At 34.5% G+C, this 72,089-nt stretch overlaps 1 protein-coding gene and 1 long non-coding RNA gene across 2 annotated transcripts; both read left to right on the forward strand.

The window, feature by feature from the left end:
• The first annotated feature begins 4,395 nt into the window (after positions 1-4,395).
• LOC118491688 lies at positions 4,396-15,909 on the forward strand. Its single transcript, XR_004891939.1, has 3 exons — positions 4,396-4,693; positions 7,279-7,332; positions 15,781-15,909. It is a non-coding gene; the product is annotated as an uncharacterized LOC118491688 (long non-coding RNA).
• A 45,582-nt stretch (positions 15,910-61,491) lies between these two features.
• Positions 61,492-63,014, forward strand: LOC110934279. The gene is made up of 3 exons (XM_022177446.2): positions 61,492-62,025; positions 62,159-62,235; positions 62,725-63,014. Exons 1-3 carry the CDS (start codon positions 61,911-61,913, stop codon positions 62,923-62,925), a joined length of 393 nt encoding a protein of 130 aa, XP_022033138.1. The 5' UTR covers positions 61,492-61,910; the 3' UTR covers positions 62,926-63,014.
• The last annotated feature ends 9,075 nt before the right edge of the window (positions 63,015-72,089 follow it).

Raw genomic sequence — 72,089 nt, forward strand, 5'->3', positions numbered from 1 at the left:
GATGTTGATCCATTCGAGAATTGTTTAAGTCAATAAGCTTTATTAGAGTAACATTCTTAAACTCATGACATAATTTGAGTATCCCAAATTGACTCATTGTATAATTTAAGTTGATTTAAATAAACTAATATACAATACAATTATTATTAACCAAAATCAACTTAAATATGATTGCCAACATAGCTTTAATGAAAATCAAGTCCAATGTTCATATTTCATGAGAACTTATAGACGGAATTCAAATTTCTTCCTATAAATACATGCCTATATATAGAAAGTAATTCATTATTCCTTGATAAAGGATGATACTTTTATGGAAAGAAATAAAATTGTTTGAATTATTGAAAACTAGGATAACCTATTAACATCAATAGGGGAAAAAATCAATGAAGATGAATGTACAACTTCTACTTCATTGGATACAAGTTTTTTTGAAAAATCATGCTTTAAATAGTGATAGTGATGTATTTGATAACATAATATAAACTTAATTATTCTTGTTATTGCTATCAATGGGCAAACAGTTTTTTTTTACAAACGTAAAATTACTACAACACTTAAAAAAATCACGAATTAGCCTTACGAAAAAAAAAAAATTGTTAAAAAAGATACATGATAAAAAAAATTAATTATGAAAGTTAACAATTTGCTTAAAAGGAACAAAAATAGCATATTATTATTAGTATTATAATCTTGAAAACTTATTATTAAATTCTTTTAAGGCCTTCAAATCTTAGTCACAACTTTGATTAAGCGTTCTTAGTTGGAGCTAATCTTGTCAATATTCAAAAGTTGGATGATGTAAATAGTTTAGTTTATTTTAATTGAAAGATTTAGGATTTATATTTTATTTGGTTTTCTTGGAGGAGTATGTTATTTGTTCTCCAATGAGACTTTTTAGTATAAGTATGGATCATATGTTTAGGGGGTGTTTGGGAATGCTTTTGAAAAACTCCTTATTTGCTTTTCCACCTCTTTGTCTCCTTTTTTTTAAAGTCACTCTCTCTTAACTTTTCCATTTCTTCTTTTCAAAGCCTTAAAACATCATTTTCAACGCATTACCCAAACATCATTATCTAAAAAAACTCCTTTTTTCAAAAAGTTATAGGTCAATAAGTTGTTTTATAAGCAATCTCAAACACCCCATTAGAGTTTATGAACCTTCAGTTTTAATAAAAGAGTTTTTTTCTTGTTAAATCCATTTTTTGATTAAGTTGAAGAAGGCCTAGTTTCAAACAATTGGTATCAGAGTGGTTTATCAATTGGGAGGTTTGCAAGTGCAAGAGGGTTTGTTGATCAAACAGCAGCAGCAGGTTGTAGTGATTGAGGTTGTGATGAACAACGACATAACGTACCAATCGAGGAACAATGATTGCAGGCTTGATCAAAGGAGAAAACCAAGGTGTAGTGTAGTGTTAGTTCGGATTAAAAGCAGACTTTAAAGGTGGTGAAGTAGCAGGTTTGATCAAGGTGGAAGAGAAAGGATGTTGCCTTGTTTATGGTTGATGGTTCAAGTGTTTGGACAAGTTATGGGTGTGATCCCAAAGGAGTAAGAAAACAGGGGGTGTGGTGTCGTGTTGGCTGCAGCAAAGGTGTTAATGCAAAGCTAACACAAGAGACCGAGTATTAAGGTGGAAGAACTTCAGGTCTTTCTTGGTATTCAAGACCTTTGAGAAACTTGACAAGATTAGGGGGTGATTGTTGGAGTTAATCTTGTCAATACTCAAAAGTTGGAGGATGTAAATAGTTTAGTTTATTTTAATGGGAATATTTAGGATTTATATTTTAATTGGTTTCCTTATAGGAGTAGGTTACCTGTTCCTCAAGGAGATTTTTTAGTATAAATATGGATCATATGTTTAGAGTTTATGAATCTTCAATTTTAATCAAAGAGTTTTTTCTTGTTAAATCCATTGTTTAATTAAGTTGAAGAAGGCCCGATTCCCAACACTAAAACGGACGGTTTGAATTGGGTAACGGGTTAAAATAGGATTTAAAGCAATTTGGTTAAGCTCAAAACAAGATCATGATAGAAACGAGCTTGAGTTGAATAAGATGCTTTAGAATTATTATTATTATTATTATTATTATTATTATTATTATTATTATTATTATTTGTTAATCAAAATGGATTCAAGGTGGCTAGTGATAATTGATATAGGTGGCGACAAAGATATCCACGACAAGCCAACATCGTGGTTGTATTGGTTCTTGGGGAGGCAACTATGAGGTGGTGTTGGTTGTTGCGTCAGTGAAGGTGGTGGATACATTGTGGAAGTGCTTTCGGCGACGACAAGTAAGCGGCAGTGACAAACAATTGTCATGGATGGTGTTGATCCATTCTAGAATTGTTTAAGACAATAAGCTTTATAAAAGTAACATGCTTGAGCTCATGACATAATTTGAGTATCCCAAATTGACTCATTGTATAATTTAAGTTGATCTAAATAAACTAATATACAATTATTATTATTAACCAAAATCAAGTTAACTATGATTGCCAAAATAGCTATAAACCAAAATCAAGTTAACTATGATTGCCAACATAGCTTTAATGAAAATCAAGTCCAATATTCAGATTTCAATTTCATGAGAACTCATAGACGGAATTCAAATTTCGTCCGATTCATATTTCATGAGAACTCATAGACGGAATTCAAATTTCATCCTATAAAAATATGCCTATATATAGAAAGTAATTCATTATTCCTTGATAAAGGATGATACTTATATGGAAAGACAAATAAGATTGTTTGAATTATTGACAACTAGGATAACCTATTAACATCAATAGGGGAAAAAAATAAATGACGATGAATGTACAACTTCTATTTCATTGGGTACAAGTTATTATTGCAACAAACACCAAAGTTCTTTGGTAATGTGTCTTTCTCAATCAAACTTGTTAAGAACTCTTCACTTGTCACATTTAATGGATAGGTGAAAATTCCGTGTTTTAACTTTGAAGCTTAAAGCTAGACACATCATATGGTTATACATTTGTTATCGCTATAATTGAAACTTAAATCCGATTGTAAAACATTTGTACTACTCGAATGGTCTTTTCGAATGTTATGATTTGATGTGTCTATTATCTTATTGTTGATTATCATTAATGAAACAAAAAACACGTTAACACAAGAGTTATGTCGCTTTAATATACAAGAGTTATGTCGTTTTAATAAGCTTCTAAATATTTTTGTAAATACATTTCTTCAGTTCACCAGACCCATCTTTTTTGTATTTTTGTTAATCATTTATAGGCATGTGAATTTCTAATACGACACAAACATTTAGCCACATAAATCGATCTCGATGTCTGGTTGACCATGCTAAAAAGCCGTTTATGTTTAGAATCTTTTTGAATGGGTATGCTATGTTAGAACTTAAAGATTAACTTTTAAATATGTGTTAGAGTTCTATAGTTTGTGTATTTGTTTTAGAGATACTAATCTATAAACTTGTCATTTTAGAGTAGTAATATGAAAAAGAACAAAAAAACTTATTCGTTACAGGAAGATTTTGCCTTTGCCAATGAACCATTTAGTTTTCTTATTTATCAAGTTGTAAACCCCAATTTGTTCTCTCTCTCTCTCTCACTATATATATATATATATATATATATATATCCTTTCAACGTAATTGTAAAGCTTGTTAGAGCTAATCAAGTATTCCTAGTTGCAGCCTGTGGACATAGTTTCCTCACTGGAACCAAACAACGTAAAATACTCGTGTTCGTATATTGTGCTTTATATTTTCTCGTTTACTATTGCGTGTTCGTTGTGAATCGTTACTCCGCTGCGCCACCAAAATCTAACATACGTATCTCAACGGATTTTAAGGTTCATGACGTGTAGTGGTTCATATTTTTTTAACGCAACCGGAGACACCTTTACTCCACACGAAAAAGGGCACTTACAAACTTTCTAGGTTTGTGTCGGATTTCAGCTTGACAATCGATAACCCTCTTTAACACCACCCTTAATTACTTTGTTGATTTTGTGAAAAGAAAACTGTCTAATTATTGTAGCTCAAAAATCATAAATGCGTTCGTCTGCATGTTATGTCATATTCATTTACTACAATTTTATTAAATTACTCTAATTATAGTTAACTGCCCGGATAGTTTCTGCGGTTTGCTATTTTTTCATCTTTAGTCCCAATTTTTCAATGTAGCATGTATAGTCTATGTGGTTTAACAAACAGTTACTCGGGCAGTCCATGTAATGGATGAGCGTTAAATAATTTAGATAAGTGGGTGTAAAATTACAAAAATACTCTTGGTCTATGTTTAGCTGGACTGTCGTTGGCCTTTTACTCACGCGCACGTTAGCATCACCCACCATCTCATAAAAGTCAAGTCTTTGTTTCAGTCAATACGTTATCATACATATATACACACCCGCCATATCTCCCTCTCATCTCTCTCTCTCTAACACAATGTCCGGTCGCCGGAGAAACAGCTCTAACATGATAAGTACACCTGACCGTTTTAGTTATCCTCTGTCACCGTCGCCGAGCTCCTATTCTACCTACTCGTCGGAAAAGTCAACTTCTGGCCGGAGCCGATTCAAAGGTGTTGCAAGATCCGTTGCCGGAGTTTTTGTTGCTTGTTTTTCTCCGCCGGATGAGGACTCGCATCACCATATCTCCTCCGCATACGGTGGATCTGATGCATTTAGTTCAACATCAGGTGGTTATTGTAACAACTCGTACTTTCGTTGTCAAGAGAAGGGTATTTTAGTAACACGTGTATTTATTATTATTATTATTATTATTATTGTTGTTGTTGTTGTTGTTGTTGTTGTTGTTGTTATTATTATTATTATTATTATCGTCATTACTTTATAAAATAATAATAATAATCCACAACGAGAGGTTTATTCGTTTATTTATTTAATTACCTTAATATTTAATAAAATCGGGCCTATTTGTTTAAGCAAGACACACAATTATTTAACGGGTCACACACACTTGGGCTAGGAATAACCCGACTCTCTAAACCTAAACCCTACCTATTTAAGCATCCTTATACCCCTCACACCTCTTTTAAAAAAGGGGGAGACTATTTGCACACTTGGTGTGTAGATAGTCGGTCCAAAAAGGGTTTTTTTGTCCTATATGCACACCCTGCAATGTCGAGCTGTGGCTAAAGCGCAGCGTTTTGGTACGGTCAACCAGACAAAGACTGACGGGTGTCTGACGGGTCTGTTGACCGGACCAAAACGCCGAGCTTTGGCCGTGTTTTGGTCCTGTCAACCAGACATCCGGTCAATCTTTTGTCTGGTAGACAGGACCAAAACGCAGCCAAAGCTCACTGTTTTGATCCGGTCAACAGACACGTCAGACACTCGTCAGACTTTTATCTGGTTGACCGGACCAAAACGTCGCGCTTTGACCATAGCTCGACACTACAGGGTGTGCATATTGGACAAAAAAGCCGTTTTTGGTGTGTCCGGCAGCCGCACCCACACCCCTCCGAACCTCCTTCTTCTCCGGTCACACACTCAGCCCCAACCTCCTGTTTCTCCTTAAACACCCCCCCCCCCCCCAACAAAACACCCACTTGCCTTTTTAAAACACCTGCCGACCACCACCATTGCTTGGTGGCGGTGCACGGCGGCAACACGAGAGGAGAGAGAGAGCGAGGAGAGATAACGGGAGCGAAACACGGGCAGAGACGGCCGGAGCGCCGCCTCTGCGACGACGGCGGTGATGAGTCTTCTCCGACGAGATGACGATGCTGATGCTGATGATGAAGATTGACGACATTGATGCTGGTGGAGACGTGATTGACAGCAGCTGTAGCCACCGGAGGTGATGGCAGCGACGGCGGTCCTTGGTTCCTCTCCGACAAACCTTCAGACGGCTCGGGTATATGGTTCAGCCCGGGTCGCGCACCGATCAGATTCGGGTCAGGTGTACGTTAGGATCATTCGGGTTACGGTTTTGGCGCGAGAGCTTTGGTTCAGACTTGATTCAGCAGGTTCGGGTCACAGGCCGCGCACAAAATCGCTCGTTCTTATAACTATGTATGTGTGTCTATTATGGATTTGGTTGAATATTTGTGTGTTAACTATTTGGGTGTATATATGAGACATGAAAGTATGATTTCTTTTATGGGATTAGTGAACTAGGATGTAAAATGTTAACATGAGACTTTGATTTATTGTTTGGTGCATGATGGTTGATTAATATTTAGGTGTGATTAATTGTTTCGGATATATGTATACCCAAGCCTTGTATACGTTGCATTCTTGTGGTTTTTGGTTAAATATTTAGGTGTGATTAATTGTTTCGGATATATCTATACGCCTAACTGTTTCGAGTGGCTTATTTGACTTAGGAACTTGAATATAAAAGTTGATTGATGATTTACCATTTGGTGCTTAATGTATAATGAATTATTGTTTAACCGTTATGAAGGGTTGGTTGATGTGATCTCTTTACATGTCTGATGTTGTAAGAATGATAGGGTTAAATGAAATGTGAGCATAAGCTGAATTGGGTTGTTATTTGCATCAGTTGTGTTATAGGATATATGTGCACAGATTGTTATGTTTGATTATGGCAAAATGTTCAACTTGACTTGTTAAATTAGGATGTTCAAAGGGTATTTGACAGTATGCTATGATGAATGATTTAAATAAGTATAGGTATAAGTTGAATTACTTATGTTTTATGATGAAGCTAGGTCGCACACTCTTGTGGACCGCACATTCACGGGGTACAAGCATGTTAAACACAGAGTACATCCATTTAAAGCATGACCGCACACTACCCAGCGGCCGCACACTTTCGTGTGGATCGCACACTGGGTAGTGGGCCGCACCGCCCTGTTGGGCTTAGCTTAACGGGCCGCACAGTCCCTTTGCGCCTTATCTATTAGTAGGATCGCACATTCATTTAATTTAGTCACACATTACACTCGCACATTCCATATGTCGCACAATGTATGACCGCACACTTGTCAAGGTGGTCGCACACTATCGGATGGACCGCACAACGGACAAGTGGGCCGCATACTATTATTGGGCCGCACGGACCGAACACTCCTAAGTCTGGATTGTATGTTATATTGTTTGGACCGCACACTTGGAACATGTGATTAGATTGTAATATATACGGTCCATGTGTGATGTTACGAGTTGTATGCCATGTGTTAAATGCGTGTACATATGTGATGTGTGGTACCTTGTATGCTGCTTGATTTGTAATGTGTGCCAATACGTGAAATACTTGTATACGAATCTGATTAAAACTTGGTAACCATAATAGGACGTGGTTGGCCAAAACTGTTAAACAAGTAAACTATCTGCCGAGCAAACCGAGGTGAGTTCACACTTTTTATAAAACATGTATTCTCGGTGGACTGGGAACGAAATAAACAACAACTATCTCCTTGTGTGGGATACCATTACGTATTCTCCTTGGGTAGGATACGGGAAACCTTGTCCCTCTTGCGTGGGACAACATGTTAATTTACTATTATACTACATGTCATAAGCTGTCACACCCCAACCAATGGCGGAAACATCGGGATGAGACGAAGTGTGAAGATTGCTCGAGACATCATAACGCTAATAATTGTGACAAGTATTTAAATAATCATTTCATTTCATTTCTAAAGAATCAAGTACAAGGTTTTGAAACAAAGTACAACAACATGAATAATAAAATGATACAATACGAATACAATTCTTTCTAAGTGGGTATCTAAGCATCCTACTAGATTCCATGCATCGTCAACATCCACCTGTAACATGTTAAAATAAAGTTCAATGCAAAAGCAAAGGCGAGTACACAAGTTTGATACGTACATAGCAAAAGATAAGTTTTGAACTATTCCTCATAGCAAGCATGTGATTCAAGATAAGCCTTTAAATATGGTATGTGTCTAACATATCAAACCAAGGAAACGCAATATGCTCATGACATAACCGAGATAAAGGGGCGGGTCGTTAATCCTATAGCGCTACATATGTCACGGTTTGGCTCGTACGAAGTTAATGATAAATTCAACACATAAGATAAGTCCAAGTTTAAAGCATCAAGCCATCACGTATACAAGCATGTTGTAGGAATGTCCATGTGTTTAAGCAAAATGTTCATGTGTAAGTTTGTTGATAGATAAACATGTTACACCCCAAAAGTGGTAAAAGTAAAAAGGGGGAAATACGAGTATACTCACAAAGTTTGCATATGCTTTCCAATTATCCAATTATTGACGAGTTGATGAGGTTGGAAGATTGAATGTGTAGGGTTAAAGTTCAAGTATGCTTAGATTCGAGATTCGGTATTCAAAACAACATAAAAAGTAAGATATGTGAATAGCATGTGAAAATAATCATCTTCAACACCTAACACTTGTATGACACTTGGTAACCACAAGGGTTATGATAATGTTTTCATGAGTTGAACACCCATAAGAATCACAACAAGGTTTAGGTCTTAGGTGATGTTCTACTACTTTAACATATAAACATGAGTTCAACATCAAAGGTTCGAATGAGTATATATATATATCTAGGTTAAGTACTACATATTATTTAGTCCAATAATTCAAGTAGGAGGTACAAGATTAGATTCTTCATTTAGGCACCTCGTGTTATCATAGATGTCATGTATGGGGTAGGAAGGACATGCTTCCATTTAGGAACCCCTTGAATGTTCACCACATCACTTAGTGTAACAACAACCAAGGAGGGTCATGAACTAGGATTTGCACGATAACATAAACAACCTAACTATAGAGAAATCATCAAATCACGTGAGGATTGTATGTAGGACAACCCAAGTTGTTCCCTAATCACTCATGTATCAAAGGCTATGTTTGACATGATTTGTGGGTTGAAACCCTAGACAAAACACCAAGTTTATGAGGTTTAATCATCTGATTTTGAATGTCTCAACCTTGTTTTTAAGCTTAACCAACCATGGGATAAGTTGTAAGCATTAGGACATAGGTATGAGATGTGTTGAACACAAGTTACATAGGTATAAACAAGTTTTTGATGAACATAAAAACAAACAGAAAGTTTATGGATGATTTCGGGGAAATTCTAGGTCTGATTTCTCCAAGGAGAAGTCTTGGAATCGAACCCCATGATTATCCAAGTAAGTAGGAAAAAGAATCAAGTGATTTCGTTAAGAAATGAGTGAGTTATGCTCATTTTCGTGAAGGGGTGTCAATCTGCTCGAACCTTTGCTTTCAGCTACAGTTTGGAGGATGTTTTGAGAGTTTTTAGTGTTGCAAAAGTGGTAGAGAGGCTGGTTATAAGTGGTATTTATAGGGGGAAGGATTAGGGTTTCAATGGGTTGGGCTTTGGAAGTGTTTAGAAGGGGTTACACCTTGAAACTAGCCCACAAAACCCAACTATATGGGGCTGAATTTTGCTGAATTGGGGCTGCCATATTTCTTTATTTTTTTATTTTTTTAAAACATTATAATGAGTAATTTTGTTAGTTAAGTTGTGTAATAATATGCAACAATGTTTCCCCTAACTTGTAACAAGGTGAAATATGAAATAAAACATGATTTAACTAGGTAAAAAGTGTAATGTACAAGTATGTAACATGTTTGTAAGTGACAAGTATATGTCACATATTAGATGATTAACCGTTGTATAAATAAGCATATTATTAGGGGTTTTTAGGTATCAACAATTTAAGGACAAGCATGGACATGCATCGTGAATAAGTATCGTATAAGTATGAATTACAAATAAGGATTCGATGTACAATGAATTCGAACGTATGAACATGTATGAATATGTAGATGGTGAATTTAAAGAAATACGAATTTTATTTATGATCCAAGTCTCGGATTTTACAACGAGAAGACGACTATAATAATACAAGATTTCCAAAAATAGCATTACAAGGCGAGCTTTCTAATTATGGAAAGTATGTAGAAGCAGGGCGTTACAGTCTCCCCTCCTTTAGGAAATTTCGTCCCCAAATTTATTCAAGAGGAAGACTTGAAAGAGTTTTGGCAAAAGGTGACTATTAAGAATTGAGACTTGAAAATTTTGAAAAGTAAAAAGTATGAAATTTTGAAGGATGACAAGATAGGTTTGCAAAGGAGTTCGTTTGTCTAAAATGATTTGAGGTACCAAACATAATTGGAAAAGTATAGTTGCGTATATGGAATTGAACGATTGACTCTTAGTAAACGAATGTAAGTATAAGAATGGCATATGTATTGGATAGACAAAAGTAGCGTGCTAAGAATGAAGTCTCGTCATGGATAATTGGATATAGCGCGTTTGTGAGTTGTTTAAAGTTTGAATTAGGTCTAAAAGGTCTGCAAAACACTGATTTTCTCATGGCACGTCTTACGAAAGTTTGGTAACATGATGAAAACACTTATGTATAGGAAGTACCAGCGGCGTATCCACCATGTTTTGACCACATTACGTCCGTTTCGTGTTCGGTGTCATGTTACGTTTCGTGTCTTACCATACACAGTAGTACACTCTATGGTTTTTCATGAGCCAATCACTATAATCTCGTGTGCACCCGCGATTATCTTGATCGTCGCATGATCCGCATAGCTTGTACTAGTTGTGTATGAATCGGGGTATACATAAAAGTTTAGAATGTGTACGTACAAGAATATGGTATATAAGCAAGTCCATGTTTAAGTATGTGTGGGACCCATGCAAGCGAATCCCTCAGGTTACGCTCGCGTATAGGTACGAATGTATGAATCATGAGTATAAGCAAAATTATGAGCATAAGTATAAGTTTAAGTATGAATATACACGTAAGTATGGGTATCAAACGTACGCGTAGTATGAGTATACGTGTAAGCATGAAACGTATAAATATAATTAAAATCATAAAACGCATGAGTACAAGTATGAATACGATTACAAGTATAAGCATAAAATGTGTTGTTATGAATATGAGTGAGAGGGTGAGTACAAATACTATTGATTATGTATATAGTATTAATTGAAACATAACAAAGTTACGTATGTAAGAGTGCTCAAAAGGTTGAGTATGTAGATACGAACGATATAAGTGAAATTGTTGCGATGAAGCGACAAAACGTGTATGATGACATGCATGTATAGTTGTTTAAACGAAACGTTGAGTTTATTGAATCAAATTTAAATTGGGCTTGGTTTAAAAAGGTAGAATATAGTTTGCATATGTAAGAGGATATAAAGTACTTGTTGGTCATGCATATCGTATTTTGTAATGAATGGAAATGCTACCTTTGTTTTAAAAGAGTTTACGAAATCCGAAGATGGTCGGTCCCCATGGAGTCTTCTTGCCCACGTGTTTTGAAAAATAGGTGTAGGAAAAGGTAAGTTCGTTTCATCAAAACAAGAAATTTTGGAGTTTTTGTGAATACGTTGATCCTTGGAAAAGGGATTTATCAAAGGTCTTAGTGTTCATTTTAAAGGGTTTTGACAAATGGTTCGTTGATGTTGGAAATATTCTTTGGTAAAACGATCTCATAATATCTATAAGATCCTATCGTAATTGAGAAAGGTTGGTTTGGTTTCAATTAAGAATGGAAGTCTCTAGTATGACGATATAATGTGAGCAAGTTTTAGTGATTAAGTCGAATACGAAGTTCATGGGCAAGAGTTTCATTGGGCCGATTAAATTGATAGGTAGCATTTCGTAAGGTTTTGAAGTTTGCGTAATTAATTGTTTTAAGACATGATTAAGAATCTCGTGTATATGAGTTGAGTACGTTTTGACAAATCAATGTATTTTGAAATCGGTATGAGTGGGTATTTTGAATAATGATAAACAATTTGGGTATAAAATATGATCGAGTTTGCATAATAAGATATTTTGAAGAGACGTTTTGATAACGATCACCTAGGTAAGGGAATCACCCCTAACTCGTTGGTGAGGTCGTTTTTAAGAAAAGGGGAGTGGAGTTAATCGTCAAGGTAAGGAAATCACTCCAATCTCGATGATACCTCTCCACTAGTTGTTACAAGGAATATGAATTTAAATTATATGAAAATCATGCATATATAAATGTATCGAAAAGGTTTGATATGTTGTGCGTGTGAAAAGAGAAATCAAGGTAAACTCGAGGTTGAAAGATTGCATCGTATAAAATGAACAATAGAAACACATGTTTGACCAAAGTTTGGAGTGTTCCAAACGGAACTTTGACTAACCAAAGTGGTCGAAAAGTCTTTTGAATTTGAGGAGCATGCTTTGGCCTAATAGGTAAAATACTCTCGCCGACAAGTCGGTTAACGGTATTTACCCTTCCGGTTACTACATGTCCCAAATCAATCGAAATTTCGAGACTTGGCGGAATTTAACAAAAATATCAAGGAGTGGAACTAGTCGCCAAGGTGCGGGTTTCACCCCTAACTTGAAGATTTCGTATCCTAAGTGTGGTTGGTACTCGTCGGGTCAAAATTTAATTTCAACACTTTGACGAGGGTCCACTAGAGTTTGAAATTCGAATTTCTCCATCAAGGTGAGGATTTCACTCCTAACTTGGTGGTGAATTCCGTGTAAAAAGAAAAGTAGAAGGATTGAGAGTCATTCACCAAATTGTGGGTTTCACGCCTATTTTGGGTGAACTCGTCTCGTTTGTGTAATATGTGTGTTGTCGGATTTAGAATAGTCGAGTAAAACGCGTGAGGAAAAGTGTATATTAAAGATTAAACAAACAAGTATAACATGTCAAGAATATCACAATAAAAGTGAAATGATGAAACGAATATTAATGCATAAAAAGTATGTCAAGAACACACATAAAGGATAAGACGATGAAACAGGTATTAACACATAATAAAAATAAGTATAGCATGTTAATTGTTAAAGCATAAGTGACACATATGCTTACAAGATCAAGAGAATAAATAAAAGCAAATAAGATAGCATGCAAGTAGTTTTAAGTAAAAGGTACGAATAAGGCTCTAGAACTATAGACTAGGTTAAATCATTCCTACTTTTCCTAATTCCATATAGTTATGGCTCTGATACCAATCTGTCACACCCCAACCAATGGCGGAAACATCGGGATGAGACGAAGTGTGAAGATTGCTCGAGACATCATAACGCTAATAATTGTGACAAGTATTTAAATAATCATTTCATTTCATTTCTAAAGAATCAAGTACAAGGTTTTGAAACAAAGTACAACAACATGAATAATAAAATGATACAATACGAATACAATTCTTTCTAAGTGGGTATCTAAGCATCCTACTAGATTCCATGCATCGTCAACATCCACCTGTAACATGTTAAAATAAAGTTCAATGCAAAAGCAAAGGCGAGTATACAAGTTTGATACGTACATAGCAAAAGATAAGTTTTGAACTATTCCTCATAGCAAGCATGTGATTCAAGATAAGCCTTTAAATATGGTATGTGTCTAACATATCAAACCAAGGAAACACAATATGCCCATGACATAACCGAGATAAAGGGGCGGGTCGTTAATCCTATAGCGCTACATATGTCACGGTTTGGCTCGTACGAAGTTAATGATAAATTCAACACATAAGATAAGTCCAAGTTTAAAGCATCAAGCCATCACGTATACAAGCATGTTGTAGGAATGTTCATGTGTTTAAGCAAAATGTTCATGTGTAAGTTTGTTGATAGATAAACATGTTACACCCCAAAAGTGGTAAAAGTAAAAAGGGGGAAATACGAGTATACTCACAAAGTTTGCATATGCTTTCCAATTATCCAATTATTGACGAGTTGATGAGGTTGGAAGATTGAATGTGTAGGGTTAAAGTTCAAGTATGCTTAGATTCGAGATTCGGTATTCAAAACAACATAAAAAGTAAGATATGTGAATAGCATGTGAAAATAATCATCTTCAACACTTAACACTTGTATGACACTTGGTAACCACAAGGGTTATGATAATGTTTTCATGAGTTGAACACCCATAAGAATCACAACAAGGTTTAGGTCTTAGGTGATGTTCTACTACTTTAACATATAAACATGAGTTCAACATCAAAGGTTCGAATGAGTGTATATATATATCTAGGTTAAGTACTACATATTATTTAGTCCAATAATTCAAGTAGGAGGTAGAAGATTAGATTCTTCATTTAGGCACCTCGTGTTATCATAGATGTCATGTATGGGGTAGGAAGGACATGCTTCCATTTAGGAACCCCTTGAATGTTCACCACTTCACTTGGTGTAACAACAACCAAGGAGGGTCATGAACTAGGATTTGCACGATAACATAAACAACCTAACTATAGATAAATCGTCAAATCACGTGAGGATTGTATGTAGGACAACCCAAGTTGTTCCCTAATCACTCATGTATCAAAGGCTATGTTTGACATGATTTCTGGGTTGAAACCCTAGACAAAACACCAAGTTTATGAGGTTTAATCCTCTGATTTTGAATGTCTCAACCTTGTTTTTAAGCTTAACCAACCATGGGATAAGTTGTAAGCATTAGGACATAGGTATGAGATGTGTTGAACACAAGTTACATAGGTATAAACAAGTTTTTGATGAACATAAAAACAAACAGAAAGTTTATGGATGATTTCGGGGAATTTGTAGGTCTGATTTCTCCAAGGAGAAGTCTTGGAATCGAACCCCATGATTATCCAAGTAAGTAGGAAAAATAATCAAGTGATTTCGTTAAGAAATGAGTGAGTTATGCTCATTTTCGTGAAGGGGTGTCAATCTGCTCGAACATTCTCTTTCAGCTACGGTTTGGAGGATGTTTTGAGAGTTTTAATGTTGCAAAAGTGGTAGAGAGGCTGGTTATAAGTGGTATTTATAGGGGGAAGGATTAGGGTTTCAATGGGTTGGGCTTTGGAAGTGTTTAGAAGGGGTTACACCTTGAAACTAGCCCACAAAACCCAACTATATGGGGCTGAATTTTGCTGAATTGGGGCTGCCATATTTCTTTATTTTTTTATTTTTTTAAAACATTATAATGAGTAATTTTGTTAGTTAAGTTGTGTAATAATATGCAACAATGTTTCCCCTAACTTGTAACAAGTGAAATATGAAATAAAACATGATTTAACTAGGTAAAAAGTGTAATGTACAAGTATGTAACATGTTTGTAAGTGACAAGTATATGTCACATATTAGATGATTAACCGTTGTATAAATAAGCATATTATTAGGGGTTTTTAGGTATCAACAATTTAAGGACAAGCATGGACATGCATCGTGAATAAGTATCGTATAAGTATGAATTACAAATAAGGATTCGATGTACAATGAATTCGAACGTATGAACATGTATGAATATGTAGATGGTGAATTTAAAGAAATACGAATTTTATTTATGATCCAAGTCTCGGATTTTACAACGAGAAGACGACTATAATAATACAAGATTTTCAAAAATAGCATTACAAGGCGAGCTTTCTAATTATGGAAAGTATGTAGAAGCAGGGCGTTACATAAGCATACTAGATGGAAACTCTATCGGAAAGTCCCTACACATTTTATACCGATTAATCATCGGGTCAAGGGCGAACGGGGTGTTAGTTGAATAGCGTTATTAGGTCTAACAAACCTAACACCGTGCCGTAGAGGACGGGCATGAACTAATATGCTTGGACGCTAGTCAATGACGATAGACATTGACGCGGGGCACTAAACATAACCTCAGTTAGTAGTCGGTATGGTACGGGTTTAGTAGTTTAAAACAATGGGGTAGCTCCCCATGACATGTTCTATAAAGAACGGAGTAATTTAACAAACTTATGTTTTTGGTACAAAACTAAACAACTGTGAACTCGCCAACTTTATGTTGACATCCTACTACATGCTTTGCAGATCTACAGGTACAGCTGCGGACGGACGTTGCAAACGGATGGAGTGTGTGTGGTTTGGAAGGTGGTACGTTTTGTACATTTGTTTAAATTGTGGTTTCCAACCGTGATAAGTTTATTTTACATTTCCGCTGCAAACATAAAGTACATTTTTAAAACTTTTAAACTAAATCACCAATCGTATCATTTGGAATAATTTACACATTTCGTAAACGGTTCAAAATAATTAGTGGTTGGATCCTGGGCAGTCGCACGCCTCGCGATAATACTCCGCATGTGGAAATTTTGAGAGTGTGATAGTTATCATTACCACCACTACCACTATTATTATTATGTTGTTATAATGGTGTGTTTTTAATTGATCATGAAATAGTCGTTTGAATAAATAATTTAGGTTAACTGTTGAGCACGGCAATGATGAGATCTAGTGTAGCTATGTGAAGGAAGAAACAGTTGTTGGTGGTGTTGGTGGAAATCGACAGTGGTGATGATAGCGGCGGTGGTTGTTGTGGCGGAGGGTGGTTGTGGCAGTTGGGACAGTGGTGGTGGCTGAGTGGTGATGGCAGGGGTGGAGGTAGTTGTGGTGGTGGCCTTTTAAAGGACAGAGAGAGAGTAGAGAGAGTGAGATGTCTGATATATATAGAGAGAGGGAGAGAGTAAAGAGAGAGAGATGGACTAAGGATATTTTTGTAATTATACACCCACTTAACTGAATTATTTAACGCCCATCCATTATAGGCACTATCCGAGTAACAGTTTGTTAAACCACAGGGACTATACGTGCTATTTTGAAAATGTGGGGACTAAAGGTGAAAAATGGCAAACCATAGAGACTATCCGGGCAATTAACTCTCCTCTAATTATTAATCATTTCCATAACGTACTTAAGATTACTTAGAAAATTGTATGTGTCCTAAAAAGTTATCATATAAAATGTAACTAGTGGTTTTCCCCACACTACGCGGCGGGAACTCAGTTGGTATCGATTGAGTTTGTTCCAGTAATGACACTTGTTATAATGACACTTGTTATAACAGCTGAAAGAGGAAACTAAAAGAATAAAGTCGTGATATGCCGAAAATGATATTGACCCATGTTTTATATCAATCGAAAACAATAAAAGATATCCATTTTGATACTACCAATATTAGTACCGATGTTCGTTTGAAATCGGTTCGGCTCGTGAAGTATCGATACTTCTTTACAATTAAAAATGCGAACTTTTAATAATGTTATTGGCACTCGTATAGTTTGTGATAAAATAAAGTAATAATGGATTTTAATAATCCTAACTATTAGCCGTTGGCGGCAATGGTCCCAACTTAAAAAATAATCAGTGGTGGTCCCACCTTTTCGTATATTGTAAACCAATGGATCTTTATTAAACCGAAAAGGATAAGGGAACAAAAAGAAATTAAGGTTTTTTTTTAGTAAAAGTCCATTAGTTTATAATATGTGAAAAGGTGAGACCACCACTGGTTATTTTTTAAGTTGAGACCGTTACCGGCCAACGGCCAATAGTTTGGATTATTAAATCTATTATTTCTAAAATAAATAAATTACTATTCACTGTCAAAATAAATATAATATTAAAACTTTAGATTTCTATTCATCGAGACTTTACAACGATAGCGGCACGATATCCATTTTCAGTAAAAGTCAAAATAAATATAAATACTAAAACTTTAGATTTATATTCATCGAGACTTTCTTTTATATATAATAAATAAATGAAACAACTTTACATTCTTAAGAAGTTAAGCTATCAATTTAATATCTATAATCTCTTAAAAATACAAATAACCAAATATCTCTATTCTCATTCCCGGTAACCCTCGGTGTACTGAATATGTGAATTCAGTTCACATGTGGCATACAAAAGTTTTCGTCTCTGGATTTTAGAGGTCAAAGTTAATAGGCAAAAAAGACAAAAAAACACAAAAAAAAAAATCATGTTTTACTGTAGCGGTGTACTGAATATGTGAATTCAATTCACATGTGACATATAAAAATTTTCGTCTCTGGATTTTAGAGTTCAAAGTTAATAGGCAAAAAAGACAAAAACACAAAAAAATCATGTTTTACTGTACCTAGTAAGTTGATTAAATTATATAATATAATATAATATAATATAATATAATATAATATAATATAATATAATATAATATAATATAATATAATATAATATAATATAATATAATATAATAGGGTGGGTTTCGGCTAAAAGTCCATATTTTCTACAAAGTGTACAAAGTTATAAAAAACCACAATTTCAACTATAAAACACACTCGAAACCCACAAATAACAATGTGAAGATCACTAAAACACAATATCCAAACCCTAACATTCCATAAAAACTTCAAACACAGCATCGTAGAACTATGAATATAAAACACAACATGATGATCATCATAAAACACACTGATGTTAGTCATTCGAAAATCAAAGCCTTATCATCTAAAACACAACACAAAACCCACAAATATGGCATTCTAGTAATCTTTACTTTGTTGTTTGTGGGGTTTAAGTGTGTTTTTTGGCTGAAATTATAGTGTTTTATGACTTTGTACGCTTTGTAGCCAACTCTCACCCTAATATAATATAATATAATATAATATAATATAATATAATATAATATAATATAATATAATATAATAATAACATATTTTATGAAACAAAAACTAGAATAAATATGAAATTGTATGTGTCCTAAAAAGTTCATATATAAATAATAACATATTCTATGAACCAAAAAGTAAAAGAATTCTTAGTTGGTGATGTTTAGAAGTGTGTAGACAAAACAAAAGGTAAATGAGTCCCTGATACAAACGTAACAAAATCATACAAAACCGACAAGTTGGCTCTTTAGACACTAATTTTGGGTGCCTCTTTTGTTTTATCTAGGGGTGCAAACGAGCCGTTTGAGCTACTCGAGATCGGCTCAATAAAAAGCTCGAAACGAGCCGAGCCTTATTGAGCTTAAGCCGAGGTTGAGCCTAAAATAAAAGCTCGTTTGTTTATCGAGCCCGAGCTCGAGCCTGGAATGTGAAGCTCGTTAGGTTCGTCGAGCCTTAATGTATACGAGCCGAGCTTATTTAAACTTGCTTACGAGCCGACCAAGAAATTAAAAATAAGCTTATTTAGTAAACGAGCACGAGCCCGATCCCATGCTCCACTTATCGAGCTCCCGAGTCTAAAAAGTCTATTATTTATATTTCTATTTAATATATTAATTAATAAATAATAAACGAGCCGAGCTCAAGGTTGAGAAAATACTAACGAGCCGAGCTCCAGCTTTGAGAACAAAGCTCGAATCGAGCTGAGCTCGAGCTCTCAATAGTTAATCGAGCTCGAGCTCGGGCTCGGCTCGTTTACGCCCCTAGTTTTATCATACAAACTAGTCTCTCTGCTATCGGCGTTGCGGAGAGGGAGGTGTAAAACCATATGCTAAGTAGCAACCAAACGACGACCAAAGCCGGGGAAAAACGTAAACAAAATCACAAATTTAACTTGAGAGACCAAATGGTCGCCAGACACCGTGCTAAGCAATGTTTTAAAAACCGGTTTTTAAACCAATCCGGATTAGGCTAAAAAATGGTTCAACCGGTTGAAACAGATTGTACCGTGCGGTTCAACCGGCTTAACTAGCTAACTCTATAATTTCATAAATTACAACATCAACTCAAAAGTTAATTAAAAAATGCATGATTACATATTAAAAATTGATCCAAAAGTAAATCCATAATAAAAAAATAATCCAAAAGATAAAAAAAAATCATTCAATTTTTCAACAAGCTCTTTTAAATGAAAGTGTACGATATGTTTAAGACATTTGAATGTTGAATACATCAAGTTCACGATCGCATAAAAGATGAAATATTATTATCACCATCCTCATCAAGTAGAGGATAACTATTTTCGTTTCATAAAATATTAAATAAGAACTTTTAGTTACGAATAATCATAATATATAAAAATTACGTAAGATAAGTAACATATATAATAAAAATAAGTAACAACCCAAACTAAAATAACCCTGGGCCGGTACCGGTATTACGTTTCAAACCGGTATACCGGATTTTACCGCCGGTACAAACCTTATGTCGTTTCGCTTATTTACCGGGGTGTTTCGTACCGGATTTACATCTGGAAACGATAATACCGGTATAACCGGCCGGTATTTACCGGTTTTTAAAACATTGGTGCTAAGTAAACAATCAAAAAACGATCATACCCGAAAAAAACGTAAAACAAATACCAAACTCATTCAACTTTTGTCCCGAAATTATAACAAAACCAAAATTTCTTCCTATACTAATAAACGGAAATCTTTTTTGGACACATGTCACTCTCTGGTGCTTTCTCACCTTATTTTCCTATTTATCTCTCATATTAAATAATAATAATAATAATTTCAAACAAAATATTAGATAAGAATAAGTATTTAGATAAGGATAAACATTTGTTTTTATTATGATCATATTAAATAATAAAATTATTAATTAAAAATTAGATAAGAATATAAACGTTTGTTTTTATAAATCATAGTAAATAATAATAATTTTTTAAACGATTGAAATTAAGGTAAATTAGGAATTAAAGGTTCTCGTTTGATATATATACTTAATAATTGTATTATTGTTTTCCTTTTCACTAGAATTAAATAATTATTATAGGTTGGACATATGCTTCTATCAAATTGTAAGTGTTTTTTACGCATCGCTATAACGGTAGGCGTATTGTTATAATTGGTTTAAACCAATCATTTATTGCACATTGCATCAACATGTAGAAAAAAAAACGTTTTTAAATATAAAAATTATATACTCCATTCAAAGAGAATTTAATTCTCGATTTTACGGTATAATTGTTAGGTTTTTCACATGTTTATCAAAGTAATTTTATCCAAATAAAATTAAAACGCAGCGGAATAAGGATTTAAAACATGTTACTTTGCAAGATTTAAAACCATTTTTAATGCAAAAACCCAAAATCGGATCCATATATGAAATGCATGCTATCAAAATACAACCATAGGGTGTTTTAGAATACTACCTTTCAAGAGCAAGGTGATATGAAGAAGATGATATTCTTGAATGGAAATCTTCAAATGAGAAGACCTCAAGCTTGCATACCCCAAGCTTCCAACGAACACCTTATGTTGCTAGGATTTCTACACTTGAAACTCAAATGAAACACCCTCTTGATCAACCCACCTTGGCCGAAATTTTTGAGGAGTTTTTAAGAGTTCTTACAACTTGAAAAAAAAAATAGTAACCATGAGAGAAGATGTTGCAAAATATTTAAAAGGAAAATCAAGTGCCTTATTCTTTGAAAGATTGCATGCAATTTTATTGGTGGAAGATCACCTTGGGAAGACCCAAAGTGGGCGGCCCAAGCCACCTCCCAACTCACCCAATCAAAATTTTTTCTTATTTATTTTTATGTCTCTTGTTTAGTTTTATAACTTTTATAAAACATTACATGACATCTTTATAAGATTTTATGCAACAAATTATAGCTTTTATAATGTTATTTAACCCATTAAATAACAAAATAAATATTCTCTCAAAATAAATTATCCATATAATTTATTGCTTTCTCAAGTGCAATTATTTAGAAAACCGATTTCTAAATATTGTAAGTGTTAATATTCATTTGTTCGATCATATCATAAACAAATATTATAGGTGTTTGTCTAGCTTGTTATTGGGTATGACCCGACCTGGATCATAACGTACTAGCCACATCAATTTAATATGTGTCTTGGGCATACAGAGTCCAACAATCTCCCACTTGCACAAGATACAAAGAAGATTGATGCAAGTAGTAAATAACGCCTAACAACGGTTCACTACCCCTAATACGTATGACGAAGTGCCATTCAATAACATCATCCCCTTCAAGTCCCTTACTTGAAAATGATTTAGGTGAATCTATCCTTTCGTTACAGATGTCATGTCAAATCCAGAGACACAGTGTGATCATTCTCTGTTGATTTAACTTTAACAGGCCTTAGACATCTTACTCTCAACGAATAAGAGGAACAAATCCCTTCTTGACTACATACGTCTCTCACAATCACCTCGTACCACACCTGAGCTTAGCCTTATGTACTGTCTTATTACAGACAGCGAAGAACTAAGTCAAGGTATAATATTTGGTGAATATCAAGACCCAATATGTATCTCAGGTCAGAGGATACTATGATATTCGCCTTTGATCAAATTTACTTATGATCAATCACAAATGATTCCATGCAGTAACATTTGAGAGCGGGTCAGTCCAATATTTGTATCCCACAAATATCTATGAACTTTGGCAGCAACACTTTGCTCTATATTCATACCTAATGAATATCCACCAATCCAAGTTCATAATAGTCTTACATTCATATTTGTTCCCACAAGTATGATCGACTACGGACATTTAGAATAATTAATTTATTCACGGATTTAAACATGCTAAAATGGAACATAACTCAAAATACCATAAAAGAGTTAAAATAACAATTGTTCCAATATCCAAATACAAAATAGATCAAATCCAATCACTAGAATATCGAAGTCCTAAGGCACAAGTATGACCCTCATGTTTTGGCCGTTCAAGGAGCTTCGTGAGTGGATCCGCAATGTTTTGATCGGTGTGAACTTTGCGAATACATATCTTTCCTTTTTCAACTTCATCCCTTATGTAGTTGAATCTCCGCTCAATGTGCCTAGTCTTTTGGTGTGCACGAGGTTCCTTGATTTGAGCAATCGCACCCTCGTTATCACAAAAGATCTCTAGGGGGTCTTGAATGGTAGGGACTACCCCTAGGTCGGCAATGAACTTCTTTAACCACGCAACTTCTTGTGCTGCCAATGAGGCAGCGATGTATTCTGATTCTGTAGTGGACAATGCTACAACATCCTGCTTCGAGCTCTTCCAAGAGACTGCAGCTCCATTCAAAATGAAGACATACCTAGATTGTGATCGAGAACCATCTCGATCAGTTTGGAAACTCGCATCTGTGTAACCTTTTACAACGAGTTCCTCTTCACCAGATCCATATATTAGAAACATATCCTTAGTCCTCCTAAGGTATTTCAATATGCTCTTAACAGCCATCCAATGACTGTTACCTGGATTTTGTTGGTATCTGCTTGTCATGCTTAAAGCGCATGACACGTCCGGTCTAGTACATATCATTACATACATTATGGATCCTATAGCAGACGCATATGGGATTCCCTTCATTCTTTCTTGCTCGTCCTTTGAGCTTAGACATTGAGTTACATTCAATAATGTCCCCTTTTGAATAGGTACCAAACCTTTCTTTGAGTTCTCCATCTTGAACCTTTTCAAGACTTTGTCAATGTATGCACTTTGGTTTAAACCTATCAATCGCCTTGATCTATCCCTATAGATCTTTATTCCCAAAATATAGGCAGCTTCTCCAAGATCTTTAATGGAAAAACATCTTCCAAGCCAGGCTTTTACACCTTCCATGGTTGGAATGTCATTTCCAAATAGTAGAATGTCATCGACATACAATACTAAGAAAGTGACGGTGCTCCCACTAGCTTTCTTATACACACAAGCTTCATCCCCGTTCTTGATGAACCCAAAATTCATGATCTCTTCATCAAAACGGTGATTCCAACTTCTCGATGCTTGTTTCAATCCATAGATTGATTTCTTTAACTTGCATACTTTGTTAGGATGTTTTGGATCGACAAAACCTTCAGGCTGGACCATATAGACATCTTCATCAAGATATCCATTGAGGAAAGCCGTTTTGACATCCATTTGCCAAATTTCATAGTCATAATATGCAGCTATGGCAAATAATATCCTAATCGACTTTAGCATCGCCACTGGCGAGAAGGTCTCATCATAATCAACCCCTTGAGTTTGAGTGAAACCTTTTGCTACAAGTCTCGCTTTATAAGTATCCAAGTTACCATGCATATCAGTTTTCTTCTTGAAAACCCACTTACTTCCAACTACTTTGGAGTTAAGCGGTGGCACAACCAATTCCCAAACTTGGTTGTCATACATGGATTGCATCTCTACGTTCATGGCTTCAAGCCATTTGTCGCAATTAGATTTTGACATTGCATCATGGTATGTGGTTGGTTCATCTGAATCTACCACATAGCATCCATCCATGAAAAATCCATATCTTTCAGGTGGATTACTAGTTCTACCAGATCTGCGAACGTTTTGTGTATGTTGATCAACCATTTGATCATTTTCAACAACCTCTTGTTGAGTGCTAGTATCAACCAAGCGTGTATCGGGTTGTGGTTCTTGAGCCTCATCAAGTTCCACTGTTCTATTAGTTCCTTCCATAAGGAACTTATCCTCCAAGAATTTACCCTTTCGAGCAACAAATACCTTTTGCTCTGTTGGATTGTAGAAATAATATCCTATATCATCTTTAGGATATCCTACGAAGATACACTTAATGGATCGTACTTCTAACTTATTTGGGGTGTATTGCTTCACATAAGCATCACAACCCCATACCTTCAGATATGATAATGATGGAACTGTTCCATGCCATATTTTCTTATCCACTTTCTTGGTTGGGGCCATATTTAATATACGAGCCGCAGAGAGCAAAGCGTAACCCCAAAATGATAGAGGCAATGTGCTTCTAGCCATCATAGATCGAACCATATCCAATAAAGTTCGATTCCTCCTCTCAGACACACCATTATGTTGTGGTGTTCCAGGTGGAGTAAGTTGTGAGATGATCCCACAACTCCTAAGATGATCTTGAAAAGCATCACTAAGGTATTCACCTCCTCTATCGGAACGAAGAACTTTGATTGTCTTGGTGAGTTGATTCTCTACTTCGTTTTGGAAGATTTTGAACGTTTCAAAAACTTCATCTTTGTGACTTAGCAAGTACACATAACCATAACGACTAAAGTCGTCGGTAAAAGTTACGAAGTATTTTTCACCATTCCTAGTCATTGGCTTAAAAGGACCACATACATCTGAATGTATGATGCCTAATAAATCTTTTGCCCTTTGGTTCGTGCCACTAAAGGGTTTCTTGGTCATTTTACTTTGTAAACAAGATTCGCATGTATCAAATGAACCAATTTCATTTGTTTCTAAAAGACCATTCTTTTGAAGTGTTTGCATGCGATTTTTATTTATATGACCAAGACGACAATGCCAAAGATAGGTCTCACTCAAATCCATTTTGAGTTTCTTGGTGTTTGCTTGGTACATCGAATTATCAAATGATGTATTATCATGAACCAATTCATAAATACCATTTGAAGGCGTAGCTTTAAAGTAGAACATGTCATTCATCAAAGCATAAATTTCATTGTTCACAAACTTAAAATCAAATCCATATTGTCTTAAAAGGGAAACAGAAATAATGTTCCTAGTCAAACTAGGAGCATACAAAACATTTTTCAAACATATTTCCAAACCACTTGGAAGTTTCAAAATATAGTCTCCTTGGGCTTCAACTTGAACCTTCGCTCCATTGCCCATGAAGAGACTAGTGTCTCCCTTCTTGTAATGCTTATTTCTTTTGAACCCCTGCAACGAATTGCAAATATGAGTTCCACATCCGGTATCTAATACCCATGTGTTAGAAGAAATAACATTTAGATCAATATGTATCATAAATATTGTACCTGAGGTTTGCCCTGCATCCCTCTTGTTTTTCAACTCTTTGAGATAGGTTGGACAATTCCTTTTCCAATGTCCTATCTCTCCACACTCAAAGCATGGATCGGTTGTGGCAACTTTTGCCTTCTTCTCTTTTGGTTTTGGTGGTTCTGCTTTTGCCTTTCTTTTTCCCTTCCCTTTGACGTGTCCCTTTCCCTTGGCAACATTTGCTTTGGTGTCGGGGTGATGCCCTTTCTTGCCTCCCTCATTGATCATTAGAACGGGTAAAGCCTTTTTACCCATTCCCGCTTCGGCCGTTTTGAGCATTGCATGAAGCTCACCAATGCTCTTGTCCCATCCGTTCATGTTATAGTTCATAACAAAGCTTTCAAATTTCTTTGTTAAAGAGTTGAGGATCAAATCCATAGCCAACTCTTTAGAGACGGGACAATTGAGCCTCTCGAGGCGATCAATGTGGCTTTTCATCTTAAGGACGTAAGATGAGACTGATTGGGTTTCCTCCATTCGACATGCATGAAGCGCTCGAACCGTTTCGAAGCGTTCTACCCTTGCTTGTTGTAGGAACATTTCCTTCAATTGGGTAATCATGTCATATGCCCCATGATGTTCAAATTCCTTTTGAATCTCGGGAATCATAGTTCCCAACATGAGGCAAGAGGCTTGCATGGAGTCCTCGGTATACTTAACCCAATCATTGTAGGCTTCTACATCTTCCTCGTCAGGTTGGTCGGGAATAGGATCGTCCAACACATAGGATATCTTTTCTTGCTTGAGAACAATTCTCAAGTTTCGAAACCAATCCATGAAGTTGTTATGGTTGAGACGATCCTTTTCAAGGATGGTTCTTAGTGATAGGTTACGGACGGTTTGGGTAATCGGGTTTGCATTGTTAGCGGCCATCTACAAAATTTAACAAAGTTCAATTTTAGAATTTTCGATATTATTAAAATTTTAATCATTAATACCCTTTTATTGTCTCAAAGACAATTAATAATTAAAATCTAGAATCCAACGTTGCATTTAAATATTGGTTAGGTGACCTTTATCCCATTATTTAAATTAACAAGGTAGTCAACGTTTGACAATTGCAACCCTTTGCAACTTCTAGCTATATGGGATCGGTTAAACATCTTTATGTTTAGTTGGCATGTTTAATCCCATCAATACCTTTGTTCCCCATGCTTCGGTGACCCTAAGTTCATGGTTTCCAAATCAAGTCGTCCAACTTACACACACATGTGAGTTTACACACATAAGTGGTTAGGTGACCTTTATCCCACAAACATGGTGAACCCACCTCAAATATACAAGTTTCCTCAAATGTGGTTAGGTGACCTTTATCCCACAAAGAGTTCCCAAGTAATTCGAGTGTTGTATAAACGGATGGTGTTTGACTTGTTTTATAAAAGGGATTTTTCTTTTTCAAAATTCTAGTTTAAAAAAAATTTTATGTACCATATATTTGCATGCATTCAAATCAATGGTACTTTAGTGAAAACCAATTTTCAAGGTTCTTTTAATAAAACCCATTTTATTATAAAATCATTCATTTTTAGTAAAACCTTTTATTAATCGTTTTAATGATTTTGTAAGAACCAATTTTAAGCTTGTTACGGGTTAGTTGTTAAGCATGCATATCCAAATATCATCCAAACAACCATAAAAAAAATATAACCATACAAGCACAACATACATATCAATAGGTGCATAACCATAGCCAACTATTTTGACCACACTTGTTAGCCGAAATAAGTGTGCCAAAAGGTCCTTCCTAAAGGGTGAATATTGACACAAAAATGTGTCGTTGAACTCCCACTTGATCCCGCATCCAAATGCTTCAAGTCTTCATCTTGTGTTGTGATTTCTTCATATTCTTTGAGCTTCCAAATGTCTTTAATATTCAGCTCCAAACTCCTTTGGACTTCAAAAATGTGTTTTGGTTATCGGGCTAAAATCCCGTTAAGAACTATGAAGTCCTTTATGCCCGAAAATGGCAAAACCCAAAACCGCATTTTTGTGTGCATCTTCTTTTACATAAAAGTATCCTAATACATTTTCTAGTAAAATAAAATGCATCTAATCTATTTACTTACATACCAAATGAAAATAAATAAATTACATATTTTTACAAATGGAAGACAAAAATAATAATTATTACAACCCATTGAAAAATAAAATCACAAACACAAATATATTCACACAAGGTCATGGCTAGGTTATGAACACCAAAATATATATCCAAATATATATTAATTTCAAGAGCAAAAAGGTTTCCTTTTATAACCTATATTTTTCGGCCAAGAATGAAAAACCGAAAAATGTAAGGTTTTGTCTAAACAAAACAAATCATCCATATGACATAATTTTTCCAAGATTCCTTTATGCATGTAGGAAATAAATCTTGAAAAAACAAAAGGAAAACCATGGATAAAATTTCGGCTATTGGGTTTCTCCAAACCCGAAAATTTTTAAATCCGATGAAGCAAGCACTCATATAAGCGGCTCTAGATGCCATTGTTGGGTTTTTCACATGTTTATCAAAGTAATTTTATCCAAATAAAATTAAAACGCAGCGGAATAAGGATTTAAAACATGTTACTTTGCAAGATTTAAAACCATTTTTAATGCAAAAACCCAAAATCGGATCCATATATGAAATGCATGCTATCAAAATACAACCATAGGGTGTTTTAGAATACTACCTTTCAAGAGCAAGGTGATATGAAGAAGATGATATTCTTGAATGGAAATCTTCAAAGGAGAAGACCTCAAGCTTGCATACCCCAAGCTTCCAACGAACACCTTATGTTGCTAGGATTTCTACACTTGAAACTCAAATGAAACACCCTCTTGATCAACCCACCTTGGCCGAAATTTTTGAGGAGTTTTTAAGAGTTCTTACAACTTGAAAAAAAAAAAATAGTAACCATGAGAGAAGATGTTGCAAAATATTTAAAAGGAAAATCAAGTGCCTTGTTCTTTGAAAGATTGCATGCAATTTTATTGGTGGAAGATCACCTTGGGAAGACCCAAAGTGGGCGGCCCAAGCCACCTCCCAACTCACCCAATCAAAATTTTTTCGTATTTATTTTTATGTCTCTTGTTTAGTTTTATAACTTTTATAAAACATTACATGACATCTTTATAAGATTTTATGCAACAAATTATAGCTTTTATAATGTTATTTAACCCATTAAATAACAAAATAAATATTCTCTCAAAATAAATTATCCATATAATTTATTGCTTTCTCAAGTGCAATTATTTAGAAAACCGATTTCTAAATATTGTAAGTGTTAATATTCATTTGTTCGATCATATCATAAACAAATATTATAGGTGTTTGTCTAGCTTGTTATTGGGTATGACCCGACCTGGATCATAACGTACTAGCCACATCAATTTAATATGTGTCTTGGGCATACAGAGTCCAACAATAATTCATAAAAATGAATAAATGTATAAAAACTTGGGGATCCATCTCCACCTTTTTGTACCGTAAACTTTCTTGAATACAAATATAAGACGAGTAATTTATGAATGAAATAAACAAATAAGCATGAAGGTTTATACAACTAACTAAAATAATTTTATCTCATAATTTTAATGTATTATAAAAACGGGATTCAGCCCTATATAATACATATGTTTTTAATCTAATAATAAATAATAAACAAAAATAAAGTAAAATGTTATAATAAGTAAACAGTACATCAAAGTTCATTTTTAGAAGATAAATATTGACGATTGTATGTGTTAACATATGACATTATATTTTATTCAACACGTGCAATATACGAGTTTTTTAAAGATCTATCTTTTTTATTATTTATTATATAGAATTACATTTATACAAAATAAAAAAACAATGTAAAATGTTATAATAAGTAAATAGTACATCAATGTTCATTTTTAAAAGATAAATCTTGATGACTATTTATCTTAACGTGTAATATACGAGTTTTTTTAAAGATACATCTTTTTTATTATTTATTATATAAAATTACATTTATGCAACTCGTGTAATACGCGGAGTTCTAACATAGTTATTAAAAGAAAGAAAAATCGAAAAAGTTTGTTATGGAAAAAAACAATAAAATACAAAACCACTAGAAAACAAAAAAGTTATTGTTCATCCTTTTGTTATGAACGTCGACTTTGAGTGAACGTCGACCTTGCATTATACAGGAGAAATGATGATGATGACATGCATTCTCTCTTATGGTTATTTGTTGTATGCTACGACATAATAATAGGATAATGAAGCAACATTGATACTCCAACTGACTAGAATACCTTCAAGGTTACTTAGAGGCCTCTAGTTTGTTTGTCAACTCATGAGAATTAAATCAATATTTTAAAAGGTTAACTTATTATACAAATAAATCTTAATATACATAAATAATATTCTTAACGTAAGATGTTAAAAAGGATTTTTTTGAATTTTTTTCCTACTTATTAACCACGTATTTTAGTCTCAGAACAAAAAAAAAACATGATTTTACACTAATAGAGTAATTATGTTATTTTGTTGAGTAATTATAATTACTCTACTACTGTAAAATCATGAGTTCATGACTTTTTTTAACATTTTGCAATTAAAAGTCATTCTTAAGTAGTAGAGAAATTTTTTTTCAAAAAAACTAAGATATGAAAATTCCTCCTTCACTTCATACGTTAAGAGTATTTTGAACTTCATACCCATTTGTATTTTACATTTACACATGTTTTAAAATCCGGTTTTTATATCGTACCGGATTTGGTTTAAAAATGGTTTAACCGAGTGTATCGGATTCAACCGGTACAATCGATCAGTTTGAACCGCTTTTTAAAACATTGGATTTAGTATCATACATATATGGAATGATTTAAGTTTAATTAAACCGGTGACTTAAATTTATAGGTGTTATAATATGGTAAAACGAGGTTCAATCCGCTTCTATAAAATGGTATAGAGGTGAAAATTATTGGCATATTCACTTGTTAATATGCTCGATTTAGATTATGTTAGATCTTGAATAGAATATTATGTATATAGACTTGTTAATTAATCCGAGATAAAATAGGCATTATATGAATTGACACATTGAGTCATTAAATTTAGGTCTGTAAACGAATCGAACGAACACGAATAAGGTCTGGTTCCTATTCGTTCGTTAAGGAAACAAATGTGTTCACGAACGGTTCATGAACACTTACCGAACGAGATTTTATGTTCATGTTCGTTCATTAAGGAAATGAGCGTGTTCGCGAACGGTTCACGAACACAAACGAACGTAAATAAATTTGGAGAACGCGACGAATGATAAAGGTAGATGGCGCAGAGAGTAGCACGAAGTAGCACTGGAACTTGAATCCCTTATTGTGGAACGGAGGTCGATTATATTCGCCATTGTAAATAATGAGAAAGGAAAGTGAAATGGTGCATAACAAGGTGAAAGAGGGTTTCCTAGTTTAATTGTTAGGGTAATAAAATAAATAAAAGTGTAATAATATAAAAAGTATAGATAAATATATTAAAGTATAAAAATCTTTAATTAAAACACAAACGAACATAAACGTACGCAAATGAACAAATGTTCACGAATACGTTCACGAACACCTTACCGAACGTTCACGAAAACAATCGAACGAACGAGACCACTGTTCATGTTCGTTCATTTAACTAATCGAACGAAATTTCTTGTTCATGTTCGTTCGTTTATTAAACGAACGAACATAAACGAACTTCCCACCGAACGGTTCACGAACTGTTCACTGAACGTTCGGTTCATTTACAGCCTTAATTAAATTCATAGGAATTCAAGGGGTCAAAATGATATTTCATAAAGTTTTTAGAAAGTTAAGGAGGTCTAAGTGTAAAAATTGAAAGTTAAGGGATTTAAGTAAAAAAAACGTTAAAAAAGTTATTGTAGCGCAATGTGATAGACGCTATAGTAACTTAACTTGTGGTTTAATAATATTTATAATTTATTGAACATCACGTAAACCGTCGATCCAAAACTTTCTCTCCAGGTGAACATGTAAAGTTGAATGGATTTGGGTTCAGATTCCATCTTAATCGGGTTCGGGTTTCATCTTAATCTAGTTCAGGTTGATTAGGGTTCTAGTAAAAATGCCACCCCTACTCATAAGTTGTGTTGTTGTAACATGCTTTATACAAAATGAAATCTCTTATTATTTATGTATTAAAAATTTGAGTTTTATAATTATTTATTAAAAAATAAACAAATAATAAAATAAATTGTAAATTATTTATAACCACCAACCATGAGTAATTATAAACGCTAAGATTAGCCACATTGAGAGCAATTTGGCTCTCATAAGGGAAAATCATCAAAGTAGCCACTTTAACTAAAAAAATTATCAAAATAGCCATGAATTTTGTAAACTACCACTTAACCGGATGCGACACGTGGCTAAATGGCACATGAGGAAATGGTGGCATAGGAACGTGTGGCACAGGAGAAAGCTTTTGTAGCTTCATAATGGCGCATGAGAGAATGGCGCAACGCATGGGGTGTTTGGTGCAGCGCAATGTGGCGCAGGGTTGAGAAAAACGTAGAGTCAATGACGCAGGAGAAGTGTACGTGTTGCCACATATGGCGTAGGAGTGTGGTCAATGGCCATTTTGGTAATCTAGAAAAGTCAAGTTTTAATTGTTAACTAAGGCGGTTAACAAGGCAATATGGCGATTTTCTTGCAAGTCAAACCATGAGAAGTATTATTGTATATTTGTTGTGCTCCTAATATGGTTGTATGTCTCTATTATATACCCGTATATATTACACATTAATATCCTCTAGACTAAGGAAATGATACCCTAAGTACATAACTAGTCTAGCATATGATCGTGTATTTATATGTTTAAATTTAATCATTGTTTTTGTCACAAAGTGATCCTAATCATAATCAAGTAAATCATGATGAATAATCAACATGAAGATCTCACGGTACGACATCAAACAAGTGAATATCTGGCTGACTATCAATAATCGAATCCATACCGTTCATCTCACTTGGCTCGAATTGCATCATAAGCTGACTCGTATCCCAGTTTTGATCAAGACTCGAGTCAAAATTATCCGATAGATGGTGATTAAGAACTTGACATGAATCACCCATAAACGATGGTGGAAGTGGAGGAAGATCAACATCAAGACCAGTTTCAATATTTTGGCCATGATTGAACAATGGACATGGTGCATTGACCTGAAGATCATGACCGTTGACTATTTGCGAGTGATCATAGCCAAGAGTAACACCAATCTCTTTATTATTAGGGTTAGTAGCAAGAAGCTTTTTCTTCATGTTGGAATTCCAAAAGTTTTTTACTGCACTATCAGTTCTTCCTGGTAAATGTTTTGCAATTTCTGCCCATCTGGTAAATGGTTTGCATATATAAAAAAAATCACTATGTATATAAAAGTATAATACAATAATGAAAACTACTAAAAAATAGGATGTTATACTTATTTCCCAGGTTATGGTGTAGATTGATTATCAGCATGGCTTCTTGTAAAGAAAAGCTTCCTTTTTTTAAACCTGGTTGTAGATAATTAAGCCATCTTAATCTGCAACTCTTGCCACTTCTAGATAACCCTGCTTTCAAAGCAATTTTTACTACTTTTACAAATTATATAATACTAGAATTAAGCATGCTACACCACCGTCAGCGACCACCAACACTGAGTCGATCTAGAACCCGCATGTTGCGTCGAATCCGTCAAACAGAAAAAAATAGACGTAAAAACAATGAACCACACATGCATATTGCGTTGTGTTAACTCGCAAAGTTTTGAATGAAACGTTAAAACGTTGAACCTCACACATGTGATGTGCCGTGTTAACTCGCAAAATTCAGAATATGAAATGTGAAACGTAAATTTGCGACAGATAAAAAAGTTGCAAGGTAAAATTGCAAGTAATGAACAGTTTTGGGTTAAAAAAAACAAACTTTGTAGGGTTAAAGTTACAAAAGAAGAAAAGCTTTTAGGTTAAAACTAAAAAAAAAGTCATTTTTTTCTTAAAAAACCTCCAAATTAGCATGAGGTATTACATCTCATGCATAAAAATGTTGCTAATTAATCGTTTGTATATAATGCTATATTCTTTATGATGGTCAATAAAGTAAATAATTTTTAAAACTGTAAACACTTGCTTTTTTTACTTTATCTACGATACAAAAGGTGGTCGTGTAACCGTTTATCCTACCCCCAAACTTTTTTTTTTGAACTGCTAAACTTGCACACTACAAGGATTGAATCCCCGAACTTTTATTGTATTTTCTAAACAATATGTACAAATGTATTATCAATTTCAAAATTCTCTACTTAAAATTGGTTATATATAATATATCGAACTCATGCTTATCATCCCGTCCTAAAACAATAAAAGACAGTTTGGACACATTATGTTTAATTAGGCATCCCTCATTAAAGCAATAAAAGATAGTTTGGACACATTATGTTGTGTTAAAGAAGATGATCATTTAACCCACTTTCTTCAGGTGAGTTATGATTTTTTTTAAAGAAGATCATGACTCTAACTTTATCAGTGAACTGCGGGCATTAAAGATTGCTCATCAAGTGTTTATAATTTGATTATTTATAAACAAACAAACCGTTCGAAATTACTTATTCTAAACTGTTTTGAAAAACGACTTTAATAAGCAATCTCTAACACTTGTTATACTAATATATATACGCGTAACCAAATATTAAATACTCAAATACATATCATAAGAGTGAGAGAGAGAGAGAGAGAGAGACCGGCGAGTTTAGAAATAGAGCTCCAACGACAATCGCGACCATGAGTAGACATGTAATTCACCAGCTTCTCATCCTCTTCAGGTGACCACAATCCTCTTTTCAACATGTTTTCTGTCTTTCTAATGAAGGAGATGATTGACAAAAAAATGTTATATATGTCGTCTTTAAATAATGATACATTTTTATATCGTTATCATATGTGTAATGATGATGATATTGAAATGTAGGGAATCAAATACAATTTTGTAGGTCACAATTGTAACATAAAAGTACGTACAATGCATGTACAGGAGTTTTGTAGTCCTTATTTATCGGTCCTACTTTAGCCAAAGTATTAAAATTCTAACCTCAAGTATGTTCTTGATTTTAAAAACATATAGCTTGATATTATCATATGATTTTAATGTTTTAATTTTTTTTTTAAACAAACACAATACGATTACAAACTAATGACAGGTAGACGAGCAACAAGCTGTGCCGCTACCCCTTTCTAAATAGCAAACCCTACCCTGCTAAACACAAAATTCTGCCCCTTAACATGTGCGGTGTTACTGCTTACCACATGTTGAACCCGCTTTAGGAACCGCACCGCGTCAGGGGCGAGAGCGCCAAATGTATCGAAAGCGAACGGGACGAACACGTGCTGATTCTCGATGCAAGCTTTTTCGTGTTTAGCTACTTTGCCCCCCTCTGCCTTGGTTATCGCCTGTCCCGCCACAAACCCGTGGTCCCTTAGCCCAACGAGGGGGGACACACCTGTCAAATCGACACACGCGTGTTTCCCTCCTTCCCATCCAAAAACAAGAATGTCAGCGGGCCGTAGCGTAGATCTCCATTCTAATGGATCAGTCAAGAAGTTCACCGGAGCTTCCTTTTTTGCCGAGATCCCTGCTCGCTTAAGGACATCATACAGCACATCTCGAACTAAATCATGTCGATATTTAAAGCCCGGTAATTCTTTGCAATGTACTGCACGCTCCCCAAAAGAATCCAAGCAACACTTCCGACATACAGGACACGGGTCATCAACCGGGAAAAGGGGTATCATTAAACGATACTTGAGGATAGCCCGGTATTCCACAGCCGACATACATTGCCCTAAACCTTCGATGGGAACAACAGACAGGAAATCCTGAGCATGGGGGGCTCGCAAACACTCAAACACGGCTCGCTGGCGAGGGGAAAAGGCATACTTCTCTTCAACTGTCTTAATGATTTCGCCATATAAGGCATTCGTTATATATGTCATAAACAACTTGTCTAAAAAAAATTAATCAAATGAAAAAAAAGGTTTTACTGGTTATGGTATTTTGTTATAATATGTATAACTTGTTTAAATAGTTACTATCATTAAAACTTTCAACGTGTCCAATAAAACCAAATCTGAAAATGAGGTATAGTGGTCAATTAACAGAACCATAAACAAAGTGTTTTACGTGATTAACAAATAGCCAAAAATGACTGAATTGTTTTGTATGATTAACTGCTACGGAAAATAATCGAGTCTAAATGAGCATATGAACCCCTATGTTCGAGTACTGCAAAAGTTGAATCAGTCGCCGTCCAATAGTTACTCAAAAACATGAGATTTTTACTAAAAATTACTATATAAATAAGGATGTTATCACAAATTGACTTACTTAAACCATCCGCAAAGGGGTGTTACGGATTCAAAAGAATACCATCTAGCTAGGAGCGATGGATGTCGTGAGCCATTGATTACATTTACGTGTTGTGTTGCCTCGTTTGGATGTTTTTGAAGGACAAGTCTATACCGACGAACGGATATAGACGGCCTGGGAGGGGAAATTTAATTATTTCTTTTCCTTTTTGATATAGTTTGTCAATTTCAACTATATAAATGAGCTAAGTTTTGTAAATTAATCTGCGTACTGTAATAATTAGAGGATTCATTTAAATTAGAAGAATATCAAACTAACTCAAAATCTATCCAATGCTCGCACATGTCAATTAGGTATTAGATTTATAACTGTTTGTATCTCTTTGTACATTAATTCTATAAAATAAATCGATTTAAACGTAAAAGTTAGTGATAGTGTGAAAAAGTAAAGAATATCTGTGTGATGGATGCATAGAGACAGGGGCGGACCCACGTTAAGCGGAACGTGGTCCCCGGACCCCAATCTTTTTTTAAAAATTAGTAGAAGCGTTATATAAAATTTCTTATGGACCCCATAAAATAATTTAATTGGACCCCATAACAGTGAGAGTGAGCCTGATGCAGTGGTAAAACCTTTTGTTTACACATAAAAGGTCTTGGGTTCGATACCTGTTTGTTTCATTTTTTTTGTGTTTTTTTTAAACCTGCTTTTAAATTAATTACTCTATTTTTTTTTATTTCAATTTTTTCTCACCTATATTTAGCTGAAAGTGTAGTAAATGAAACTTGTAATTTAGTTATGATATTGTTTTCTATTATGTTTCTCGACCTGACCCGAACAACGACCGATCCAAAAAATTTGAACACCGGAAAAATGGGACTCCATTGTCTAAAAATCCTGGGTCCGTCACTGCATAGAGAAAGATTTATGGAAGATTTATGGGGATGTTATGTCATGTGACTAGACATGCTAAAACGTTTGTAGGTTTCAACAGTCTGTATGTTTTGTATTTACAGTTAGTTCATTTCTGAAAGTTTAAAAAAAATATATATTTCGAAATAATTTCCTTAGAAATTGTCTAGTAACCAAGCTTGCCAAACATAAATTAAGTGACACATGTTTATGTGCCAATCATATAACAAGTAAAGTCATTTGCTTCAAGTGGTTAAGATACAAGTTCTCAAATTCATACATATTAAACTATTCTCAAATTCATGCATATTAAACTATTTTTTTTTATAAATACAACTATTGTTTTTTAGAAGAAAAAAAAATCACAAAAATATATCAACCAATAAATAAATTAATATCCAGGATTTTCTACTTTTTTTCGTAATATTCTAAAGCTTTTAGAGTACATTGTATTATTACATAGTATATCAAACCTTTTCCATCAAACATATTTGATATGAACAATTACTTTTAGCTTTTTAGTAAAACTAGACTCACATGCGTTACGGTGCAGGTACGTCACAAACATCAAATGGATTAGTCAAAGTATTGTGTGATACATTAACCATATGAAAACCCGAAAAACTCAATGTAACCTATATAAGCATTGCAATTAGATCAATACGTAAAGTAAAGTAAATTGCATTTATATTATACAATCATAACTTATTATATATGACCCGACTTATACAATCTAAAGAAAATTTTGTGGTTTTTTATCAACGCTGAATTCACATCATACAATCATAACATATTATATACGACTCGAATTTATATTGTAGAATTATAACCCTGAAATTTTGTGTGTCAAAGAGCGGGAAAAGTTTGGCATCTAGGCCTGTGAGGATGAAGTCAACTTCATCTAATGGTTTTTTATTAACATTGGCACCGGTATTGTTTATATAGTCAAGTCAAAATGTATTATATATGACCCGACTCATACGTAGGAAACATACAAAATAAAGCACGAAAGCGTACACCAAATTTATGTCGAAACATGGACAAACTCGAATTTATACGAAAAAAATATTCCAAATCTATGTCGAAATGCAGACAAACTCGAATTTGTACCGACTAAGCGGCGTGATTATGTATTGATTATTATCGACCCTATACGTTAAAACGTAGATCTACTCGAATTTAATCGACGAATCAAAATGTAATATATTTGACTCGTCTCGTTTTCAAACAAATTAACGTTGAAACGTAGAAATACTCGAATTTATACGAAAAAGTATACAAAGTTTAAGTCGAAATGTAGACAAACTCGAATCTGAACCGACTATATGGCGTGATTATCTATAGATTATTATCGACCCTTTAACTTAAAACGTAGATCAACTCGAATTTAATTGACGAATCAACATGTATTATATTTGACCCGACTCATTTTCAAACAATAATTACCTCTAAACGTACATAAAAAGTAAGCATGAAAAATATTATAAATGAAAACAAAATTTAGGTCCAAATGTACATCAAAAGTAGTCACGAAAACGTATTATGCTTGACCCGATTCGTTTTCAAATAAAATTACGTCGAAACATAGAACAACTCATATTTATACCATCGAATCAAGGCATGTTATATTTTATCTGATTCGCTTCTAAACAACATTTTCATCAAAACATAGACCAACTCGAATTTAAACCAACATGTACATAAAAATAAGCACGCAACAAATTAATTTTCTTAAGTTAACGAACAATGGTATTAAAGAAAAATCATATTATATATGCTCTCGAGGGGCTCAAAGTGTCTTTTTCCAAAGTTCACAAAAAGTTAAGGGGTTGAAAATTACATTTCCTAAACTTAAGGGGGTAAAAATGAGACTTGAGAAAGTTTAGAGTAAAAATGAAAATTGCACCGACATTACCTTTTAAGATAGTATAGATGCCATCCATTTTCTTTCTTGAGAACTGTGAGAAGACACATGAATTGATATGTATGCATCATTTTTTGGACTTAAACATTACATTTTGGGTTGTTTTGGCAAAAAAAAAAAATACCAAACATATCAATTTAAACCACAATGCAATGTATTATAGGCATGAAATTTAAAACACAACTATAAACATTGCTTAACACTTAAAACACAATACTTAACGTTCTTGGCATGGTGTTTTAAGTTTTAAGCCTAAAATTCATTGCATTGTGTCTTAAATTGTTACGTTTGGTGTTTTTCTTGCCAAAACAACCCAAAACATCATGCTTAAGTCCAAAACATGATGCCTACATGTAAATTTCTATGTCTTCTCACACTTCTCACAAAAAATGTCATTTTTACAGGAAACTAAACCTATACGCACACACACACACACACACACACACACATATATATATATATATATATATATATATATATATGTGGGGTGGGAGTTGGCTACAAAATTCGTTTTTCCTACAAAGTGTAAAAAGTCATAAAACACTATAATGTCAACCATAAAACATATTCAAAACCCACAAATAACAAAGTGAAGATTACCAAAACGTCATATGTGTGGGTTTTGTGTTGTGTTTTGTATGATAAGGCTTTGATTATCGAATGACTAACAATAATGTATTTTATGTTGATTATCATGTTGTGTTTTATATTCATAGTTCTACGATGGTGTGTTTAAAGTTTTTATGGACTGTTAGGGTTTGGATATTGTGTTTTAGTGATCTTCACTCTGTTATTTGTGGGTTTTGAGTGTGTTTTATGGCTGAAATTATGGTGTTTTTATGATTTTGTATACTTTGTAGGAAAAATAGACTTTGTAGCCGAACTCCATCCTATATGTATGTGTGTATGTGAAGTATATAGAGAAATCTCACTCTAGTTAAAGAAACTTAAGAAACCCATTTATGTAGACACAAAAATGTAACGTGTTACACTTTTTGGCAGTCAACTTTTTCTAACATTGTGTACATTTTTCGTGTCAGATGAGAGAGATTAGAGGAGAGAGAATGTGTGATTGTGTTAGATTTTTTCAGCATCACAATTATTTGAACTTCACCTGTTAAACATTTTATGGGGTTTCAAAGCAGCTTTTTCAGATTTTTGAACTTAAACTGTTACAATTTTCAGCTAAACTTTTTGTTGCAAAACTTTTTGTTTTTTGAAAAAAAAAATGCATGATACATGATTTCAAGCATTTCGAGCCAAGAAAATGAAAAAAAAATGTCGTGTAAATATATTTTTAAATAAAAACCACAATGCTATGTTACAAAACTTTTTTATATGACAAAAAATGTAACATGGCAAAATACACTGGAAAAAATGTAAGGAGTTACATTTTTAGTTTGTGGGTTTTATTTAAAAATAAAATTTACTCGCCGTTTTTTATATTTTCTTGGTTCGAAATGCTTGAAATTATTTATACTACATGCTCTACTTTTTTCAAAAACGAAAAAGTTTTATAACATGGAGTTTGCGGGGTTTACTCAAGTAAAGTGGGCTTCCTTTTTGTAATTAGCCTATATATGTATAGATAGGGTATACCGAGAACACCTTGATTTGAGAGAATCGAGTTAACTAGGCTAAAAAAGGTTTTTCAGAAATTTTTTTCCCAAATTCTGTTTTTGAAAAAAATCAGCGGTTCTAGAAAAAAAATCAGTTGCGTGAATTACATCACCGTAAAACGAATTTATAGGTGACGTCATGCGGTTTGTAAAATAAATTTACATTAGTGTAAGGCCCATTTACATGTCAAATAAAACAAATTTACATATATCTTAGTTAGATCTTCATCTACGTTTGTGCAAAATCTGGTTCAAAAACTCGCACACGAAATAGGATTTTCACCGATGGTTCGTGAGTTCTCACAACTTGGGGTGGTTCTTTGGTGAACTGAATCCTATAGTGTGTGTGTGTATATATGTATGTATCTATGTATGTGTGTGTATATGATTAGGATCATTTAAGAACCGTTTTGCGAGAATCTCGTATATATTACTAACTTACAGATTAAAGAAATGGCAAAGAAAACTCATGAAACTTGTTAACATTCATGAGTTTTTTGATGAACCTTACCTTATAAATATCATCAAAGTTTAGCTAGGATTCATCTAATCTAAGTGTATCACGAGTTTTCGCTCATACTATTTACAAAAACATAAAAACAACTTACAAATTTGAGATATAACATAACCAGGAAAAATGAATCAAACGAGATTACAAGATGAAATGGGTTTTAGATCACTTGAATTTTCCTTCAGAGTTGATAATTTTTACCCTTATGAAGTTATGGTTAAGAACTTACTTTGGAATGGCTGGATCGATGTGTTTAAGCAGCCCGTCTTACTTATGAATCGAAAATGGTTAAAATGTCGCCAGTCAAGGGATATTGTCGTATAGGGTTCAATGCGGCTGTATCACTTTTACTAAATTCTGGGTGGAAAGGGTTTTATATAAGATTTTAGATTATGGATGATACGGCCATATAACTTTAACTAATACAGTCGTAGTAGTATGATTTTGACTATTTCTTTTATATTTAACTTAGCTTCCAAATGTTCCACGTTCATCTTCATATATATCTTAGAAAAATCACCAGTTAGCCATTCATATCCAAATATAACCCAATTATGTGTTGATTAGAACAAATTCGTTACCTAAAACGCTTAAAATTGGATGCAATGTGTATTATTTACATGTATAACGATCAAGATATTAACTGAGATGATCTAAGGGCGCCACATTTACCAAACTTCTTAAAACAACATGATGTTTTAATTTTCAGCACGATGTCTTCAATATATCAACATGGAGCATTATTTGCGACCAGGTGTTATAGTTTGTTTCAACATGGTGATTGTACCCAATTTTTTGGACACATTTACACTTACCCGTTGGGACATATGGTGTGGCGTTTCAGGCTGACCTTTACGCTTTTTAGTAACTGTTGATTTTTTAGAAGGATCTTTTGAGAAGAACTTTAATGTGAGAAGAGGAAAAAACATAATGCTTAAATACGAAATACTTTATAACTCCTCCAACTAATTATTTTCTCAATAATTAAATAGGCCAAAACATTCTATGCTAGACATTTCAAAGTTAATCCTATAGATATCGATATTTATTCAACATATATCCAACATAGATCGAATTTATTATACCCATTGAAATTTGCCCTTCGCCATAAAATAGGTTGGTGTTGAAAAAAGTATATTTTAAAAATGAGTTATTAGTTAAATTTAGTTAGTTAATTTAGAGAACACAATATATTAATCAATTTTGTAAATTTACTTATATATCTTTACAATAACATTGAATAGAAAATCAATGGAGCATTTCTATATTTACTATTACTTTATATATATTCTTTTTATTCTTACAAACTTTTTTTTTCTTATTTGAACCATCTGTTTATAGATGTAGACTAGACACTCAGGGGTGTTTGGTTCGTAGGAATTCAATTGAATTTAAGGGAATTGAAATTTGAATTCCATCTCTTAAGATGTTTGTTCACAGAATTTGATGGAATTGGAATCTCAATTCCAATCTTCATGTTTTTAGTTGACAATGGAATTGGAATTGGAATTGGAATTGGAATTAGGCATGTATTCCTTCAAATTCCTTTAACTAAAGGAATTCAAAATCCTTCCTATATGTGAAGGAATTAAAGTTAATTCATTGGAATCTTCGACCGTTTCGACCCGCACCGTTTCGAACCATAGAGGTTTCGATCCGAACCGTTTCGACCAGTACCGTTTCGACGCGAACAATTTCGACCCGTACCGTTTCGACGCGAACGGTTTCGACCCGTAACGTTTCGACGCCAACGGTTTCGACCCGTACCGTTTCGATGCGAACCGTTTCAACCCGTACCGTTTCGACGCGAACCGTTTCGACGCGTACCGTTTCGACCTGTACCGTTTCGATCTAAACCGTTTCGAATCGAACCGTTTCGACGCGAACCATTTCGATCCGAACCGTTTCGACCTGTACCGTTTCGACCAGTACCGTTTCGAATCAAAGCGCTTCGACCCGAACCGTTTTGACGCGAACGTTTCGACCCGAACCGTTTCGACGCGAACCGTTTCGACCCGAACGGGTGGTTGTGGGTGCGGGGGTGATGGATTCCAATTCATTTGACAACCAAACACAACAAAAATGTATTTGAGATTCCAATTCCAACAATTTCCAATTACAATTGGAATGTTTAAATTTCAAATCCAATTCCTTCAAATTCTAATTCCTATACAAATTCCAATTCCAATTCCAAATTATTCCGCGAACCAAACGCCCCCTCAGTGTTCTCTTTTTCTAATTATTTTATAATTAAGTATTTCAACAAAAATCATACTTCATATAGTGATACAATTAATATAAAATTAATTATTCTTGTTATTAGAGGGAAAACATTTTTCTTTTCTAAGTAAAGTTACAACAAATTTGATTAAGATTTAATATTTTCAAAGGTAAAGTTACAACAAATTTGGTAAAGTTTCAACAAATTTGATTAAGATTTAATAACGTAAAAAGAGAAAAACATATCAGATATAACTTTTTTATCAATTGATAAAAATAACGTAAAAAGAGAAAAACACATCAGATATATCTTTTATCAGTTAATAAAGATAAAGACAAATTAATAAAGATAAAGACACATGAATAGAAATTAGTTATGAAATTAAGCAAAAATAAATATCTAAAAAACACATCTTAATCCTATTATAATTTAAATTTATTTTTAAATTCATCTAAATTCTTCAAATCTTAACCATAGCTTTAGTTAAACAAAGTTAGGCTTAAACTGGATTCGGATTAAAATAAATCCCCTTTAAATATGTATCAACTAGGTTCAGGTCAAAACCAAGGTTCTAACAAAAACAATATCAAGTTAAAATGAGACATTTTAGAAAAAAAAAATCTGGTTGGGTTCAGCGAATATATCGATTGGTGGAGATGGCGGTGGAGACAACAATGACTTATGAGGTGGTGTTGGCGGTGGCAGCGATAATGTCGGCGACATCAAGTAGGTGATTACAACAAACAATGGTTTTGGGTGGTGCTAGCCTATTCGTGAATGTTTTGAGATGGTAAATTATATTGACGAGTTAAGGTATTTGACCCGGCCTAAACACTTATCGACTTTTATGTTAAATATTATTATTATTGCGTACTAACTCGCGAAGCCCAGCGCATTGTAGTTTATATACTACACTATGCTGTGGGCTTATAGAGACAACCCCTAACTGGGCTTGGCCCATTGAGGTTAGGGTTTCCCATATCTCCTATATAAGGAGGTCTCCACCTCCTCATTAGGACATGATACATGGGGCAAACACTTTTGTAGCTGGAAATAGGGGATTCTTCCCCTACCGGCCGTCTCTACATCCCCATTTTTCTCTCTTCTTCTTGTTTGCAGGTCTAGGACGAGTCGGAGAAGACGAGGTGTGACCATATCCGTATCCATTATCGTAGAAGTATCGACCCGCTCAGGTTCATGCTTCTTCATTGGCATGCCTCATCATGTTAATGTGGTCGTTATTTTGTTTGTTGTATAATTTAAGTAAACCTAAATTAACTGATAATGTAATTTGAGTTGATCTTTTTTCTTGAACGGTAACACACTATTGATATATGTAAATAGAGCCAGTAAGAGGTTGAGACAAAACAGAAAAAATCAATATCAAGGTTTTTGTTTTTTTAGTCAAAATCAAGTCATTTCATGAAGAAAGAAACATGAATGTCAAGCTTTAGCAAAGTTAATACAATAGTGAACTTGGCAAAGAATCTCGCATTTTAGAAAAACTCATAGATGGAATACCAAATTCATCCCTTAAAAATGTGAATATATAGAAAGTAAGTCATCATGCCTTAAATAAAGGATGATACTTTTATGGGGAGACAAATAAGATTAGTTGGATTAATGACATTAGACATTAGGGTAACCTATTAACATCAATGAAGCTAAAACAAATCAATGACGATGAATGTACAACTTTTACTGCATTTGGTACAAGTTATTAATGCATAAAAACCCAAGTGATTTGATAATTTGTCGTTTTCAATTAAACTTGTTACGAAGTCTTTACTCGTCACATCTAAAGGAGATGTGAAAGTTTTGTGTTTTAACTTTTAAGCTTGAACCTAAGACTAGGGATGTTTATCAGGTTTCGGGTTTTTTGGGTCCGGTTATTCGGGTTTTTTTATGAAAAAAATTGACCCGATAATCGGCCCATTTTAAAGTTCGGGTTAGTCGGGGTTGGGTTAGTTCAGGTTGGGTTATTCGGCTTTCGGGTTTAGATGTAAAATGAAAATAAATGTTTTTTTCCTTTACCCGAAAATAAATGTTTTTTTTTTTTGTAAAATATTATCAAAATTCATATTGCTACTTTAAAAATATCATTAAAGTTCAAACATTAGTTGACAATATGCAATTATAATATTTAGAAGTCCTAAAACTTAATGTTCTATATATCAAAGTCTCCAAATCTAAACACTTTTATAAGAAAAAAAACAATAAATGTTCGGATTTTTTTTTCGGGTTTCGTGTTTCGCGTTTTTCGGGTAAGGTTGTTCGAGGTTTTGGCCGGGAAAAAATGACCCGATAACCGAATGATTTAAAGTTTGGGTTTGTCAAGTTCAGGTTTCTCAGGTTCGTGTTTTTCGGGTATTCGCTAATTCGAGTTCGGATGATTTTAAGTTCGGGTCGGGATCGGGTTCTGGATAAAAATTAACAGCCCTACCTAAGACAAATAAAACTACTATACTTTTAACCGCACTATAATTGAAACCTAAATCTGATTATAAAACATTTGTGCTATGCGAATGGTTTATGGTCTTTCGAATGATATGATGTGTCAATTCTGTAGTTAACATATAACATAAGAATTTTATGTAGTTTTAATAAAGTGTAAATTACGATTTTGGCTTCTATGGTTATATCACTTTTATCCTTTTAGCCCAAAAATGAATCTTTTAATATTTGAGCTCCCAACGTCTTTTTTTCTAACTCTTTTGGCCCCCAACGTACTTTTTTCTTACCCTTTTGGGCCCTAAAAGTAAATGGATGGGGTTAGTGTTAGGGGTCATATGTTAAAAGATTCTTTTTGGGTTAAAAGCAGGGCCGGCTCTGGGCCCGGCAAACCTGTGCCGACGCCCGAGGCCCAAAATTTCAACGGGCCCGAAAAGTCTTTATAAGCTTCTATATATTTATTAAATTATATATATAGTATATTCATCCGTTTATTTTGGAAAAAAAAATATTGGTGGTGTAGTGGCAAAAACCATTTCAAAATAATCTAAAGGTCACAAGTTTTAGTCTTTGCTCCATCGCTAAGTTTTTTATTTTTGTAATTCATTTACCCTTAACCATAATTTTGGGCCCAAATCTTTTCGTCGCCCGAGGCCCAAATTTTTTCGAAAGTTTTCGAGGACGGCTCTGGTTAAAAGGGTAAAAGTGATATAACCAGAAGGGCCAAAATCGTAATTTACTCTTTAATAAATTTCCTAATACTTTTCATCTATTTCACAAAGTTTTAGTTATGTGAATTTCTAATACCGCACAAACATAAAATAGTTAAAATAGAGTTAACAAGTTTGAATTTAGTCTAAACAAGTTCTAATTATTTTCTCTTCAATCAACGAACACATTTAGCTTATGGATCAATCACAAGGATAATATTTTTTTGAGTGTTAAACAGGTCGTGACCATATGTATACATGAGTTATGTTTGGGTTAATGTCTCAGCTAATTTTTGCGTTCATGTAGTTTTTTGTACGTAAAATTAAATTCCCTAAGTTCATGTTAGGAGTTTGACTTGACATCATATAAACAAGACATCTTTTTAACACCCCTAATTAGTTTGTTGATTTTGTAAACGATTACTAAATTTCAATTATTCTTTAGCATATCAATAAGCTTTTTTTTGTCTTCTATGTTTCATTAGCATATCAAATCTTTCTATTCTTTGAAATCGCCACGTTTGTGACGTGTTTTATTTTTTTAGCTTTCTTAAGAAAAGACCATGATTTAATCGGTCGTTTTAAATCACGAAAAAGAAAAAGAAGTCGCTTTTGCCAACCAAACCTAGAATGATAACGTACGAATTGGTTTTCTTAGTAGACTGGAAGCCAGATAAGGAAGAAAAAAAAAGTATGTTTTTTTATATTTGAAGAAAAGTATGTCGTACAGATGTCTTGAATCACATACCAAAGTTGGACTCTGATGATCGAATCAATTTCCTCAAATTTTGCATAGATAAAAATCATAAGCCTTGACTAGTGGTGCTCAAATCGGAACCTGGGTTCAAATTGGTTCTTGTTGAAAGCGGTACGGGTGGGGACAAAGGTTGTCAAAAACCGGGATTTGTCCAGCCCGGTTTTGGTTCCTAACTGGTTTTTGTGGGGAAGTATTGGTTCTGTTCTGGTTTGAGATTGAGTCTCAACCGGTTTGATTCGGGTTTGAAACTGAGTATTAACCGGTTTGGTTCAAGTTTGACTGGTTTCAAACTAGTTGTTTTTTTAAAAAAAAAAAGTTATCTAATCCCTTTTTCCTTTTTTCAAAATTCTTTATCCTTTTCTTTTTAACTTCCTTAGCTTTTTATTCTATTGACCTATTTTCACGGAGTTTTTTTTTACTTAAATTTTTTGATAAAAGAAAATCTGTGGCAACATGTGTACCTTCATTACTAGTTCTTACTGGTTCTATGTATATGTTATATTGTTGGAGCTCAATTTTAGAGAGAGAAACACAAGAGAGAGAGAAGACCCAAAAACCAAGCTAACTTCCATTAACAGACTTCAACTGTTTATAACAGCATTTACAAACTAACACTAAGGTCCCTGAACTATTACAGAATTGACATATTAGTCCCTGAACTTATTACAAAACAACTCAAAGTATTTTCTAATCTAACAATACTTCCCCCTCAACAACATACTTGTCCTCAAGTATCAAAATCTGGAAATCTCAAGCGAAAATCATCCAAAAACTCCCATGAAGCATCAGAAGTCGGCAACCCAGCCCAATGAACCAAAACTTTGATAGCCACCTTAGAGTTCCTCTTAACCATTTTTCTGTCCAATATAGCCTGAGGTTGTAGGCTAAAACGTGGTGCCATAGGCAGTGGTGTAGGAGCAATAAGTGGTCCAGTAGCAGCCTTCAACAAGGAAACATGAAAGGTATGATGGATTTGAGCATCTGGTGGTAGATCCAACTTATAAGCAACCTTGCCCACCTTTTGAATAATCAGAAATGGTCCATAAAACTTAGGACTCAATTTAGTGTATCTGTTGGCTCTTAAAGTAGACTGCACATAAGGATGTAATTTTATAAACACCCATTGTCCCACATCAAAGTTCCTGTCTGACCTGTGCAGATCTGCCTGCTGTTTCATTCTGTTTCTTGCCCTTGACAAATTAAACTTCAGTACTTGCAGCACATTTTCTCTTTCCAAAAACAGTTGTTCCACAAAAGCCACATTTGTATCATTGGGTATAAATGGAACATGTAAAGGTGGTATCATCCCATATAAGGCTTGAAAAGGGGACATACCAATTGCAGAATGGAAGGAGGTGTTATACCACCATTCAGCTAAAGATAAAAACTTTGGCCATTATTTAGGAACTTCCATCGCCATACACCTCAAATAGGTCTCCAAGCACCTGTTTAAGACTTCTGTTTGGCCATCAGTTTGTGGGTGCTAAGAAGTTGACATAGCAGACACAATGCCTTGGAGTTTAAGAGATTCTTGCCAAAAATTGCTCATGAATAATGTATCTCTATCAGAGATTATGGTCTATGGACAGCCATGCAGTTTGAAAATATTATCCAAAAAGAGTTGAGCTAATTGAGAAGCTGAGTAGGGATGCACCAGGGGTAAAAAATGAGCATACTTGGTGAACCTGTCCACAATTACCCAAATGGATTGTTTCCCATTCACCTTAGGTAACCCTGAAATGAAATCCATTGTCAAATCACTGAAAACAGTTTGAGGAACAGGTAAGGGCTCCAACAACCTAGGTGATGCTATTGGCTCATATTTAGCTTTTAAACACGCATTGCACTGTTTAATGAAATTTCTCACATCTTTAGAACATCTGGACCAAGTAAAGTACTGTTTGATCTTCCTATAAGTAGGAATGAACCTAGAATGCCCTCCAAGTGTTGAACTGTGATAAAGTGTAATAATCTCCTGCCTTAACTGCTGATCACAGCCAATGATAATCCTATTTTTCTTCAACAACTTATGGCCATCCCAAACAAAATTTTTGACTATTTTACCCTCAGTCAACTTCTTTATTATATCTTGCAAGTTTAAGTTAGATTCCCATGAAGCTTCAATTTTTTTTCCATAATAAGGGTTCCACAGCACTTAATCCCATCTGTAACAAGCACATACCTTGCTTCCTTGACAATGCATCAGCTACCTTATTTTCACACCCCTTTTTATATTCAATCTCATAGTTGTACCCCATAAGTTTGGACAGCCAAGTATGTTGCAAAGGGGTAACAACCTTTTGCTCTAACAAATGCTTCAAACTATTTTGATCAGTTCTGATAATGAACTTATTGATGATCACGTAATGATGCCAATTCTTGACTGCCATCAGAATTGCTAGGAGTTCCTTTTCATAAACAGATAGACTTTGTTGTCTGGCTGATAAAGCCTTACTCATGTAAGCCAGTGGGTGTCCTTTTTGCATCAGCACTGCCCCAATACCCTTAGAAGATGCATCAGTTTCCAGAATAAAAGGTTCATTAAAGTTTGGTAAGGCTAACACAGGAGAGTGAATCAAAGCATTTTTGAGATCATTAAAGGCTTGAGTAGCTTCCCCAGTCCATTTAAAAGCATCTTTTCTCAACAAATCAGTTAAAGGCTTAGCAATTGAACCAAAACCTTGAATAAAGCGCCTGTAATACCCTACTAACCCCAGGAAGCCCCTCAACTGTTTGACTGTTTGTAACACCTCGAAATTTTTGCGTCCAATAATGTATTGACACATGTCTTAGGTTTACACGTGGTATTAAATACTAAATAAAGGACTAAAGTTGATAAACATTAAAAGTATGTAAATTCGAGGGTTAAAAATATCAACGAGGGATAAATATACTGTACAGTAACCCTAAATGATGCTCGTACCTTCAAACGAATAAATCATGGATCGTACGGAACGAATTGTGGAAGAAAGTGAGGAATTACAAACTACAGGGGCCAAATGTGTCAACATGTTTAAGTTATACCTCTGAGTGACCTTTGGGCATACCTGAGGCTTTGTAATGGTAAATTATACTCACTAGAATGCGCGATATAAATTTCGCGAAGTTCCGTTTTAAAACGAGAAAGTTATGATCAAAATCGTATGCGAAGGGTTAAAAGCGTCAAACTTTGAAAGTTATGACTTTTCGGGTAATAATGAATTAACCAAGGGTTAATAAGTTGGGTAAAAGCCACGGGGCCCTTATACGTAAATTAACGAGGCCCAAAACGCAAAGTTACCCCTTCGAAACCCAAAGGCCAAGTGCAATAATTAAAAAGATTTGAAAATATTGAAAAACAGGTCTCAGGCGGGCCGCGTTAAAGAAAGAAAGGATCTTACGCGGGCCGTACTGACAGTGTAGATATGGGCTCTGACATTAGGATTCAGGCGACCCGCATAAAGGTTGCATGATCCTTAACGCGGGCCGCGTCAGCCCCCCAGATGCAGAAAAGTCAGACAGAAGCACTGTTTGCTGTTTTAACCGACTTATATGCCATTATTGCGAGCATGGGCGCCCCCTAAATGTCCCCTAGCACTCAGGGACAGTTGTTGATCATCCAAGAACACTTGTAGGCCTTGTTGTGATGATCTTATGCATCCTAAACTAGTATAAAAGGACCATAAGTAGCAACATTGTTCTTCACACCTTCAACTGCTCTCTTGATCACTTCTGGAGCTCAAGCACTCTCTCTTAGCATCCCTGGTCGTGCATAGGACTCTTGTAAGTGTGCTCCACCCTTTCTTGATTAAGTTTTGCTTAGATATAGCTTAAAAGTCAATCCGTCGTAATTAACGATTGACTTAACAGTTAATCACAAATGGTCCAGTGATTAGCCGAATCAAAGGTAGCTATATGTTGGTAATTATGTGGGCTTTAAACCCTTAAAAGGGCACCCTCTGATTCTCACTCTAACTAGTCCAAATGTCGAGTCAAACTTGCTTAGAAAAAGTCAACAGAATGCTAACTTTCGATTTTATGCATAATCAGTAATGTAGATGGCGTGTAACCTGTTTTGACACTCATATAACATGATAATAAGTATAATAACTGGTCTAAGCTTGTTTGATCCGACCATTTACTGTTTTTGACCCGGTTCGGAACCGAAAGTCGCAAAACTTTGACTTTTGCTTGGACTTCAGTTCTGACCCGTTATGATATGATTTAGATATGCCTTAGGACTCTCTTAGGACCAGGTTACATGATGGTATAACCCTCTGTGACCAGTTCATTGTTTGTCCGAGTCTTTTGCACATTTCCGTTAAATGCTTAAAAGTTGACCATAACGCCCTTTTTACTTTAAAACGAGAATTTTGGACATGTGAAAGGACCATAACCTTAGTTACTGATTTCTAAACATGTCCCTAAAATTTCATGTCAAACCGAGGTCTAGAATAGGAGTTATGCTAAATAGCGCAATTACGGAAACTTTAGTAATTAAACGGCGCATTTAGCGTAAAGCCTATCTAAGCCCAAATTTCGACAGCAAACCTTTTACACACTGATGTAAAGTAATATTTTGGGATTTTTAAAGATTTTTAATTATTTTTAACCTGCTCATAACCTGCGGTTATGGCATCGATTCGATAAATACCGAATATACCCTTTTCGGACATAACTTGAGTTCTACATGGTATTTTGACCCGATTCCAGTTGCTACTGATTTTAAATAATAAATAAGGTGTTTTGAACTTTATAAACTATTCGGAAAACTCAGATTTCCTGTAGAACTCGGAAATCTCTTTTATAATCTTTAAAAAGACCGAAATACCCCTACGGGGTGTATATTGGATTTAAACTCGTTATGGGCATAATGGAAGGTATCCTACTGATACCACAACCTCTTTAGAGCATATTCACTTAGGAAACCTTTGTAGGACACTTACGGTTACCCGTTACGCCTTTTGCGCGCACGGTTCGGTTTATGTAGCTAGTTTACATGAACTAGCCGCAACGGGTCAAACCTTATCGTTTTTACTTCAAAATCCAGAGTGTGGTTATTATACCCATATAAAACAAGTCTTCAAACTTGTTGGGTCCAAATCACATTCCATCCACGGTTTTCGCCTTTCACGCGATTAAACCTTATTTATCCTTTGAAACTGACCGGTCTAAGCTAAGACTAAATTAAAGACCCGTTAGGATTCTAATAGGTTATTATAAACCTTCGTTCCAGAATAAGAGACCAGTAAAAGATTCTTGCATTTGTTTGATTGAGGATTATTACTTGCTCAGGTAAATACTTTTAACTTATTTTCCGTTATACGGGCTTGGGTTACGGTATATAAAGATACCGCTTGGTTGGGCAATTGACCCAACTCATTAGTAGTTGGTTATTGTCAATGTGACCCGTTTAAAATTTTGTTTTGTTGGCTTTACGCCTTTGGGAGCTTAATGACCATGTCCCGGATATCATTGGCATCATTTTACGAAATGGCCACGACCCCGACACACGGGTGTAGGCGTACACCCGAAAATGTGTCTATATTATTAAAGGTATAACCGTTGGTTTTCCCGCCACGGCTTTATGCTATGTGGCGTGTCTATTAACCTTAAACCCGGCACGACACGGGCGACTGAACGCATAGTGAACATGTAATTCTTTTACAAGATTTAATTTATAAATTATCCCAAGTTATAAAGAGTTTGTGCCTTGTGCATTCAAATCAATTTTATTAAACCTTTTTCAAAAGTGTCGGTTGAATGTATTTACCAGTGTAAACTGACGTATTTTCCCCAAAAAGATTGAATGTAGGTTCTACACGAAATAGGCTGGCCACTCCTTAGCATCGTTAGAGTCTCGCAGGCTTTGGATGCCATTATCTGTTGAACAATATTTCTATTTTATTTTGATCCCCTGTGGATTTATTTCGACTATTCGTGATACTTGGATATTACATTCGATGGTTGAAATATAATCTATCTTTATGCTTCCGCTGTGCATTTAAATATTGTGTGATTTGACTATATTGTTGCCAACTACGTCACGGTAATCCCCCACCGGGCCCACCGGTGATACACGTGGAAATCGGGGTGTGACACTGTTTCTGGAAGAGGCCAATCTTTGATGGCCATTATTTTTGTTGGATCAGTTGAAACCCCTTCCTTTGATATGATATGCCCCAAGTAATCTATTCTTGAACCAACAAAAGAACACTTAGACTTTTTAGCTAGTAATGCATGTTGTCTAAACAACAGGAATACTTGTGACAGATCCTTCACATGCTGCCTTAGATCAGAACTGAATTCTAAAATATCATCAAAGAACACAAGAACACACTTCCTGATGAGATCCTTAAAAACTGGATTCATTAAAGCTTGGAAAGTGGCTGGGGCATTAGTAAGGCCAAATGGCATTACTAAGAATTCGAATAACCCTTGATGGGTCCTAAAAGCTGTCTTATGCACATCTTTATCATACATTCGAATTTGATGATAACCTGCCCTTAAATCCAGTTTTGAAAAAATAGTAGCCCCATGCAATTCATCTAAAAGCTCTTCAATGAGAGGAATAGGATACATGTTCTTAACTGTTGCATTGTTTATTTTCCTATAGTCAATGGACATCCTCCAAGAACCATCTTTCTTTTTAACCAACACCACAGGAGATGCAAATGAGCTTTGACTTTCCCTGATCACTCCTGAGTCTAGCATTTCTTGAGTCATTTTCTCTATAACATCTTTTTTACCAGCAGGATATCTATATGGTTTTTGATTGATGGCAGCTTCTTCATTGGTGAGGACAATTTTATGATCACATTGCCTTGAATGAGGCAACTGAGTAGGCTCTTGAAAAATATCTTCAAACTGTTTCAACAAAGTTTGTATTGCAGCATCTTGTACAGTACCTTGTATTGCAGGTTCCAACTGATTCCTATCATTATTATGATCTTGGATACTAAACAATTGACAAGAAGCTACAGCGGACTTCTTGTTGATCAGATCATTGCACTTTTCAGCTGAACAAAGAGTAACTGTATTATTGTTATCCAAACCCTTCAACTCAAAAGTTAAATGACCCACTTTAAACTTCATGGTTAGCTCTTTAAAATTCCAACTAATATCATTCAATTCCCTCAACCACTGTACCCCAAGAACCATATCATAGCTACTCAAAGGAATTAAAAACATGTCAGCCTTGAACCAACTACCTTGCATGACCCATTGGAAATTTCACATAACTGCATACAATTCAGTTTATTACCATCTGCTACTATTATTTGCATAGAGTTGACTGTTTTTGTGGGACATTTCAACTTGGCTGCCAAATCTTGGTTAATGAAATTATGTGTTGAGCCTGAATCTATCAAGATTTGCAGCTGTCTAGTACCTATAGTGCCAATCACTCTCATTGTTGAAAAAGAAGTAATACCTGATATAGCATGCAAAGAAATTAAAGGATCTGTAATCACTTGATTAGGCAGAACAATAGACTCGGATTCTTCTTCTATCTCATCTTCTTCCCCATGAACCTCAATTGTAAAAAACTGTTTATTCTTGCACACATGAGTAGGAGTAAACTTCTCTGGGCACCAAAAACATTCACCCCTAGCCCTTTTTTGCATCTATCTCCTTACTTCTCACAGTTTTATTCACCCCCTTACTAGTACTTGTTGACCCAACTGAGTTTGTGTTTGGAGAGGGTAATAAGGGAATTTTAGAAGCACTTACAGGACCATTCAAGGGAGACGCAGTTTTGGTTACTGAATGAGGATACCCTTTAGCCTTAATGTTTGTAGAATTTTGAATTCTAGCCAAGGAATAAGCCTTCTTCAAAGTTTCTGGTTTAAACATTCATACAGGACCAGCAATTGAATGGGCTAAACCATGAATGAACAGGCAAACAGCTTGTGATTCATTGATATTAGATACCTTATTTAATAAGGTATCAAAAGCATCACAGTAATCTTGTAAATCTCCTGTTTGTCTGAGTAAAACAAGATCTTCTAAAGCATTTTCTACAAATGAATCTGCAAACCTATGCACCACATCTTTCTTATACTCATCCCAAGGTATGTCTTTAATCGTGATTCCTCTGGCCTTAAGATGGCCTTGATGCCATTGTAAAGCCTTCCCCTCCAAATGAATTACTGCAATCCTCATCTTTGCATCCTCTAGTGTTTCATTCACCATAAAGAAGTGTTCAGCCCTATATATCCACCCGTCCACATCCGACCCATCAAATTTGGGAAATTCCAGCTTACAGAATCGAGTATTCATATGTGGTCGATCAGATTTCACATTTGTAATGACCATGTCATCATCCAATCCTTCCTTGTTTAACAACTTTTCTGTTAGAGTTGTCAATGTTGACTGGATTGCTGAATTCGATACCCTAAGATCATCAATTGTTGTGGTGAACTGTTGAATCATCTTTTCGTGTTCTTTAACAAGTTCTTCGAGTTCTTGATTCCGTGTTTTTGTTGCCATTTTGTTTGAATCGAACGAATTGACCGAACAATGATCTAATTCGATTGAATTGAAATGAACGAATGAAATTGATCGAACAAATGATCAATCTCGTGGAACTGAAACGAATTTGTTTGAATTGATACAAGAACACCAAGATCGATGCTCTGATACCAATGTTGGAGCTCAATTTTAGAGAGAGAAACACAAGAGAGAGAGAGAAGACCCAAAAACCAAGCTAACTTCCATGTTGACTTCAACTGTTTATAACAGCATTTACAAACTAACACTAAGGTCCCTGAACTATTATAGAGTTGACATATTAGTCCCTGAACTTATTACAAAACAACTCAAAGTATTTTCTAATCTAACATATATGCATATTTTAATATCATTAGTAAAGTCATACGTATTTAATTTCTTCTTACGTATAAATCACTCAAGTTTTAATCTTGTTAAAGTTATACAGTTGTTTAATATGAACAACCAAATGAGACAATTGGAAAATTTGGCTTAATTATTATGCAAAATAATAATAAAAATAAAAGGATAGAAAGGAAATAATTAGTTTAAATTCAATAGTCAGGTGACATTAAGGAAAAGTTAGTCAGGTCACCTCACACATTATTCATTCGTGTATTATACATCACTCACATACTTTGTTTCTTTTTTTCTTTTTTTCTTTTAAGTAAACTGTCATTTTCATCCTTATGGTTGTCAAAAAATGATAATTCAATCCATTTTTTTTTGTTTTTCTATCATTTTCGTCCTTAACGTTTTCCAAAATATGCCAGATTCATACATTTTGTTAACCCGTTTAAAATTGTTTGTTTAAGGAGAGTTAGATTGTCATTCCACATATTCAATGGGTTTTGTTTAAAAATAATAATTGAATATGTGGAATGACAAATCTACCCCTTCTTTAACAAACAGTCTTAAATGGAGTTAACAAAATGGATTAGAGTTAATTTCCATTTTAGTCCCTGTGGTTTGGGTCATTTTGCCAGTTTAGTCCAAAGGTTTCATTTTTAACATCTGGATCCAAAAAGGTTTCATCGCTGCCATTTTGGTCCAAATGGCTTAACTCCATCCATATATGTTAAGTCTGCCAAGGGTATTTTAGTCATTTCATTTTTCTTTTTATTAACCCTTTATTGCTAAAATGACTAAAATGCCCTTGGCAGACTTGACAAATATGGATGGAGTTAAGTCAGTTGGACCAAAATGGCAACGATGAAACATTTTTGGATCTAGATGTTAAAAATGAAACCTTTGGACTAAACTGGCAAAATGGGCCAAACTACAGGGACTAAAATGGCAATTAACTCAATGGATTATTATGGAAACGTTTATGACAAAAATGGCAGAAAAACAAAGAATAGACTGAACTGGCATTTTTTCAATAAACCAAAGGATGAAAATAACAGCTTACTCTTTTTTTAATATACAAAAGGAAAAAGAGCAAAGGGCCCAAACTTGATTGAACAAGGCAAGGAACCAGGTGTTTATTGAAAGAGCTATGGAAGAAGTTGAAGCCGTTATTGAAGCAATTTACCCTAAAAAGTAAAATCTTTCAAATGTTCTTTTTTTACAACTAACACACACCCTCTTAAAATATGCTCCTAAAACTACATATTGCTCACTTTGTGGGCTCCTAAAACTACATATTGCTTACTTTGTGAGACTTAAACTTGCACAACTTTAACAGTTTGGTGGGAATTAGCATCAGGTGCCTCTAGACCAAGAGGCAATCGGGAGTAATTAACATCTTTAAGTGGTAAGCACTAAGCACTAGTAACTATTTGTATTAGTATTAGCGAATTGATCATCATTAATAGTTAACTGTTGACACAGATAGTAGAAGTCATCTAGTCAACTATGTTATGGGATTACTTATGTTGTTAGTTGTTACTCTATGCCACTGATAATCCTTTTATCAATTTTGTTAGTGGGGTGTTTGGTATCGAGTTTTGAAAGTGACGGATTATCTTGTTATTGTGTTTTTGGTTAACAATATGTGGTTTTTAGTGTTTGGATATAGTTAACGTGGCTCGTTAATGAGCGGAAACAAATTTGATTCGGTTTAATGGAGCCACTTTACATGTGAATCTGTAGAAGTTTATTGTTTATCGAAACAACTAATTGTCACAACTTCAAGCAAGATTTAGCTATAGATATATTGTCAATGTTTATTCAATGTTACATAAACACGTCGATACATTATTTCTTTTTTAGAAAACGTATCCAATCACTTCTAGTTGGCAAACCAATTGTTATGGCGCTAATCCATTTTCTAGTTGGCAAACCAATTGTTATGGCGCTAATCCATTTAGATACTTACAACTTCTTTCAATACGTCCCTATATTTTTTTTGAATTGTCAAGCGGGTCATTAGTGATTTTAACGGTCGTTACGCTATAAAATGAAAGTTAAAAACTGATTTTTAACGGTTGTTGCATTTTTAGTGATTTTCTTACCGTTACCAAAAAAACAACGAAGTTACAATTGATAAAAATAAAAAGATATGTATAATGCTTCTACGCCCCACGCCACATCACCTAAATTGGGCGTGAAGCACCGCCCTTAGGGTGTGATGGGCAAAATCATGAGTGTGGGCAACTTTGTTTATTTTATTTTGTTACCCAATCAAAAACCTCTAACTCTATATGCTTCTAATAAAACAACTTTTTTATCACAAACAAATCTTCTTCGATAGAAAAAGTATATAAGGATGACAGCTAAACGGGCAACAAGCTGTGTCACAACCCTCTGTTGAATAGCAAATCCAGTTCTATCAAAAAAGTACTTTGGTTCTTTGGCGTCGATAAATTATCGTGCACGACCCTCTGCACTCTGTTTAAAAACCCAACTGCTTCAGAAGCAAGGGAACCAAAGGTGTCAAAGGCAAAGGGAATGAATACATGTTGATTCTCAGTACAAGTTTTTTTATGCTTAGCAACTTTTCCTGATTTTGCCTTCAACATATCTCGACCAAAAAAATTATAAATAAAAGTAAATTGCCAAAATCGTCCCTGATGTTTGGTATGGTTGTCAGTTTCATCCAAAACAACTTTTTTGTACCAAATAGTCCTTCACTTTTGGGTTTTTTTTACCATTTCTATTCAAACGTCTAATTTGCTCTATTTTTTCTATCAAACATTTGGATGAAAATGACAAAAAAATCCCAAATTTCAGGGACGATTTTGGCCAAAAAAATGGACATTTGGATAAAAATGACAAAAAAACTCAAAATATGGTACAAAAAAGTTGTTTTGAATGAAACTAGCAAATATGTACAAACCTCAGGGACAATTTTGTCAATTTACTCTAAAAAAATATTGAAATTCTTGTGAGACCATTGTATACCTTAATGAGTGTGACATTGTTATCTACGTGACGGACGTAAAACCACTTTTAGTGAAACTATTAGACATAAACTTATGGTTAAAAGCATATACCAATAATACCATAAAATCATAAGAAGAGCATTAATGAGTATGTGACTCAGGTTCTTGCAAATGTAGATGGTTGAGATATCAAAGAGAACATCTATCTTTCACTGAACCAATCAGATGCCCATATCACACACATTAATTAATTGCAGACAACTCACACATACGACTACTAAAAAACAAGATTAAAAAAAACATAGCACAGTGACGGATCTAGGATTCGTGCCAAGCCGTAACGTTTTAGAAATAAGCGGTAACGAAATCGAAAAAGCGTCAAATTTTTCAAAATTTACACTAGTTTTACACTACCGCCGGAACGCCAAACCGTAGCGGACGCCACCCCTTACTATATGCTACATCCGCCGCTGCATACACACATAAAGGACCTTCTTCCTATATTGGGCGACATATATAAAGGGATAATATATTAACTTCACCGTATTATTCAGTAGTTTTTTTTTTTCTTTTTTTACTTGTTTCTTTGTTTGTTTTTGTTTTTTTTTTTTTTTGTTTTTTTTTTGTGTGTAAGACCACATAAAAACATTTTGAACGTTTAAATAAGTTAGTACAAGTGTTTTTATCGTCCTAATTCTGTACACAAAGGTGCTTCTGTATATAACGGACAAGTATATTTTTGATACACACAAGTAAAAAAATTATTCTATTAGAAAAGGCTTATTATCAAATACGTCTAACGATATAACATAGTAATGTTTTATAAACACAAATGAATTTTATTTATAAAAATAAGTTATATAATTATTTAATTATAAGGTTTAGCTGTGTTTGAAGGCTATATATATGTTCGTATGTCAAGATAACGTTCCGCCACTTAGATAATAAACTTCATCTAACGGCCACCTTTTAACTGTCACATTATGATTTAACTAAAAAATACATGCACCCCCATGGTGGGCCCTCTTTAACTACTGTGGCGTGATGTTTAGGGGCGTTAAATAGTGATGTGGAGAGTGACGTGAAATCAAAACACACACTTAACTTATTTAAAAGTATAAGTTTTAAGTCGTTACCTAACTCAGTATGCAATAATTATTTAACACTTCAAATAATATTATCGTTACCATGTTGACATAGACTAGTAATCTATATTTATTTTTACAACATTCATAGATCCCATCAAAATTTATTGACTTATTCAAGCAAAAGCTTTCCCATTCCACATTCAAAATCAGTCTCTAAAGGAGTGCACATTGCTCATCCTACTTCACACCTATTGCTATTACTGTGTATGGAAGGTATAAGCTAGTTCTCACATTTTTACACATAATAGTGTAAATCTTTTCCAACTATTTATTAACTTACCTTTATACACTCCACTCAATGTAATATGGCATTAGTTTTTTTTATTATATATAAAAATGGTTGTATAAGTTTATCCGAAATATGAGGTTTGGTCCAATATTTTAAAAGACTAAAAATTGTGTCCCAAATCGTGTTATAAGAGTATCATACATATTATGTAGTGAAACTTGTGTTATGTAATATTGTAATCGAATCCCTGATTTAAACTAGAGGCCTAAAATCTCATATTTTCAAGAAATTTTGAGATTATATCGCTAAACGGTTCCTTAATTATATATCTTTTGTATACCTTTTTTTTTTCTTAGTCATGATTTTATGTTAACCTAACATCAGGGCCGGCCCTGAGAATTCGTGTACCCTGTTCGAGCTTGAAAAAATGTGCCCTTAGGCGTTAACGAAATTGGGTATTGGGCTCACTAAAGGTCTAAACCTAATGTCAAAGGGGTTAATAACTAATCTAAACCATAAGAATAGTTTTGTAAGGGGCCTATGTTGGTGTGTGTATGTGTATACCCTATTAAAAAATATTTTGCATATACATATCGGGTTTTTCATAAAAAAACGTGTCCCTTAAAATATCGGGCCCTGGCCGGTGGTCCTCCCCGCCCACCCCAAGGCATAATCGGGTTTTATATGACACGTCAGTGCTAGATCAGGAATATATCAGCAAAAAAAAATTAACATACATGTCGACTGTATCGTTATCATATTAACATCTAATCTTTACGCCTGTTTACTTTAAATAACTTGAAAGTATTATTGTTGTATTTGTTTTAAAATAAGTTTAAAACCAAATTTAAATATTTTTTTATATAATTAACCCTTAAAGAGATAGAATATCCACAAGGACATATATACATTAAGTTATACAAGATTAAAAATATTTAATATTCATAGTTGCAATCAAATGCATATTGACCCTTAAAACAACTTATTTGAATTAGAGTACATTATTGATTGTACTTGGTACAAATACATAGTGGTACCCAAAGTGCAATGAATACTCCTCATCTACTATTAAACTAATATCCTGTTATACACTGTTATACAGTAGGCCATACAAGATTCAAGCAATGGCCCAGATTAAAACTTGAAAGAACCAGTACATCCACATACATGTGATCAAACTCTCATGAGAGTTGACTCTATTTAAGTAGTGCCCTCATTCATTACTTTTTAACCAACTCATTGATGATATGCCATCAAATAAAGGGTAAAAAAGTATGATGCTTTATCTTATCACTTGATTTATTTACTTCCATTTGTGGAATAAAAGTTTCTGATTCAAAAAATAGTTCTTTAGTCTATACACAAGTAGCTTAAAGATTGCTTCCATGCAGAACTATTTTTATATAACACACACTACAATACTCTCTCTCTCTCTCTCTCTCATTCAAGTGAGTTGTCAAAAGGTAAAAATATACAGTTATTGGGGATCTTTAGCAAGTAAATAGAATCACTTGTTTGTGAAGCAACATATTGTGTGAATCCCAATATTTTTTAGGGTTTTTTCTTGCTTCTGTTGCTTTGTAGGGACCCTTACATAAACACACACATACATAATATACATACACACACACGTATGCATATATATGTGTATATATAGATATATGCAATCATGTTGTATCATGCTTTCAAACTGTAAAACATCTCTCTCTCTCTCTCTCTCTCTCTCTCTCTCTCTCTCTCTCTCTCTCTCTCTCTCTCTCTCTCTCTCTTTGTCTTTGTGTCATTCAACAACAAACCATCATAATCATCATCATCATAATGAAGGGAAGATTGTGTAGGGTTGTTATGATAATGATGTGTATAATGAGAGGAATTAACAGCAGGCCTTTAGGACCAAATGATGGCCCTCCAACTTTGTCCCCTACAAAACAAGGTTAGTTTTTTTTTTTTTTTTTTTGTGTGTGTGTGTTTTATTGTTATTTATTATGATTCTTGAAGCTTTTTTCATAAAAAATGGACCAAAAATAAACAAATCCTCTTAAGCATTGCAATCTTTTGATCAACAGGCACTAAATCACAAGTTATTTCCTCTCAATTTAGCATGCCCTTCAAGTCAGTGTCAAATTCAAGATTTTTGACAAAGGTATATATGTGATGGAGTTTAGTTTTCAAATAGAGTTAATTACTGTTTTCGTCCCTGTGGTTTGTCAAAAATCACTATTTCAGTCCATTAGTTTAAAAAATGCGGTTTCAGTCCCTGTGGTTTCACTTTCGTAACCATTTCAGTCCTTGTGGTTTCACTTTCGTAACCAGTTCAATCCATTATTATGTTCAGTACAGGGACTGAAATGGTTACGAGGTGGACTGAAATGGTTATGAAAGTGAAACTACAGGGACTGAAATCGTAATTTTTAAACTAATGGACTAAAATAGTGATTTATGACAAACCACAAGGACGAAAACAGTAATTAACTCTTTCAAATATTAGAGTTTTTATGACTAAAATGTTAGTTTGAGGGAATTAGATAGTAATTGTGTATTCATTCATGTTGTACATGTACATCTCTCCTCTCTCTCTCTTCTTTCTTACTCCTTTGACCAATTGACTAATATTGAGTTTGAATTAATGTAGGATGAAGAAATGATAAAGAATGAAGGAGGGATTGAAAACAGGATTGGATCAAGACCACCAAGTTGTGAACACAAGTGCTATGGGTGTAGCCCATGTGAAGCCACCCAAGTGCCCACAACAAGCCATGTGGGAATCCAGTATACAAATTATGAGCCTGAGGGTTGGAAATGTAAATGTGGGCCCACTTTGTATAGCCCATGAGCAGATATTATGTTATTATGAATCAAACAAACCCTTGGGCCAAAATATGGTCTTGGCATTTCTTAGTTCTTATTGGTTTTCTTTTTTTATTTTCTGTTTCTTTCTATTGATCATTTAGCTACATAAGTAGATGTGTGATTTTGTAATGAAATGTGTACTTAGAATGAATATTATATGGTGTGATTAGGGTGTGATATGAAATTTAAAACAGGATATATTAATTTAAGGGTTTGTGTGTCTAAATAGGTTTGTACCACTTAATATTGGACATTTGAACCTTGTTAGCATACTTGGTTAAATGGGTCGGTCCTGAATCAACTTAACTCGTGTTAGTTAGCTTTTTTACATTTTAAAAATATTGCTTTAAGAGGTAGATGTATATCTTTAGAGTAATATGCGCTAAAAGTTAGTCGTGTTAAATTGTTGGTGTTCTATTATTCTACAATACACGAGTTGTGTCTTGGTTTGTATGGTCGACATGGCTAATTATTATGTTACGGTTCACGTTAGATTCTATTGTGACACCTCGTTTAACGCACCTAGGTGTGATAATAAAATATGTATTACTGTGATGAATGTATTGGATTTCTAGTGAGGATCTATAATGAAAGGATCTCACACTATATGGTCTTTTGCATTTTTTTGGGCCTGGTTGCATTACCTAAAAGAAAATGCTTGGTCTTTGCATCTGGGCAGGATAGAACGGAAATGGGCCAACACAAATGGGCTAAATTTGATGCTATTGGAGCCTTTAATACTACAATGCTGATGTGTAGAAATGCACATGATGGTTATGGGCCTATGGTCTTAAATGTTTTGGGAAACCTCTTGGTTTGCTTTGGGCTTTATGTTTGGGCCCAATGACATAGAGAATTTTTTTTGGTATTATGACATGGGCTTATGTTGGATCATTGGTTTAGATTATGGTGTACCGTTTAGGCTCAAGCTTTTGTACATCTATTCATTTGGATTTTTTTTTTTAACGGCAAAGAATCTTACGTGTAAAGCCACCTTGCTTGAGGCTATGTCCAAGATAGACTCCTCGACCGCTATGAGACCGTGCCCCCTGATGCGCTGAAACAGCTCCTAAGCCTCTTTTTTTTTTTTTTTTTTCTTGAACGGCATAAAGTTACAATAGCAAAACATATCATAAAATTACAACTCCTAAGGGGACTAGGGGTGGAATCACTAGTGATGGATTCCATCACTCCCACTATCCAATCAAGTAATGCCATGTCATCAATCCAATTTCCATCACTAGTGATAGAAATGTAGGAGGGGTGGAATCACTAGTGATGGAATTCTATCACTCCCTCCCAATTTTTTTAATTTTTATTTTTAAATTAGAAATTAACAATAAAACACTAAAATTAAAAATTTCATTAATTTTAAAACATACTACTTCAATTTCACATACTAGAAACATACAATTTGTAAAAAAAAAAAAAAAAAAAAAAAAAAAAACCTACTCCTCGAATTTAACATACTAGGAACATACAATTAAAAAAAAAAAAAAAAAAAAAAAAAAAAAAAACCTACTCCTCGAATTTAACATACTAGGAACATACAATTTAAAAAAAAAAAAACCTACTCCTCATCCGAATCCGGAAACTCCAAACCTAGAGAACCTACTAGTTCGATTAAATCGTATCTCAACCGAAAGTGAGTTTCTTCGTTACGCAATTGTAAATTGATATCTTGTGGAACTTGAACTTGTGTAGGAGGATCCGGTACCCAATCCGGGGATATTGCACGTCCGTCGTGTTTGATCAACATATTGTGCAATATGATACACGCATACACTATGCTATGTATTGCTTTCTTGGTCATCGAACGAACCGGTCGGTGTAGTATACCCCATCTACCCTTTAAAACACCAAACGCCCTCTCAACATCTTTTCTTGCCGATTCTTGCAATTTTTTGAACGCCTTTTCTTTAGCCTCGACGGGAAATGAGGGAGCTTTCACAAAAACAGACCAAGACGGGTAGATACCATCCACAAGATAAAAGCCTCGTCTGTAATGTCGACCGTTAACATAGAAAGGAGAGGAAGGTGCGGTACCATCCGTTACGCTTTGAAACAACGGCGACGTGTGCAACACATTGATGTCGTTGTTTGAACCTGGGACACCGAAATACGAATTCCAAATCCATAAATCATTCGACGCCACCGCTTCTAGTATGATGGTTGGTCTTTTGATGTCTCCCCTCACATACGCCCCTCGCAACTCTCTTGGACAATTTTTCCACTCGATATGTGTACAATCGATGCTACCGAGCATCCCGGGAAAATGCCATCTAGCCTCGTGTGCGGCATAAATACGTGAGATGTCGTGGCTCGTCGGTTTACGTAAAAACTCGTTAGAATACAACTTAATGACCGCATTGCAAAAAAATTGCAAACACTCACGTGAAGTTCTTTCAGACATAGCTAGGTATTCATCATATTGATCGGGTGGGTTACCTGTCGCTAGTTGGCGAATGGCGGACGTGCATTTTTGAATCGGCGTGAAACTTGGTTTGCCCCTCGCATCGTAACCTTCTTGAAACCATCCCTCGCTTGCCTCGATGTCTCCAACAATCTTTAAAAATAATTCTTTGGGTAAACGAAAACGATCTCTAAACGTTTCGGCATTGTATAGCGGGTTTTCACAAAATAATCGTTCATCAAAACTTCGTTGGCACGTATACGATCACGGCCGACCATCTTCTTCTTTGGGCGGGACGACTCGGCATCAAGCTCGTTATACACCGACACAAAATAGTTTAGCGTGTCGTTGTCGGAAGACGACTCGGTATCGGTATCGCTAGACATCGGAAACGTCGAATCGGTAGGGAATTCCATTTGAGAAAGATATAAAAAATTGTGTGAAATGGGTTTAAAAGATATAGTTTGGTGTGTGAAAAAATGGTTAAAATGTGGATATATTTATAGATAAAATGGATTATTATTTTTTTTTTATTAAAAGTTACCGTTTTAAACGGTCATGTGCGCCCAACGGTCGGATTTTTGAAAGTTTAACGCGTAATGGTGGTAACGCGTTTTCTTTATAACGCGTGGAAGATAGGGTGGCGGCGGTGTAGCGTTGAAGTTCAACGCGTGCTCAAGCCCCATCACGGGACCGCCCCGTCCCCTCTAAGCCTCTACAAAGGCTGAAACTACTCTAAGGCTCTACAACCATTTATTTAACACATGGCGCAAGCTGGTTGTTTCATTTTGAAAAGGCTTTTAAAGATGTTTCAGTCGCCATGATATTCCGTGAGGTAGCTTCAAGTCGCTATAGTGGCCAACTTCATTATTTCCCTTTCTTATAACTTCCGTAATCAATCAATAAAAAAGATAAAGCATTAGTAATATATTAATATTTAACTTTACATACTTACAGTAAATATTTTACCATCTATTACATTTATCGTACTATAAAGTTTGTATGTCTATTTGTCCAAAATATATATTGGCAATTATGATCATTATTATATAAAAAAAGGACTTAAAAAAGAAATATATATATATATATATATATATATATATATATATATATCAAAACAAGGTGTGTATACATACATAAAAGTTTATATAATATTATATACATTGTTCTCTAATAAACTGTTTCTCTACCTTTTATTTATAATAATTATTTTTTAACAATTACTAAGTGACGCTATTTAATTTTGGGCATCAACGCGTCTTCAATATTAAACAAAAACAAAATATACTATTAGCGTGACAAACGGCAGAACTTAGAAGTTGAATTGGAATAATGGCCTGCTGTATTGTCGTTTTCAAAAGGAATTTCAAATTATATGTAACGTTGAACTGATTATTACAAATGATTTGTTATTATTGAATATGTTAAAACCATCCATTTCAGCACAACAATGCATTCAAATATCTTTAAATCTTTAATTCGTCATCCACTTTACAAAAAGAAAAAGGAAAAAGGATCAAAAGTTTATTGTCATAACTTTAAAAATCTTTAACAACTTTTTTCAGGTTATTTTATAAGTTTATAACGGTTTAGTAATATAGAATAAGAACGTATAGCCTACTGGCATTTTTGTGATGAGATAAGATTTAAAGACCATTAGATCATGAGTTTGATTCTCACAAGGGGTTTTCACAGATTTATTTGGTTTTCTCCTGAATTAGTGTATAGGCATTATTGCTTAGTGGAGATGGATATGATCGGGTGGTTCCGCTGGTGACACGATGATACTCTAGTGGTCCGTCAGTGATCCAAATTTACCGTTCAAAAAAGAAAAAGAACGTATATAGAGGTTTTATGTTTTGATATACTTAATAATGCTCTAAACGTTTAATTACACGTTTTCAAAGCAGGCCGGTTCGAATTTCATAGTCAATTTTCCTAGTGACAAGTTATCGTAGTTTTAAAGATATATTATTAAAATAATGTATGGTTGAGAATAACTATGGATGATAATTTTGTTAGCTTGACAAGTTTGGGAAAAAATTGGTAGAAATTGATGAAGTCGAACACAACTACTTAGTCTTTTTTTTAGGGGTGACTTTCTATGTACAAGATCTATTGGTCACCGGGTTCATGTCGATGACAATCCCCCGTCAGCCCCGCTCTTCCGGACGCGATGTTCGATCGGGCCCCGGCCGTTGCGCAAGCTGACCTTCGCCCGGAAACCAAAACCGGGTTGCCCTCAAGACCGCATCATGCCTCGGTAGGTACGATCCATCATTGGGACGTCCTCCCCGAAATGCCGCAGCCGGGTTTCGCACCTGTGACCTCCCAAAAGAAGACACAAGCCCAACCACATGGGACCAACTAGGCTGGGGAGAGGATACAACTGCTTAGTCTTCATCATCATCTTCTTATTATTATTATTATTATTATTATTATTATTATTATTATTATTATTATTAAAGAAATAAATATGCTATTGTATAGGGGAAATTTGGTAGAAATTAATGAAGTCAAACACAACTTATTATTTTTATTCTTATTATTAGAGTAAATTAGGGCTAAAGGATATGACTTGCAAGCATTTGCAAATATGTTTTTTTATTTTATTTTTTTGTATTTTTTGAAAATAAATGATATAGTTTGCAATGTGGTGTCAATATAAAAGACGATTTTTGTAATTTACTCTTATTATTATTTTTATTATTATTAGTACTACTACTACCACCGTCACCGCCACCGCCACTACTACTACTATTGTTAAAGACATCAACTCTAACCATATAGCCAAACATTATGATATATAAAAAGTTAAATATGCTATTGGTAAGTAATGATAATTTCTACCTAGTTAACAAGTTAAATGTGTATGTTGTAATAAAATATGTAAAAAGATTAGATTATTACTCCTAGTTAACAAGTTAAATGTGTATGTTGTAATAAAATGTGTAAAAATATTATATTATTACGTTTGTTAAATGTGTGTTGTAATGAAATATGTAAAAAGATTACACTCTAAGATGTATCACTATTAAAACAACATGATGTATGTTTCGGACGTTAACTAGTCCATCTTACTCACTTATTCAATCGACGGATTTCTACATTATATTCTATCTAATTTCATAGAGATCGTCTTGTCGTGTACGATCTTTTTCTCTTGCATAGCTAGTAAAAGTTACCACCAACTTCTTCTCAAACTTAACAAAGATCATCAATGTTCATTCTAATCAACTAAGAGATAGCCTTTGTAAATTCTACCTAAAGTTGTTATGGACAATCAATCTTATCTCCAATTGATGCATATATCACTTCTATAACGTCTTCACAATGTTGGTAAGTTATCACTTATCATCTTTATCACTTTTCCATTATGTTGGTAAGAATCATAATATTATAGAATGTTCATTTAACACTTCTTTCCTTCTTAATCTATAACCGTACTTCCAATACAAAAGGTATTTAAATATCTAGCTAGAGAACCATTGTATAATCTTACTTCCAATACAAAACGTATTTAAATATCTAGCTAGAGAACCATTGTAAATGTATATGGCAATAAAAATGTCGAGCATGCAATAGGATGATATGCAAGAGGGTTGAGTGCTATCTCAACAAACGAAGTTTGAAAATTTGGCAATACGTGACACTCACACCATGGTCGTGTTGTGCCCCTTCTATACAAAAAAAAAAAAAAAAAAAAAAAAAAAAAAAAAAAAAAAAAAAACCTTTCATTGTTCTTTGATTAAATCCGTTCTCAAACTCTTTTTCAACTGCGATTTACTAATTTTAAAAAATCATAAACATTTCAAAATTTATCATTTTATCGAATTCGTGAAGATTTTAAACATTACATAAAGGTCGGTAAGTCTAAGAAGTAAATCAACGTAGATGTTTACCTAAAATATTAGAGTTGTATGGTGTACTCTTTTCGGCCAAGTTGTGTTACCAGGAGAGGTTCGTGTTTGTGTTTGTGTTTCACATAAAAATGGAAGTTTGTTTAAAGAAAAGAGTTATATTTATATATTATAGAGTTAATTACTGTTTTCGTCCCTATAGTTTGTCAAAAATTACTATTTCAGTCCATTAGTTTAAAAATTGCGATTTCAGTCCCCGTAATTTCACTTTCGTAACCATTTCAGTCCACATCGTAACCATTTCACTCCCTGTACTAACAGAATAAATGGATTGAAATAGTTGCGAAAGTGAAACCACATGGACTGAAATGGTTATGAAAGTAAACCATAGGGACTAAAATCGCAATTTTTAAACTAATGAACTGAATAGTGATTTTTGACAAACCACAGGAACAAAAATAGTAATTAACTCTATATTATACAATCCAAAAACATGTTAAACGTGTAGTGCCCAATAAAAGTATTGATATAAATTGCTATTAAATGGAATGCATCTTGGATGTGCAAGGATGTCCATAATTAATATATTGGCTTGAAAGTTGAAGTCTCAAATATTCATTTCGATCCACCAAAGCTCCTTACATGCAATAAAAGAATATGAAATTTGAATTCAATGATTGAAAATTTGAGGCACCGACAAGGGTGCGCCATGAATAGAGAATTTATTAGTTAGGTTACATCAAAATAAACAGGTGATCATGTTCCCTCCATCAAAATATAAAACACAGAGGGTTCAAATTATGTCGAATTTTAAGTTTTTTAAACAAAACCTTGGTAAGACTATAAGCTGAAACTAATAAGATTCATTTTCATTAACCTATTCTATTATTCACGGTAAGTCTTCGAACAACAACCATCTCAGTTATGACACGCGAATTAGGTAAAGAGCTTTGAAAAGCATTGAAATTCAAACATGAATTCATAAAAATAATTTGTGTCAAATTATATAAATCGAATTATGGGACTATTAAGAAAATCGTCATTAAAAAAAGCAAGTAATATAAAATATTTACCTTTTTCATAAATAAATAAAAAAAAATTATAATCCGAATGTGGGTATTCAGGTGGATTCAATTTGAAAAACATAAATTCAAAGTCCAGATTCAGAATTTGACACAAATGCTAATCCGATTTGTAATCACGTACAAGACTCAAACCCTAGCACTATCTCTCTCTCTCTCTAACCGTCGGCAGCATCATTCTGATCGAAGCTTCCTTCTTCGTCTGGGTATCATCTCTTTTGTCTAAGGTTAATGTGTTCATCTCTAAGATCATGCAGTTGTTGTCTTGATGGGTTATGTGTTCATGTTTTGTGTGATATGTGAACCTATGAGATATTGTATACGATAGATGGTTAAGGGATTGGTAGCATGAATGTTATAATATACTTGGTAATCAATCATGTTGAATTCGATGAATACAGGAAGAAAAGGAAGCAATTGTATGTGTTAGTGGTGGATAATTTAGGGTTTCCTGAAAGTTATTATTATGTTTAAGGCTATGTAAATCTAAAACCAATTACATAGAAACTGGATCCAATATGTTGCATGTTAGTGATTAGGAGAGGTGGTTGAGGAAACTGTTCAAAGTTAATTAAGGAGTTTGAGGAAATCATAGAATAGTGGTTGATCGTGATCATGGAATGGACGGCGAGAATTTAGGGTGTGGTTGTGGAGCCAGTCGCACAAGCCCGCCCTTAGTCGCACAAGTCCTAATGGACCCTACCTGGGCCACACACACACTACACATTTGGGCCGCACAAGCCGATGGGCCACTGGTGCACTTTGAGTCGCACAAGAGTGGTCACACAAGGCTGATCGCACAAGAGTATACGAATCGCACAATTCCACTCGATACACTACTTAAAAACATGGAATCTATCCAGTACTAACCTGATCGCACCTAGCCCAACATACACTATTGAACTTGAATGTATACTCTGGCCCGGGTGATAGTGGATTGGGCCGCGTAGAAGAGTTGAACTACACTGTTGGATTGGATTGCACAACCCAATCGGATCGCACAACTAGAATGATGATACACACTCCCAGTTGGGCCGGTGCTATTGGGCCTCACACACAACTTGCTGTACTTTAGAACTATGCTTTGAATTACTGTGAAAACATATTTGCATGATAAAGGTTAGGAACTTGTCAACCAGTACTTGGATAAATCGTGTAAACGTATAGTATGTGAACCAAACATCTATTTTATGGCTTTATGATGCGTGTTAAGGTGCTGGGTTGCATGAATGAATGTTACAATTTGCATGACAAAAGGTGGTATTATTTGCATAATATGTATAAATGATGTATGATTGAGAATTACAAAACTGATTGATTATGATAATCATACTAGGCTTTGAGTGATTAAGTGAGAACAAGTAATTGTCTTACCGAGCAAACCAAGGTGAGTTCACTTCTCTCAAAACAAACATGCGTCCAGTGGGGACAATCAAATAAACAAAACAGTTAAACGGGTTTTCATAAACCCACATCCTTGTAGGGGATGTCAGGCAGTTCTCTCAAACCCATATTCCTGTAAGGAATATGAGGCCATTTTCAGAAAGGGTTAACGTTGGATAATACACTCATTTTCTATCATTTAAGTCCCATCCTACCATTGATAAGTTGCTTGTAGGGCAACGGGTTATTAGTTGATAGCGCTATTAGGTTTGGCACCCTCACGACGTATCTGGATAGGAAGAGCGTGAACTAATAACTTAAAACTGACCAATGTTGATAGAGCATCGGAGAAGGGCAAAACAGGTCGTCCGTGGTATCGAGTTATTATCAGCATAACAGTTAAAACAGA

This window comes from Helianthus annuus, chromosome 4, assembly GCF_002127325.2.
Source record: "Helianthus annuus cultivar XRQ/B chromosome 4, HanXRQr2.0-SUNRISE, whole genome shotgun sequence".
In the NCBI taxonomy this organism is placed as follows: domain Eukaryota; kingdom Viridiplantae; phylum Streptophyta; class Magnoliopsida; order Asterales; family Asteraceae; genus Helianthus; species Helianthus annuus.

Coding starts and splice junctions, on each gene's coding strand:
- LOC110934279 (XM_022177446.2), top strand. CDS start 61,911: ATGAAGGGAAGATTGTGTAGGGTTGTTATGATAATGATGTGTATAATG. Junction 62,026..62,158: donor TTTGTCCCCTACAAAACAAG/GTTAGTTTTTTT, acceptor TTTGATCAACAG/GCACTAAATCACAAGTTATT. Junction 62,236..62,724: donor ATTCAAGATTTTTGACAAAG/GTATATATGTGA, acceptor GAATTAATGTAG/GATGAAGAAATGATAAAGAA.